The 72,089-nt window shown below is 33.1% G+C and overlaps 1 protein-coding gene across 1 annotated transcript; it reads left to right on the forward strand.

The window, feature by feature from the left end:
* Nucleotides 1-21,074: 21,074 nt before the first annotated feature.
* On the forward strand, nt 21,075-49,627 carry LOC117687165 (uncharacterized). Its single transcript, XM_066069252.1, has 4 exons — nt 21,075-21,634; nt 42,608-42,643; nt 42,865-42,918; nt 45,623-49,627. The coding sequence occupies exons 2-4, from the start codon at nt 42,631-42,633 to the stop codon at nt 46,297-46,299; spliced, it is 744 nt and encodes a 247-aa protein (XP_065925324.1). The 5' UTR covers nt 21,075-21,634; nt 42,608-42,630; the 3' UTR covers nt 46,300-49,627.
* The last annotated feature ends 22,462 nt before the right edge of the window (nt 49,628-72,089 follow it).

The following is a 72,089-nucleotide window of genomic DNA, read 5'->3' on the forward strand; positions in this document are numbered from 1 at the left end:
GTAAAAATGGCACTTTCGTGGAAAAAAAATACTGATTTGGATTCAGTGATTCTAGATAAAACATTCCTTGCAAAATCAATTCCTCTGTTGAACAGACTTGTAGAGATGTGCATTAAAAAGACCACCAACCTCTGTATTTTGACTTTTTGTATGACAAAGCAGGAAATGTTTTTTAGATTAAATTACTTGTCATATGTTAATTTATCTTGACAAAACACAAAGCATGTTTCTTGTACATTGCAAAAAAGAAAGTGCAGGACTCTATTGAAACAGATGGCTGGCAGACAGACGACAGAGAAAGACTGAAACATGTGCTGTTAACAGGTTTTAATTTCAGAAAGTACTCTCAAATTGTTTAATTCAAAATGTCTCTGTACAAGGGTCATAGAAATTATCATAAATACAATTTTTAAGTTCTGTACAATACATAATTTTTTTCTGCAAACGACACAGTCAGCTTTAAAATAGTTTTTTGAAACATAACGCACAAGTTTTACAAACTAACTTGAAAGACATGACAGTCAGGTAATTGTAAAGAAACGTTTATACGTTCATATCAGTTTTAATTACGAAGTACACTTCCCTGAAATCTGATATTTGAATAAATTAAGTTCTACTAAAACTGAAAAATATTTTAATCGTTAAATTGTAGGCATAAAAAAAAGGAAATACTTGTTTACATTCGTCATCTATTCTTTTATTAACTTTATTGTCGCAAACTTTTAAGAAAGAAGTGATTAAAATATAATGAAGAAGCAAGATGATTTTGATGATTTAAAATTAAACTAGAGCAAAGTTCGTTGCAAAGCAACGAGTGGGTCTTTCTTTAATGTGGAAAGAAAAGCTAGAAATACATCTAAGAAACAGAGTTCTTAAACTCGTAACAAAAGTATCTTAATTACGAAAAGCGAATGATTCTAGCTACGACTTAATAAAATCAGAATCATTTTAAGTACGAATTAAGAAAAGCCTTAACAATTTAAAGATCGACTTCACAACAAAATTTCGAATGTGTTAAAGTACGACTTAAGAATTTTCGAATTATTTTAGGTACAAGTTAAGTTAACCTTAAATAATCATCTATTTTATTAACCCAGAATGCAGAATCAAAATTTCCATAAAAATCATTTTTTAACGCTTATAACCCGCAATCAATCATCCGATTTTTAAACGGATTCCAGAGATACACTAAATACCTATTATTGACAGGTTTGAAATACATACGTGTACATGTAGAATAAAAAAGCTTATTTCTTCAAGTCAAATGCAACAAACTGGAATAAGGCGGCGTCTTTATGCTTGTTTGTTTTTTATTTCAATTTTAAAGGATTAAGAAAAAAGATTTGGACAATGTGTATTCAGAAAATGAAATGTAAAATGTTAATTCCCGCTCTTGCGCGGGGTATCATCTAGTTGTTCAAACTTTAAACATTAGTGGTTCATGATTTTGAAATTCATGTGTTCGAAAATCACACGTGGTCAGCCATTTGAATTTATCCAACTCTTCGTCCACAAGCACGTTGGCACTGTCCCCAAGATTCAAAATTGTTTTCATTTCCTTGGCAGCCACCGCACAAAAAACGCTTGCATCTTCTAAAGCGGGCATTATAATGCCACCTTGGAATGGCCGCCATGCAAGGCCCAGAATCCTCGGGAAGGGTACAAATCTGGTTTCCGTTTCCTGTAAATTGTATCAAAATATGTACAGTACCGATCAGACCCAACCTAACACCAGAGTAAACCCCAACTAAACCCCGGGTTTACTTTTTGGGTTTACTCTGGGTTTACTTTTTGAAAATTTGGGTCCACTTGGGGTTTACTTTGGGTTTACTTTGAAATTGCTTTTGAGGTCAACTGTATGCACTGAAGTGTGAAGCAGACTAGTATTTTATCTTATTATCTTACTGCCTGTTATTCCAACCCTTTGTATATTCCGAATAAACAGTTAGCGTCTGCTTTCAGGAGTATACTTCTGACTGGGTTTACTCTCTGTGTCCACACTGGGTTTACTTTGGGTTTACTCTGGGTCCAATCTAGTAAACCCGAAGTAAACCCAGGGTTAAGTTGTGGTTTACTTTCTGTTAGGTTGGGTCTGATCGGTACTGTATATGTAAAAAAGTAATCTGAAAAAATATCATTTAGGGAAACAATTTCAAGTATATTACATCAAATATATCCAATATAGGTAATTGCTGAAAAGTTATCTAAAGTATATACATGTAACTATTCACTGGCCATAAAGACGATGACACTTCCTTTTGCCCGAAAAGTCAGTTAATATAAATCTTATAATACAGAAGTAAACTGTATATGCCAGTGATGCAAGTTTGTTGGTTGTAAACAAATTCGAGTTATCGGACTTTTAATTTAACGCAGCCATTCAGATTACAGTTGTAATTTCCGAGTATAATTAAATACTAAGGAAATGAAAAACTGCTGGTGAAGACATACAAATACTCTTCAATTAGTAGAACGTTTTCACGGTAAGATAAAATAGCATATTTATTCGTCGTTATTTTTCAGAGAAAAAAAAGACAAAGAGGTACAATAATATTATATATGTATACCTCCTCCAGCGTTTGAGCACGTGTCCTCACACTGTTGACGTGTTTGGAAGTTGTTTCCGTTTCCGGTGCAACCTGCCCACTTGTCATGCTGTAACTCCAGCGCGGGAAAAAGGCCCGACGGGGACCGGAAGCACTTGGTAATCGGCACACGCCTTCAAAAAAGGGGCAACAGGGGGTTTCTTACAATTGTAATATCACATAGGTTACTAGTAGTAGCCTTCATTTAAATATTCGTCAAGCTCTCTCTCTCTCTCTCTCTCTCTCTCTCTCTCTATGTACTCTTACAATAAAAACTTTGTTAAAAATAAATATGAAATTATGTATTTTCAGCAACTCTTATGCCATGTACATGTATTAGAATGTGTATAGTCCTGTCGTTTAATTGTTGAACAACTGAACGGAAAAATGAAAAAAAGATAAAAAAAAATTAATATGATCTGAAGTAGAAAATAATACATATGAGTACAAGTTATATTTTGTGTTGTTTTGTTTTTGTATTACCTAACATTAACGGACTTTAAGAAACTATACTGGTCAAGATATTTTCTGAATAATGGTCTCACATGGCGTGATATCTCCTCCGCCTCCCCCGTTTACACTTATCCGACGATAGTCCATCAGTGAGTTAAACCGGTTCCAGTTTCCTCCACATCCGCCGTACACAAACTCCTGACAACGCTGGGTGACTGGGTTATAGGTCCACGACGGGAAGAAGGCTTGGCAATTACCGGACTGCGCATGCGGTAAAGAGCAAGGACTTCCTGTAATAAGAGACCATTTTATGTATTTCAATTCAATCAGCTACATAAGCGTTTGAACCGGGGGGGGGGGGGGGGGGGGCTTAGCCCTAGGCTGCATATATGTAGTTAGACCTAAGCATAAGGCACATAGCATCATAGAGGGTTAGGCCCCCCACCCCCCCCCCCCCCCCCCCCCAACCCACACACACACTTTTTCTCACAGCAAAGAGAATTATTCCTAAATTTACCTTGATAAGATTGAAATATTCAGAAGTTGTGGTATATATATTTACTGACAATTTGAAAATCTTTTCGATACGAGGTATGAAGGTAAATGAATGCATATTTATGTGACCATCTTATAATGGAATTTCTATAGACTGTTGTGACTTTAAGAAAGCTGGGATTTACCTGGTGGAAAAATACCGCCATCTCCTCCACACCTCTGCTGATAGGCTTGTAGAGAGGGGAAGTTGTTTCTGTTTCCTTGACAACCACCATACCGGAAGAGCTCGCACTGATCGGAAACAGAATTGTAGTAAAAGCGACGCCTGTTGGCACGACACGGTCCAGTGACTGCGGGATGAGTACAAACATCCTCACCTGAGAGAAGAAAAATACTACTAATAATGTATAGTGCATTAACAAAGGTTGGCACTTTATTGCAATCCGTTTTTGTTAGTTTCTTTTTTTGTGTGTGTTCTTTTTCCTCAGCATTTCAGATGAATGACATAAGTATTGTATTATCCGTATATTTTATTAAAAGATGACCTTGAGTTTTTATCTGAATTAACATATAACAGTTACTTAAGCTTAAGGTTGTGTCGAAATTAACAAAAAAAATGAGTAGTTTCTTTCCTAACATAGTCACCTGACAGCGTAGAGCAGTGGGTAATAGGGTTTACTACGAATCTTTAAGTCATGAGTTCGAGTCCCGCTGGGGGTTTTACAATTTTTACCTCTCCAAATATTTTTAAAAGTTATGTTTTGGCTAAAAATTATAAATTTTGAAAATTCTAAACCGGTCAAAGTATTTTAATGAAATGTACTTTATTCCACAGATGTCCCATAACACCTTAAAGGGGCATTGTCACGATTTTGGTCAAATTTTGTTTTTCTGGTTTTATTATTCGCAATACTTTTGGAATGCATTTCTAATTATAAAATGAAATTTAGGTGCCAGTCGTTGAGTTTTACGTAAGATACAGGGCTCACAATTCTTCGTCATGTAAACAAGGCTCGTGCCCTGCTTTTGTTTACATAGGTTCAATATACCAGTAAAAATCGTTTTCAAGCTGGTTTGTCTATCTTCTTATTCATTTAAAGCAGAATTTAACAGTTCTTAACGATTAAATAAATATATTCATTTTAGGTCTAAAACTGGAATTTTCACTTCAACATTCATAATGTAAACAAAAGCTTTGTTTACATTGCAAGGAATTGTAAGCTCTGTAACTCGCTTATAACTCATCAAATGACACTCAAATTTTAGTTGCCTATTAAAAATACCTTACTGAAGCATTGTAAACATTAAAACCGAAAAAATAATTTTTGACCAAAATCGTGACCATGCCCCTTTAAGATTCCGCTTTAAATAACCAAAGCCAAGAGGTACTGCCAATGAATTTTTGTTAAAATGTACTAGAGGGATATAAACGTGTTATTTCAAAGAAAACAACCATTTCTCAAATACATGTTAATCGCGAAAGAAGAAATCGTTTTTGTAGACCAAAATTACAATGGACAGTTTGCCTTTTGAGTGTTTCAATATGATGTTTTTTCTCCGCAACTGTTTAGCATCTTGTTCCGTGAATGTTTTTTTTAATGAATTTATACATTGTCTAAAGATTTCATCGATTTTTGGACAGTATTTTTTTACCACGCTGTTCTATATAAAGTCCCTCTGTCTATCTCAGCGGCTTTGTCAATTTCATCAAATATTGTCTGTGTCCCTTTTTTGTTTGCTAGTAGGCGAAATTTTCTGAATATACACTTTTTGTTTTAGTAATTTACGTACAATTCGTTCTGTTTATCTCTGTGTGAACCATCGGGTTTTAATAACTCTTATTTGTCAAAGGTGGTTTGATGTACGAAATAAATTTCCCATAAGGTATCGGGCTCGTCAGGATATGATAGAAGAGAAGCAGTTAGTTGGATAAGGAAATCTCCCTCTTTCTCTCTAAAAAGACTGTGAGAATGTGTCGATTGATGTCCTTGTGAAATAATTTAGCATAAATAAAATCAAAATTCTAAATCAAGGAGAATACATATCGCAACTAGCAATCTTGAGCACTCCCAAGATTTCTAACAGGTCCTCAATTCAAGATACTGTAGTTAACCAAAACATGGCTTCTCATCATGTGTCAAACCAGATAACCAAACCATAACCCAAAAAACTGCAAAACGATGTTAAGACATACAGTACCGATAAGACCCAACCTAACACCAGAGTAAACCCAAACTAAATCCCGGGTTTACTTTTTGGGTTTACTTTTTGAAAATTTGGGTCCACTCGGGATTTACTTTTGGTTAACTCTCGAATTGCTTTTGGGGTCAACTGTACGCACTGAAGTGTACCGTAATGCCTGAAAGAAAGAAATACAGAGAATTAGACAATAGTCCTTTAAGGTTGTACAATAGTCTCCAGAACTTGACCATGGTGTTGATATCCTCTCTCAAGTCTGACCCTCTCTGGGAGGGATATATTTGATTTTTTGCTGAATTAATTCACCTTCATGCACATGGATAAAAACAGCTAATTATATAATCATCAAGTAGGAATTTATTGTTGAACATGTACAAGATATTGATCCCTATTGAAATGAATGACACCATTTGAACTTATGAAACAATTTGTCTGAGATTAAGTACTGTCGATTTCTAGTCTTTTTTGTACCAATTGAACGAAAAAATGTTAATCCATACTCAATTTATATGCTGCTAAAATTGCATGAACAATACATAACCCGCGTACACCAATCATTCTAAATCATCCCCCAAGTACATCATGCTTGAATGGAATTTTTTTTCCAGTAAATTGATATACACCTTAAACTTTCAGTTACAACGTTCAGTACAATTCAATCAGTGATGGTGCCTAATATTCATTAGAATGATAAACTAAATTTATAAGTGTAGCGCAATCAAGCAGGTGTAAATTTCAGACATATCGTCAGTATCAAAACTAGCTAGCATTTTGAGAGCAATACCTAATAATTTATTTTTGAATGAACTCATCCATTGGCAGAGATCCATAGGGAGGGGGTCCGATGAATTTTTGGACATTTTTTTGTAACAGCTACATATATGTAAATTATACTTTGGATCGGATGTTTTAGAAGAAATCTATCGAATTAACAAACACACTTCGTAGTTGTTAAATGTAGTACATTTAAAGTAAGACACGCGAGTTATGACCCCTTTTCAAGATTAATGAAATTGCCCAACTGAACGAAAATCGGGTCACAACCCGCTTTGGCGATTGTGTTCCTCCGATATATAAATATATATTTGTTTTAATCCAAACTGATGACTCTCTTGTAATAAGAATAATCCAACACCAATTATTACTTACATTGTATTATAATGGGCAATATGTTACAACTTGTTGCGATGACCCCCTCCCTCTTTTTCACCGTTCAACTATGGTGGAATGATGCTCTATTTTTAAATCAGGATTACACACGTGCACTGCATAGTAAACATCCCTTGTACTTGAAAACTCTTGCTCGCTGTTGTTATTACATCCCATATAACATTTTCATTAATTGTGAATGTAAATGCTGACACCTTAAACATGCATGCATCGGTTACTCTTTTTTGTGAAATATCATGATATTGCTTGATCTCATTGTCTACACTGTTTCGGAGATTGTAGATATGCCTGACGTCATGACGTCAGGCAACAATGACGTCAGGCAACATTTACCATATATACAAATAATTCTCCTTGCTCAAACAAGGGTCACGACTGCGCTAGGAAGTTGATCAAGTTTCTCAATGAAAACACTCACGTTATTATGGTAATTTATGTCACAAATTTGTACAAGATACGAAGGGTGTCTTGCAAAATTGAAGAGCATTATGCACTTGTTTCCCAAGCCGACTTTAAAGCTAACTTTACTGGGCTAAAAGACATGATGACGCACGGCCGCTGCGTGGTCAGTGCATTCAGTTACGCTGTCTGGTTTGAGTTGTTAAACATCGCGCCTGTTTCAGAGGTATTCAAGTCGCAACTTCTAGCTAGATACAGAACTATATTGGACACGAATGACAGAAGTCGAGAAGAAGAGGATAATCGTATTAGATCAGATTTGGCGTATATTAGATAAATACCATTTGTCTTGCAACAGATTAATCTTTATGTCATACTTTATATGCATAATATATACTTTATATCATCCTTTGATTTCTTTGCGAGAGGACCTATTTTGAAATGTGGAGGACACAAGACTATTTTTATTCTGGATTATGTTGACTGTTAAGGCCTATATCTGATAAATGAAAGGAGTCTAAAGATTTCTGAAATTTTAATTGCAACAGCTTGGATATATATTAGGTGAAGTTGATTAAAAAAAATAACATAGTTACTACATGTAGTAATAGTAGTGTATAAATCCGTCATTTTCAATAAGCTATTGAAAGAAAGAACTGCAAATCTCGGATATCTTTTTCTTTTTAAGTGCCACATAAAGCATTTAGATAAACCATTTTGTTTTGACCGAACAGCTTCAGAACTGGAAGCAACAGAAAAGTATGTATATCCTTCTAGAGCCAGAATATTTTGATTAAAGTTTTGACACCACCGAAGCTTGAGGAAATTATCTCAAAATCAGTATAATGCAATGATAAAATAAACAAATTAGAATTGTTCTCTATTCATGGCTTAAAAAAAACATATATGCATATCTGTATATTTTTTACAACGTAATGGTAATTAAAACAATTAAAAAAACCCATACATGTACAAAGTAAAGTAGCTAGAAATAAAATGTGATAACAAACAGTGTTACAAAATCAAAAGTCCAAAGGAATAATACAACAGAAGCAGAACAAACATGGACCTCTACAAAATTAAGGTAGGATCAGGTGCCATGGAGGAATGAGCATCCTCTGCTGACCGGTCACACCAGCCGTAACAAGAGGCGGTGCTAAAAGACATTAATTGGTCTAACTAAAGTTATTGTAATAAGATACATCTAACAATATACTTTCTTTTAATGCATACACCTGTACATGTATCCTTAGGGCATTGCTTGATCATGAGCTGGTCAGTTGATATTTTGATCTTGGTTTTTATTAGTTGTTTGTGTCAGGTTGAATTTGGTTGGTATATATATTTTGCTTTATGTGTTTTACCACAAAGTTTGACAATCATTGTCTGGACATTGACCAGAGCAGACATTATATTTTTATACTGACTCAGAATTGAATTTAGGACCAGAACTTGCTAGTTTCTCGTTATTTAACTCAAATGTGCAATGGAATAGCGGTTTCTGCTTTTTATGCAATTGGAAAAGAAGCCATGGGGATAATCAACCAATATATATTTCTATAATCTTTCTTAAGTATAATCTCGTAGATTACATATGTAGTTTGGATTTGTCGCAGACGTCTTGGCCGTGGGCTATTATGTTTCTTAAATCTATTTAGAATCCACAATTTTGGTAATGGAACTTTGCGCTTCATATCTTCCATGTGCATTTCAAAGGATACATACATTTCCCACGCGATACAACAATGTTTATACTATGATCATTCACAAAAACGAACTGCACAATATGTGAATTAGATGAAAATCACATCTCTGATCATATGCATCACTTATTTCATGAACTTAAAAATGTCAAAAATTGTTTCTTGAGTTTGCACAATGACATATGACATTATGAAAGCGTCATTGCATGCAGAATAAATGAGAGATGTGTTGAGATTTTGAGTATCCTTTTAACACGAGTCGCACCAGAACTCAGATCCATGAAGGACGGAGAGGAGGAAAACTTTTTTGTAGAGTTTAGAAATATTTCTTGGATTTAGATGCTCGGATATCTTAAGTGCAAAATAAGCTCCTCTTCCTTTTTTAAACGTGTTTGTTTTTCGTTCACTAGGGTATATTTTTCATTGTAATAGAATTCCTAGGTGGTTGTACGAGTTTGCAAGGTGAAGAGGATGAGCACCAAGTTGCCATATAAAGGAATAGTCGATAGGGGTCTCTGATGGGCGAAATCTGGGCATACTGGATTAGTTTGCGTTGAAATTTAATCTCCATCGTTTGGAGTAGTCGTATGCTATTTCTAGCGCTCTTTGAAGACCGCTGGGCGAAAGTGCTATTAGAGAAATGTCATCAGCCAATGTTGGACTTGAGTTACTTATGTTATTTTTGTCAACTCTTCACTCTGAATGTTTCTGATTTGTTTGGGTTTTTTTAAATGATGGACTGAAACACGTTGCTAAATCGAAATTGGTCATTTAATAACAAAATGACGATAAACTTTATCATATATACATATTATATACATGTAAAATATAAAAAAACAATGCTTAATATACAAATTATATACATGTAAAATATAAAAAAAAACAATGCTTAATACTTTGACATTGTTCAATTTTTTTTCCTTTAAAATCTGTAATGTGAATGTGAATGGACTGATCTTCAAGTTCTTGTAGCAGATAGTTGATAAACACAAGGTATAAGAATGTAGAAAGAACTCCACCCTGCCCGACTCCTTGAGCTACAGGGAACCAGTTATAGTACGACTGATTAGACACAACTGAACAGGATGTATTTACGTGGCAGCCGTCTATTAGGGTCCACAGACGTCTCTTCAAGTCGAGTGTATGCAGTTTGTACGCGAGGCAGTGTCCCCAGACTGTATCGAGCGCTGTTTTGGGTGTCAAGGGAGGCGACGTAGGCAGGACTTCTATGTTCAATACAATGGTAAAGAGTCTCTTGTAGATTAAAGGAGGCAGTTATACACCTAAGTCTCTGCTGAAAACCTTGTTGTTGAAGATTAGGAAAGGTAGCAGATTTAGTTCTGTTTAGCAGCAGTTTTCCCAAGATTTTAAGGAAACACGGAAGTAAGGCAATAGGTCTGTAGCTGTCCGGTGAGTTAAATGAACAGTGGTCAAGTGTCTTTAATTCGATTTTATTTTCATGCATTGGAATATTTATCCACTCCGACCACTGTTCCTTGCATCTTGCAAGTTTAAGCCAGTGTATTCGCCATTACGTAACCAGCCACCTGTTGACTTGCCAATGTTTGTGTAACAATTTTCGGTGTCAAAAGCATGCACTTTCTTATCGGACTTTACAGTTAATTTGTGTATATGATGATAAGCAATAATTATGATTTGATTAAAAACATTACTTAACAACTTTAGGCCCCGTTCTGTGGTAATCGGTTTGCATACTGATGGACACTGTTAAAAATAGACCGATCATTTAAACGACTTGATAAGGACGATATACGACATACAGCCGTTTCTTCACAATGTTTATGTTACAATAATCAAAAAGTTGAATCATTTATCAATTAAATATTTAACTTTGTTTGCTGTTTTAGTTTAAATCCACAAACATACGTTAATACTTTTAAACGATTTGAATACATTCTCAACGCATGCATATCGATGACTTTTAAAATATCTTAATATAAAATCCCTTCTTTTAGAGGATGCGTATAATGCACAGGAACAGTGGCTTACACACAACATTTTGAGTGCATAAAGTAAACAGGTGTGTGCTGCACATAAGAACTCAAGTATTCTAAAATCTTTCCAAAATGACATTGTCAACTCATGACCGGCTTTTTTTTCAAACCAGGCTTATTTTCAAGTAATTTTAAGTGCAAGAAATAAATGGGTTATTTTTAAAACCGGCTTATTATTAAATCCGGCAAATTTTTAGGGTACCTAAGACGAAAGTTTTTTTTTTAGGAATGTTCAACCTTAAAAAAATATTGCATTCATTGTACATGTATTTTTATCTTGAGCTGCTTAACTTTCACATCTTAATTGTAGATATGTCTTATAATCATGTTTTAAGGCTTTATAGACAAATACTGACTTGTATGTTACTAATAATCTATCAACTCTATCATGAATTACAAGTTTCAGACAAAATTTAAATTTGAAGATGTTGATATTCAAATTATTAATTTGCTAAATTCTTAAATCCCGAGGTTTTATGGAATATAATTTGACTTTTAATTCTGGACTTTTTTCCTACTTAATAATCTTACTAAACTAAGAAGAATTTGATTCAACCCAAGCGCAGATCAAGTGGTGTTGGTGGTGGTGCTGGTGGTGGTGGTGGTGGGGGGGGGGTTCCAGAACCCCCTGGAAATTTCAAATTTATACATTTACATAGTAAAACCATCAAATATAGGCCTTGGACTATCCTTGCAAACACAAACCTTTATACCCCCTAAAAGTATGGATCCACGTATGTAGCCTAATGAGTTTAGCGATTGTGGGTCCAGACAGTTTGATTTATTAGAAGAAAAAACGGTATACTAAGTAATAAAAAATACCAACTTGATTTTAGATAAACTATTTCTAGCACAGTTTGAGATTTTTAAAGAATGAAATAAAACACATCTCTGACAATGCTGTCCAATCAGAAATTATATGGCTAGAATCCAGTTCTAAAGTCAGGTTTTCTCCGCTTTCAGTGAAACTGTTATACATGGAAAAAATTGACGTCGTCTTTTGCCTATGCAACGCCAAAACAATTTTAATGTAAAAAAAAAAAAACCTAAAATAATTGTGACTTTTAATCGTAGTAAATTTTAACTACAACACTCTGTAAATGACTTTTTTGTAGGTCGATATATGGTTATAAGCACCCATGACAAGTGAAGTTGACCGAAGCGATGGATACAGACTGGGCTTCCGTGTCTTCGGTCGATATAACTTGACATGGGTCCTAATAGTGACATAAATTTATGGTACAATGGTGTCCATAATAGTTATATTATATAATCATCCGATTTGACAGTCATAGTGACTGTCTTAATATAACTAGCAAATTTAGAACATTAGCTAAACTCAGACAACCAGATTTGCTGAATTCTTTGTGTAATCATCCAAAACAGAAGACAAAGTCAGTTGACGGTAAAGACTCATTGTCCAGGAACATAATATGTCACATGCTTTTCTTACAACCAATGAAAATTACTAAAATAATTGTTCTATATAAGTTAATTATGCACTAATATGTCTCAATAGTATGTAAAATACAGGTGCCCTAGTAACTTGATCAAGACTGTAACAATAGCTCTCTCATACAGTACCGTATAGAATACGTTTATTCGTTGTAATCACAGCACATTTTGGCAGGTTTTGAGTGATCACAAGTAAACATTACATCATGTGTTATACTATTTTCGTTGAGAACAACGCAAAATATAATATTGCAAAATATTTCAAGAAATAGAGAGCAATTTAAAACGTTCACTGGGATATGAACTTGGTTGGTCACTTGATCAAAAATATTTGATCACTTGTTTAACATTTCTGTTATTACTTAATATATTTACGTTTGAAAAAGGCATATTGTTCAGAATTACAATAAATCACAATATTTCTAAAAAAAATTTGTAAGATCTATGATTGTCGTATCTCTTTTCCGGTTTGTCTTGGTTGATTTAATTATGTTTTACTATTAAATTCAAGTCATGATGACAGGATGAGCCTGTGTTACACGTCCAACTGAATGAGAGCTGAAATGCCGAACAATGTTAGGGATTACTAAATACAGCAAACTACATTGGAGTGTTTAATAGGCGCTAACTCCAGAAAGGTTTCTACGTAATGTTTTGACTGACCATTGTCCAGATAGTAGTTGGGCAGAGTTGAGACATTACCGTTCGTGACTTAACTTGAGAGAGAAAGAGAGAGAGGGAGAGTTAACTAGTTAATGGAGTAAATTATAGCCTAGATGAGGCAGATGAGCGAACTATCTGTCAACAATAGTTATAACGTGACAAATCAAGGTCTAGTAGGCTATATCCTTTTTAATTTATGAAACTTTGAAGTCAACGATGTCTATATATAGATAATGTGAGGAAGTAATGTCAAACATGGAAGACTGTACGAATATTTAAGAAACTGTTTTTATTACAAGTGTAACCGTTAGTACTCTAATCAAAGTTTGACGAATCTTCCTGGAATTAAACATAGCTTGTAAATTTACTTTGTATAAAAACTTTCTTCATGGTTACTCAGTGTGAAACTTTCTTTACCTTAGGACGAATTAGTCCGCAATTGTTTTACTTTTCCACTAAGCATCCGCCTGCATTGCCTTTCTTTTACATTACATCTAAATTCATCATGTTCACAAGTGATCATTCGTTCGCATTTCAAAATATTAAATGTCCGTATTCTCGGACTCCATGCTAGGAAATTTAGTTGGTTAGCTACGCCATTCTTATCCATGTACATATTGTCGACGGCTCGCAGCCAAAGAAATTTTCACAATCGTTCTTTAAAACGCTTTAAAGTTGTACTATTATAGAATATACATGTAATTTTTATAAACAGACCTTAATAAATTTGTTTGCAAGTTTATAACTAATGATTATTCCTTCATCGGCAACACTTATAATTTACTCAATTCAATTTCTCTTTCTCATTCAAGTCACGAGCGGTAATGTCTTATCTCCGCCCAGCTACGATCTGCTTGGACAAAGGTCAGTCAAAACATTACGTAGAAACTTTTCTGGAGTAAACCCCTTTTAAATGCTTCAATGTAGTTCGCTGTATCACCGCTATGTTTCATTTCACATACAAAGTATCTGTTAAAAGGACTTGGACACGATTTGAGATCAAAAGTTCTATTTTCATTTTTTAAGTATAAAATGGTTTACTGGGGTATTTTAATTTGATTGACCAAAATATTGAATGTTAAAGTCAAGTTACAAGCGAGATACTGAGGCGAGAATTGGTTGTTTTGTAAACAAAGCTCGAGTCTTGTAGTTGTGTAAAAAAACTGTAATGTAGAGAATAACCACTTCTTAGACAAAATGACTTATAAAACAATTTAAACTAATTCAGTATCTTCATAAATACTATATTTTCAACAAAAGAAAGATTCGTTTGATTGAAACTTGCACCAATACAACACATATGGAAACAATGACAATATTCAAGCTTTGTTTACAAAACAAAGAATTATGAACCAATACAACACATATGGAAACAATGACAATATTCGAGCTTTGTTTACAAAACAAAGAATTATGAACTCTTATCGTGCTTATAACTTGATATTTGACTTTAAAATTTTGACGTAACATCTATGTTTATCAGTATAAAGATCGAAAATGGAAAAATAAAATTTGAAAATTTAAAGTCAAATCGTATCCTAGTCCCTTTAACATCTACATGAAATATCAATTTAAAAATGTACCAGTCCGTGAAAATTATCCAAAACGATAAAAGTCGGTTAAAATATTCATTTCATAATGTACCATTCCGTGTTCACCAATTACAAATTATTTTTTCTTTATAAAAAAATAATTTCATAATGCACCGGCAAACCATTCCATGTTAATAAAACAGGTGCAGAGAATTTCAATGTATTTTTTCGTGATTTTTTACCTGTCCGTGAAAATCATCAAGATGGGTCAGGAGGTTGCAACAACATATCTTTTTTAAGAAGAACACAATATATTCTGTATAAAATATTTAATAATGTACTATCTGTGAAATGCGCAGTCCCAAAAGATTCGTACAACACAATAGAAGCTAAAAGAGAGTCAACAGAGGAATCTAATACAATTGATACAAAATTATGATATATTAATTTTTTTTGCTTTCTTTGTGTAAGCTTATAAATGGTTCTCAATGTATACAAGATCTTCATACCTGTGCAGGCGTTTTAAAATGATATAACAACATGCCGAATAACTTTTCGAAATAATTTTCGATATGATTTCTCGATTAAAGCTAGCAATCAATAAACACGTAAAATGCCAATCGCTTGCTACATATAATTCTCGCTTTTTAATTATGCTTTCCTTCGCAGAAGGGATGGTATATTGCTTTGCTGCTGTCCGTCTGTCTGTGTCCAAGTTTGTGTTCATTTTCCTCACAGAAGTTACACAAACTGAAATAAAAAATTTTGTATACAGATTTATCATAACAATATCTAAATTAAGAGCCATTTTCGACAGAGTTATGCCCCTTAAACTTAGAAAAATTCCATTTATTTGCAGCTTTCGTTCATTTTCTTTGCACTTCCTCAAATGAAATTTGGTATACAGATATATGTATATCATGATAATGTTTAGGTCAAATTCGATTTTGGGTACGATCGAGAATTTTTTGAGTTATGCCCCTTAAACATGGACGTAGAAACATTCTTTTTATTTACACTTTCAATATAATTTCTTCGCAGAGTTGTCAAAGGGACGGGGGCATAAGTATTTTACAAACATCCTTTTGTTTGTTTGTTGGTTTTGTTTGTTTTTTTTGTTGTTGTTTTTTTTTGCTTTAATTGCTCCAAATAGCATAGAACTAAAATTAGCTGTATGCTACAAAGAAAAAGTAATGTAGTGTTATTATTGATTGATATGCATAGTACTAAAAAATCTGATACTCATGAGTGTATTGTAAAACAGTTATCCACCGATAGTTAATATATATATATATGCATAATAAAAGAATGTAAAAAAATATATTTTAATGGAAATATTGACATACATTAAGTTTTTCTCCTGTATTACTTAAGAATATCTATTGTAATTCATACATTTACTACTAGATAGAAATCTACGAGATCTAGTGACCTCTCTGTGGCGTAAGAAAATGCACATTCTAAACTTCTATTAGATTCATTGTTCTTAAGAAAAATCGATTGTATTTCATACATGAATGACAGGACAGAAATCTAGATGACCTAGTGGCCTAGCTATGGTGTAAGAATACAGGCACGTAGCATCAAGCCTCCCCCTACTCTTTTACGCAGCAAAGATTTTTATTAAATTTACATACAAAAAATTGAAATAACATGGAGTTGCCCCCCCCCCCCACTTCCACTTTTATGGGACCTGTTAAAAAAAAATTTACGAGGAAAAATTTACAAAAAAATATTTCCATATAAACCATTCTAATGAACATCGCAAAATCTTTGTTTTCAAATTCTGTGATCGAGATTCTAAATTCTGGTGCAAATCTATGGTAAAAGATAATTTCGAAAATTAATATTGTTTTAGCAAGGATTAAGGTTTTTTAAAAACTGGATTTAGGCTTGATAAAAATAATGTATTTATCATATTTTGTACACTATTTTCAACTATCATGTCTGTAACTCTGTCTGTGTAGACTCTGTATCTGTGATTAAATAAAATAAAAGGCTGATTATTTTATCGTTGATACTTATTTATATAGTTCACCCTTAATTTATATCATTAAAAAATAATAATTTTAATGCTTATATGTGTAGGAAATGAGATTAAATAAAAGTGTTTAATTAATATTAACTACTTATAAAATAGATTAGGAAATTAAAACGCTCATATATTTTTTTTACCATCAACAGAGAATTAAGGTATTATTCATATTTATTATATAGTCATTTCTTTCTCGGTAATGTTAACTAGAAAGAATTTTATCCGGCTTTCCACATTCTACATTTTTCGATACAACTGATTCTCATTAACACTCGGTATGGGTTGGTTGAATTAATTTTCATGGTCATTAAAAGATACTCCCTTTTTTTCTTCGCACAAAGATGAGACTAAATGTCATTCAAACAATATTTATGAAACATTTTGGTCTATATGAGATATTATTACATATAGCTATTTCACGCTTGTACTACTCTATCAATATGTGTCATATATGTGGCATTTTAAATAAGGTTGAATCTGTGTATATTATGTATTGTGTATATGTATATAGTTATTCCTGTATTTGATTAAATTTTATTGGATTACTTTTATTGTTTGTTTAAATGAACTAACTAAAACTTCAACAGTTTTGATTTGATATGACTAAGAGTCAGTTAACCCCGTTCCTCTGTCAATGTCATCGATTGATTGATGTTTGAAAAGTGTGCAAAGCCAGGTAGTGAAATTCGATCGAAGAAACATAATCACCTGAGTTGCGTAAAAATTGGCGTCTACACAATTTAATATTGATTTTATTGCATAAAGCAGTAGTCTAGCTTGATGATTTATCGTATTTTGTCTATCGAGACAGGTAAATCAATTATAATAATGATTGCATCGTACTAGTTTTTAGCTCACCTGAGCTGAAAGCTCAAGTGAGCTTTTCTGATCACCTTTTGTCCGTCGTCCGTCTGTCCGTCCGTCTGTAAACTTTTTACGTTTTGAACTTCTTCTCTAAAACCGCTTATCCAATTTCAACCAAATTTGGCACAAAGCATCCTTATGGGAGGGCAAATATAAATTGCAGAAATAAAAGTCCAATCTATATTCAAAGCGGAGAAAACCTTGAAACTATAGAAAAAGGGGGGTGCATTTTTAAAAATCTTCTTCTCAAGAACTACTGATTCCAATTCAACGTAGTTTAGCATAAATTATCCTTATGGGAAGGAAAATATCAATTGCACAAAATAAGGTCTAATTCTGTTTCAAATCTGAGTTATTACGAAAATAATAATAAGGAAAGGCGTGTTTCAATCGGGTTCGGCAACCGCTAAAATGTGTAGACAAGACTTGTCCTGAACAAAACAATTGAGCTAACAAAAGATTGGCAGTTATTAATTAATAATTCAACATAATCAGGTGACTTGCGTAAAAATTGGTTGGAGGCTACACAATTTGATATTGATTTTATTGCATAAAGCAGTAGTCTAGCTTGATGATTTATCGCATTTTGTCTATCGAGACAGGTAAATCAAATATAAAGATGATTGCATCGTACAAGTCTTGATATTTGATATCTGTTTTTGAAGATATAATGTTGTTTTTTATTGATGATATTTGTAACAAGGAACACATGTTATTACATATCGATCCTTTTGTGAGCCTATGCCTCATACAAAGAATCTTTTTATGGATTCCCTTTGCTTGAAAACTAGATTTTGAGGCACACATTTTAAGCATTTCACCTGCCAGAATATTTCTAATGTAAACATATCCATGCTTTTGCATGGAACATTATCTTGTCGATTTATTGCAGCTTGTGTGTGGAGACAGGTAGATATTCATAGGTGTCAATGATTACATCCTACACGCCCTAATACCTGATATCTGTTTTAAGGAAAATGCCATTTCTCTTTACTGTATCACTGAATATGTGCTGTCGTTGATTTCAGAATCTTGAAATTTAGTCAATAAGATTTTGACAAGAATAATTAAAATGTTCGTTACATATTAGACGAGTACATTGTTTATTTACAAACTTGTTGAATAATTTTACAAAAATTAAGATGCTGTTTATCAGATCCAAATTAGAAATTTTTTGCAAATCATAAAATTGTCTTTATCCAAATAGATTGAAATATCAAAATATTTGCTTATGTTTATAACGATGTTAAGTCGAATCGTGGATCTGTGAATTTGCTAACCCTTGTTATTTTGTTTATTCAGTTGTTTGTTATGGCAATTTTCATAATAGGTTTTATTTATTAGGACCACTTCTTTTGTTGGGTCACATCGTCATTAAGAGAAAATCGCTAATGCCATGCATTCCACTAAAGCAATACATTCTTATGATATCCCAGTCTTTGCATCGTGTAATTGTTAATCATTTCATGTATTATTCGAACATTTATACTAGTTACCACGGATAAAAATATGTGTAAACCATTTTTACACAGATCAAATACTTCTAATTAATTAATTCATCAGCCAGTTGACCACACTGTTTTACGTCGTTGCGATTGAATATTGATGTTACTGCAATTAACACATTAGTTAAGCTTGACGATTCGTCGTAGTTTCTCTGTGGAGACATTTAAACCAGGTTTCAATTACTGTGGCAATAATTATGTCAATTAATACAGGCAACGATATTTGAAATCTGTTAATTTGAAATACCATTGATCTTGATTAACAGTTTTCATCATTGAACACCTTTTGTTTTGGTTTTTTGTTTGTTTGTTTGATTTTTTTTTTTTACATCTGTTGCCTTAATAAAGGAAATACGTCACTGTTCACGTACATGTATAAACCTGCAGGATTAATGTGCGGGTACGGCATTTATATTTGTAATTTAGTAATTCATAACCAGTGGTAAAGTGGACAGCTGTATGTTCGATCTGTAAACAGCATGAATTAGATATGTATCCTTGAGTTAAAACAGAATTTTAGTGTACTCATATTGAGATATATCTTTACAAATAAGATATGTTTTATTGAAACAAACAGATATCAAACGCTCATTATCAATTAAATTCTTGATGCCAACGTAAAATTAAAGTCGTTAACTCTATGTTGAGCTGAGAAAATCAGGGCGGTTTGTGTACAAGTCCTTCCTTGATTTATTGTTAGTTTCTTAATCCAACAATACAATGGGTTTTCGACAGCATTTATCATATATGTATTTTATCTTTAATTGATTCGGTTTTGCCAAATTTAAACATCTTTATGTAAACATTAAATTTACCTTGGGTTGAGAGCAATGATCCTTTGTTAGTCTCACAAGGGGACGAAATAATGTCCGACGATTAAAGGTGTGGTTTTAAAGCTTATGTAAGGCTACGGCAGATTTGAATTTTTATAATTCGTTCATTGTATTTGAACGCAATGCTTTATTTTAGGAATGGCAATTTTTAACCGGTTACTCGGTCGGAACGATGGTACATGTAACCGGTTAAAAAATCAGAAATCGGTCAGTCTTCCAAAAAAATATAAGTTGTATATTTTCACGCATTTTCATAACTAAAGCGCCGTTGCTTTTTTTCTTTAGCTATTAATGAATAATATTTAAAATCATTATGGGTACTGTTACACTCATTATCTTGATCCTTTCAATGTGTTTATTTCCCTTTTGTTTTCTTTTAACATGACAACATTTTATTGCGTAGCAAATTGTTTTGTCTATACTAGTATACAAATATGTATAAGTAGCTAAGACCATAATGGGTGTTTATTTCAAACGGTATATCTACAACTTTTTGAAAACTTTATTCGACCTTTGCTGATCTCCTTTAACTTGACAAATTGAACTGATTACCAAATTGAGGGCAGGGTAATTATTCCACAACTGTTTGCTCGTTGTTTTGAACTTTTTTCTTTTTTTTTGAAAATTAAAAAAAAAAAAATTAATAAATAAACAATTTTCATATATTTTAACTTAATTACATACAGAAGACCCCTATTATTCTTTCTGTGGCATTAAAGACGGTCGCAGTAAATTTAGCAAACAGAATAATATGCACATGCATTCTGATTTAAAAATTGGTAAATCCGTCAAAACAAATTGCGATTGACCGAGTAGCAACTTTGCAATCAGTTGCCTTGCAGACTTTATATACCCCGGTTGCCTTGGTCCAGGAAACACATCACTGCACATGTTCATGTATGAAACTGCGAGGTTTATGTGCAGGTGCGGTATCTTTGAATTTAAATTCATTTTAAGTGGTGAATTAGACACCAGGCTGCAAGTTGCATGAATTAAATATTTAATTTAATAACAAAGCGTTTGTGGTGTACTTATATACAGATATACATTGTATCTTCACAAATAAGATACATGTGGATTTAATTGAAACCAATAAATAAGCAAATACAGTTTATCAATTTTATAAAGAAATTAAAATTAAGTTCTAATGCACAGTTAAATTTATACTTTGACGCATTAGTAAATCGTGAAGCACTATTAAAACTTTACGAACGGCAAGAAGGTGGTTGTCATTACAATATTATAATTTTTCTACTCAAAAATGAAACACGATAAGTTCATATATGGGACTCCTCGACAAACCTGTTTATGTGATATGGTACTCAGGTGACCGTTAAGGCCTCTTGTTTTATTTCATTAAAGTCCAAGCATTATTCATCAAAATTGTTTTATTAATGATGTAAGTGCATTTAACACATTAATTTAGATTGTTGATATGTCGCCGTTTGTTGGTGGAGACATTTAAATCAATACAACATTTTTCAATAATTACAGCGTAAACGCATCAATACCCGAGATCTGCTTTTAATGAGTAATTACTATTGATTTTTATTGTTATTTTGCATTACTGAACACTCTTTCCAAAAGAATCCTTTCGTAAACAAAATGCTCTTTTTTCACATCACTATACATGTATAAACCTGCAAGCTTCATGTGTGGGTACGGCACATATTTGTAATTCAGTTATTCATTTTCAGTGGTGAAGTGGACAGCTGTATTTTTGGAACTGTAAGTAGCATGAATTGAATAACTATGTATCTTTGAGTTAAAAGCATAGCCTTTGAAGTGTACTCGCATAAAGTTGTATCTTATCAAATAAAATAAAGATTTATTTAAAACAAATGAATATTAAAACCCTAAATATAGATTTTCAACAGTTCATAAATAAATGTAAAGTAATATCGATTTTATTAGAAAACAGTTTGAATCAGGTCATTATGCACATTCATCGATTTATAGTTGATAAGACTGATAAATAAAAACGTTGAATTTCATTTAGAATGTGATTGCTGCTCCCATTTCCATAGTAAGATTGTGTTAAATGACACTTTAATGCTTAATTCATGTTTAATTACTAGTAATGAATACGATTTTAAAAATATTACCACGGTAACCAAACAGAAAGTTAAGAAATGATTTCTTCACTTGATTAAAAATCGAAATGTTTATCATTAAATCTGTTTTACACGGTAATTGCAATAACAAATGTATCCTATTCAAAGATAAAATTTACAAAAGTATGTTCATAACAACAACAAAAAAAGACCTAGAAACTGATTTTTGTGTTATGGTATATTCAATAAGTAAAATTTTACAGATTTTTTAGTAAGAATTAATGCGTTATTTCTGTACTAAAAAGAATGCAATTGCAATAACACCTTTGTTTTGTATACGTGAAACATTGCATGCATTGGTCGTACGTCATTAGTTAACATATGCCTATTTAAAGTATTTTGTCCGAAGCTACCGTGCATCATTCGTACTTTTATTTGGTGTGTACAATCTTAAAATGAACACACATTGTGAAATATATCACTATATCACCAAGTGATATCAGTAATATAGTGATATCAGTAATATAGTGATATTACTAATAGAAAAATGTACCAAGGCAATTTATAAAACTTTGAACTATACTACTGGTCCCAACTGCAATATCATGATGGAATAATCAATCACCAGATGGACAAAAGTTGTGCATACAAGACTGTTTCAAAATATGTTTTATGACGACAAATGATACATCGGTTCAATGGCTATAGTACAGAGTTCTACACAGGATTCTTACTGTGAACTATTATTTGAAACTAGAACTGTCCTAATGGGACTAATACCCCCGCAAGGCTAATTTCAAATGATTTATAATTGATCATGAATTGAATAATAAAGGTTTGGAACACATTAAAAAAAATCAAAAAAAAAAGTTCGTTAACAAAGAAAAATTAAAATCAAAATTGTCAGAATTTCACTGTAAATACATATCTATCACAGTAATCGTTTACAAATGTATGTATCTGATGATATATATATATTTTTTAATTTAATTGATTTAAAGAAAAACCAACAAAATGACAATAACCCCTCCCTTTGCAATAAATGGAAATACTGGTAGCCAAGCAATGCTCTTCTGTTGATAAAACTTTCAATATCTTTCTAAGAAGAGTATTGACACATGCAATTAGTTGTTTCAAATTTTCCTCACTTTCTCCTATGGCACAATGAAACTCCATATCAGAAAATTGATCACATACTAGGATTATAATTTTCTTTGATGAGCTTGTTAAATTTAATAAACTCCCAAAACATTACCACAATAACCATACTATGTAAAAATATGTAAAAAAGGAAAATTTAATATTACAAACAATTTTAAAATTGCCAAAACACTACAATCAGATCAGTAATTTTGAATTTCATTTGAATTAATGCCCAATAGGGTCACTTCATCAATTTACTTGACTAATAAATTTAAACAACTTCTAAATATAGTTTAACTTCTTTATTAATAATGATATCATATATTTCCTTATAATGATAGAACCTTTTGGTTTACATGAAACAATTTTAAAATAGCCCCAAAACCATCACCTATTTTTTAGATTATCAATTTCCCCTAAACACATGCTCAATCTGAACCATGGCTCAGATAATTGCTCTCTTTGGACAAATGAATTCAGCCACACTTGTCTTTGATGTTCTTATTAGCTCCTAAGAATTTATCATTGACAAACAAAAACTTTGCATTGTCAGTTGATAGAATACTTATAAAAAATAATTGTTTTTATTAATTAAGACATAAAGCCAAAAAACCTCTATCTGGATGCATTCATATAAATATATTTAAGAGTGTTTTAATACTATTAATTAATCAATAAAATCTGTAAGGATTATCTCCCTTAATTTTCTACATTAATGTACAATATATAGAATAAGGAAAAATGAAAACAGTCATAAAATCATTAAATCTTGTCTGATCTTAAAACAAAATGCAGGTGCACATCTTCAGATGGTATTCAACATATGTACAAATTTTGAAACTGTTCCATGCAGTAATAAAAAATTCTATAGGGGGGACAAAGTTGCGTCTACAGACAGACGGACAGACAGACAGACGGACACAGACAGACGGACAGACAGACAGACGGACAGGGTGAAACCATTATACCCCCCTAAACTTCGTTTGCAGGGGTATAAAAAAATATATCATTGCAAATGATTGCTGCACTTTTTGTAAAGAAGAAATAGAAACAATACAATATGTTTTTTTTAGGTATACTAATGTTTTACCCTTGTGGAATATTCTTAGTATGTTATATATAGAAAAACAAAAAAAGGTTGATTTCAATGTAATCAACTTGGGGAAAATTCTCTAAATGTAGACAATAGACCTGTGACCTACATAATATTATCTACAAAACAATTCATATTTATATGTCTTAAGCAGAAATAGATTCCAAACTACATATGTATGTAGATTTATTACATAATTTGAGCTTTAAATACAAGATAGAGAAATATGCTTCGATTGAAAAATTTCAACATAGGAAATTTGAAAAATGTTGGTCACAGTGGGAAAATTTCTTCTTCTTTTTTTAATAATTGTATAACTAAACTAGAGACGAGCTCGTTGCAAGCAACGATTAGGTTTTCCGTCGTAGCTGCGTCATACTTGTGACGTATTACAAAAAATTGATAGCAGACCATAGTACAATATTAGATGTGTAAACACTGAGAAACAAAGTAGTATATTTCTGTGACCGCGTAGATTTTACGGTGATAGAGAATTCATCTGGATCTGCATCGGTCGTGTGCAGTACGAACCGGGTGAGGGAATGTTGGTGTAAAGTGTATAAGGTTAAAGGTTGGGGCGCGCTGTGGGCCGTAAGCTAAAACGAAGGGTAGGTTTGCCGTATTCCCGAAGGTCCACCAGTATACAGTTCCAGAGAAATAAACAGGCAATTGATGCAGGATTCCACATTATTGGACGCGACTCAACGATGGCAACAATTTAACAGACAGACATGTTACAAACAAGTCGGATATGACCAGAAGTGGCCTCCGGACTCAAGACTCTGGGAGAGTAGGACGTGGCCGGGGCTGGCCGCCGTATTCCAGACTGCGCATTGAAAATTGTACATAACTATTTATAAGAATCTTAACAATGAGTATAAATTGCAATTGACAGGTAATGATATAAGTAAGCTGAGTGAAAGGTTCACAGATATAAAATAATTAAATAAACTCAATGAGTCTTTGATGTCCAAGAAATGGAGATCTGATAATTGCACAATGTTGTTTTAAGAGGTCAGTCCTTGAGACATGACACTCTGTCTCTTTGAAATCACATATAAAGTCTGAAAAGTGTCAATCACTAAATAAAAAAAGTAACTATGTAAGAAATAAACTGTGAGAAAAAATTATGAAACAGGTGTTGAATTTTACAAGTAAAGTAAAAAAAAAATTATAACAGTGCATTTTGCAAGATGATACTACATGTTTATGAGCAAATACAGATCTTAACACGTTGTCTCTAGTTTGATTCGCCGCATTTTATTCACAGAGTGGGACTGTGGTTATGCCCGGTACGAAGGTAAAAAGACCATTGGCAAACGTTTTACACGCATTTTTATCGAACGCAAGCGCCAATGAATCTCTTAGTATATATGCAGAGATCCTGGAAATTTTACAAGGGGTTTTGAAGAATAATTTTGTATTTCGAGGAGGGGGAACATGCGCGGATCAGAAAATTTTTCTGGGGTGGGGGTTGAAAAGTCAGACGCTTATTTGAGTTTGCCAAGGGATGTCCGAGGCATATTTGGTAAGTTTATAACGACACGTAATTGAAAGAAATTTCGCTGGGGGGGGGGGGGGGGGGGTCTGGAACCCTTCACCTCTAGATCCGCGCACGGAGAAGACCGATGCCTGTAATTTTAACCATTTTTATTTAATTATTCATGTTCATAATTATCAGAAAACCAATATTACCTCTCAAAGCAGTTAAAACTTAAAACTTAAGATACGAACCATTTAGTCTCGGTGAGTATTGCGTCCGCGTACGAAAATAATGGCAATTTTCAAGAAATTCGGATGGACGATCTGTGTCCTAGGTCGTCCATCCGACTCTTTTTCTGACTAAAAGCTACAGACCTGCAGTTAGAGATTGTCAAACTCTTATTGATTATGTCAATTTGTTTGTCTCAAAGAATCATTTTTTAAAACAATAAAGTTTTACCTTTAAAAAAGAAAGAAATCGGGCACAATTGTCAATGTTAGCATTTTACAATTTTATGGTCTAATAAAATTTCAAGAAACAACTCTTCATTGCTTTATCCGAAATATTGCATGAAAAATATTTACATCGCATTTTTTAAATTACAAAAGGATATTCAAAATGAACTTGGATTAACCGCTAACAAACAGGCATAAAGAGAGACTGAGAACCAATTTCTTCTCCTTTTTTTTTTTTTACATCAAAAGAAATTCAGAAATAAATCAAAATATATTTTTTCTTTGTATGCGTTAATGAAAATGTAGATCAGCAAGGGGTTCTTTTTCGTGCAAGCACCTACTTAACAGATTGTTACACGGGTCTACAACGTTGAGAAATATCGTTGTGGCAATATTGTGGGTGAAGGATGAATGTGTAGTTTGTTTTTTAAGTTTATTTTTGATACATGTAATTATATTTTTCTGGATCGGTTATGTTTGTTAGTTTGTTTTGTTTATTAAAGAGGGGAATAAAGAAATGAGTAATTTCCAAGCGCGTAGCATCGTTTTTGAAAGGAGGGGGTGGGGGGGAACTCATCCAACAAATCTTGACAAGATCCAAAATTTTCAAAATTTCACTCATAATTTCATGATTTTCATAGCATATTTTTACATGCTACCATAATGGGGGGGGGGGGGGGGGGGGCAACTCCATGATAATTCTATTTTTTTATGTAAATTTTATAAAAATAGTTGCTTCGAGAAAAAGTGGGGAGAGGACATATTTATGTCATATAACATGTGAAACTGATTTCATTCCACCCACAAGCTTGAAATAATGAAATAATTTTAAGGAAAACAATATAAATAGACGTCATAAATCCCATATCAAACGACATATTGCCACTTGATTCTGCGCGTCTTTTTAATGAATTTATAAACAGCGGCAAATTCTAAAATGTATTTTTAAAGGTAATGTTACATGTAGCTGCAAGTCTGTAGACCTTGTATGAAAAATTTCGGATGGTAATCAATTTTTCCGGGATACAGACCGAGCGGTACATATATGCAGCTAAAGTAACTAAGAATAATTCCAATAAAATACTTTGTTGAGTTATGCATGCTTTTAAGAAAGCAATACTTATATTTGTTTAAAATATAACACCCAAATACTTCGTTTTACATTCGCTATTTGTAGAACAAGCAGAACCAGTATCAGTCTGACCGGCCTCACCATATACATTGTTGGACTTTTATTGTCCTAGCATTGCATGCTCTGCATGTACACAATTTCTTTCAAAAATTAAACACTTAATGTGTTCATCTATATGGCTACACATAACGTACACACGTGATTCAAAATAACCCAGACGGAAAACGGTAAAGAATTCAGTCATTGAGTCAACGTTTTATAGAACTTGTAAGAAAACACATTGCGGGTCTGAATGTTTGTTGATATGTCAATCTATCAATATACAGTTTGTTAATTATTTTATTGCTAAGGCTACAGCGTATTTGATGAACATTGAACAACATTTTTTTCCATGCCACTTTTTTCCATGGAAGATAGCGAATACAAGTATAAAGCATTTATAAAATTTATTTAATTACCTTTTTAGAATTGTGTATGGAATAAATAATTTATAAGTTGCTGCTGAAGGTTGTTTGGTATTTTCGTTTGTAGATGTTTTGCAAGTAAAAAACCTGAAACGCGGGGCAAGTCATAATTAATATCCCTAATAACCGTTACTTAAAACTAGCGGCTTTGGATTCAAATATTATCGTATACGAATATTAAGTTCACATTCTAAAATCATCTCCATGATGATAATTAATATTATATCCATCGCAAATCAGTATTTTTTTTTGCTTTAAAAGAATTGTTCTATCGGGAGCAATCCCGCGTTCGTTTAATTGCCAGCGTACATTTGTCATGTCAGTAATACACATTCTGCTTTATATGACGGCCGTGTATACGTATTGTAGAAAAGTTGAGTTTAATTACCATGCATTGGAACCAATTTATTCACACATCTCCCAGTACTGAAACAATTTAAAATGTCACTGTTACAGTAACACAGTGGGGCGTTAATTGTGTACGTCCACATGCACTGTCGTCTAGGCGACGGCCTGAATACAGCTAGCGACTCTCCTATCGATCGGTTACCTGAGTCTCGTAATGCATCTAAATATAGACAGGGGCACAATTATGAAACAAACAACAAAAATAAGGTCAAAGAGGTTTATCTATATGAAATGAAAATGTACATATGTATAAAAACATTTGGGAATTTTATGTGGAATTATTTTTGCGCGCTACATGTATCAGTTAGTGCATTACAAGAAGCCCTTTCATAACCTCATAGACGTGCGCACCCCCACAAAAATGGACCGAACTGACAACAATTGTTTCTGCAAATACTGACTATAAATTACGAAAACATTTAATTTAATACTATAGAAGGATTCAAAATTAATTTCTTTACAACTTTGCTTCAATATGCATTAGAAATGTTTATTCCTTTTTAAGTTATTGACAAGGAACTTTGGACGCCTCTAACTCCCTAATTATAAGGGCCAGCCCCTTTTTCGGTATACCGAATGAAAGGTCTCGGTAAGACCAAGAACTTTTAAAATACATGTTATAACAAATTTTTATCAGGTAGAAAACTAACACGGAAAATACGCGAATTTTTTTGATTTTTTTTCTTACCTTTGTTTCAACATCTATACCACCCCTTTTATTTGCATTTAAATAATAAATAAAATATATCTCGCACAAATTCAAGGTATTAGCTTCCAAACCAGCCCATCTTTGAGACTCTGCCAGTCATCGTTAAAGCTAAACCCCCTGGACAAAAGAAGTCGTTAAATGTTACTAAAAGGGGAATAACTCAAAACCGGATAAGGATTTTCCTCAACTAAAATATGCAACGACAACATCACGCGGCATGTTATCAGTCCTGAAAACTTCAAAACAATCGGTGAACAAACGAGCGAGATATTAAGGATCAAAGTTGGCGTCTAGAAGAAAAAAAAAATAATAAGAAATTTGAAAATTTTTCAGAATAATAGTAAGGTTTTCCGCTGAGAGCGGAAAACCTTAATTATACAGAAGTGGAATTTGCTATGAATATTATTAATGCATAATTTTAACTTATATCCATTTCAATATACAAACTTAGGTCCATTTACTTTTGGTTTTTGAATGAGTGCATTAATGAAAGTGGTATGGAAAGAGAGTGATCTATATCACCAAGTTACTTAAACAGTAATAACTAAGATTAAATGGCACACAGCTCATTCCAAAGAAATTCTCCTGATTCGTTTTTTAAACAAACCCAAGGTTTAAAACTGTAAATGGTTTACTATTGAAAGGTCCTTGAACTTTTCCGGCCAAAATTTGTTTTTGTACTTTTTTAATCATTAATTTTTGAACGTATATTTGCTGAAATCAAGTTCTTAGATTCAATGCCATGTTTTCCCCAACAAAGCCTAAATAAAAACTATTTTTATAACCCTGATTTAAATAATAAGTTTCAGATTCATCATACCCATATACCCTATGAGCAAGGTTTTGTTTTTACCTTCACTGGTGTTGGGCCCTTTCTTGGGTGTAGCATTTGTTTTGTTGTATTAAATTGTCTCCATTAGTTAGTACTACCTCTTTGGTTTTGACATTTTTGGATGTCACGAAAGGACTGCTTGACACGTAACAGTGATGGATGCTTATTATTATTATTATTATTATTTTTTACATCATCCTTTTTCTCAAATTGCAAAGAAAACTTCCACTTTTTGTTTTCCTTTTGCCAAGAAACTCCTAAACTCTATGAATTGATTTGTCTATATTTTTTATTTAATCTGGTCTGAGACTTGTCGATTGGCACGACTGTGCTGACAAACTGGTTGAACACTAAACCGTTATCTTTTCGGCATGGTTTACAACACTAGTTTCCACAGACTTTTGTATTACTTATTCTTGAGCAAGAGCCTCAACGTGGGGCTGAGATGTACCTAAATTACTTGAACATGTACTTATCTGGTTATTGAAAGCGCCTTCTATTCCTCTTTAATTGAGGCTGTCACTTTCTCTGTGACCTGTTTCGTTATCGGGATATATGACTAAAAAAAACTCTGAAATCGCAGTCACTACTCTTTTTTCTTCTGTTTAGACTGAACAGAAGGAACAACTCGAGATTCGCTCTTCCAGACTTTGGCATACTTGCAGTTGTTTAAAGTGGAAAATAAAATTATATAAATGAACTGTCTTTGGCTAGTAGAAATAGAACAGTCTGTCAATATCCGGTCAACTTAAAAAGAAAAAAACCAAACACAATCCAGGATAGAATTCCCGGAATAAACTAAATAATACAATTATTATATTTAAATTGACAAACTGCCAAATGAACGGAACTCCCAGAGAAACAAAAATAAATTATAAAGATTCCAAGTACAATGAAAAAATCCTCAGGGAGGCAAAAGAGATATGAAAAATCTCAGGAAAACACAAGTAAAATGTGTAGATTCTAATTGCAATGAGACAAGTCTCAGGGAGGCACAGAAATATGAAAACAAATAAAAAATAAAAATCTCAAGATAACACAAGTAAATTGTGTAGATTCCCAGTGCAATGAAATAAGCCTCGGGGAGGCATAACAATCTACAAATAATTAAAAAAAAAAATAAAAAAATAAAAATTTTTGGGAGTCATAAGTAAATCGTTAAATTTCAAGTGCAACAAAATAAGCCTCAGGGAACCACAAAAAAAATGAAAATAAAAAAACAAATAAAATCTCAGGAAAACTCAAGTAAATGGTGTAGATTCTCAGTGCCTTGAGATAAGCCTCAGTGAGGTAAAAGAAATATGAAAAATCTCAAAAAACATGATCTAAGTAGCCGAAGTGACGTCTAAGTAACATTTCTACGCATGTTATGAACTTCAGATTAATATTTTTGTGTTTGAACCGAAAGACGTGATTTGAATCATTTCTATATAATCATTCCTGTATTTTATTAAATTTTATTGGATTACTTTTATTGTTTGTTTAAATGAACTGAAATTTCAACAGTTTTGATTTGATATGACTAAGAGTAAGTCAAACCCGTTCCTCTGTCAATGTCATCGATTGATTGATGTTTGAAAAGTGTGCAAAGCCAGGTAGTGAAATTCGATCGAAGAAACATAATCACCTGTTTGCGTAAAAATTGGCGTCTACACAATTAAATATGAATTTTATTGCATAAAGCAGTAGTCTAGCTTGATGATTTATCGCATTTTGTCTATCGAGACAGGTAAATCAATTATAACTAGTGGGTATTGTTTTTTTTTTTACAAAAAAACACATGTCTCCCCTTCTCCCCAAGGATTGTAATATGGGGCAAATTTAACAATTGAAAAAGAATGATGTCAGCTATATGTTACCCAGACCCAGATAAAATTTTATTATCTTTTTCTTAATTTGACCTTGGGTAAAACACGGTCAAGGTCATATATAAATCAATAGTACACCTAAGTGTATTATTATTGCTCTTTGTTTTAAGTTTGAAATCCTTCTGTCAAAGTATATTCAGGAGTTGAACAATGAAGTTTTTTCTAATTTAACCTTGTAAAAAATTTTTGAGTCATGGTCAAAAATTTTGGTAAGGTTCAACTAGGTTATATACCATCTATCCATGATACAAGTTAAAAGTCTGTATGTTAAAGGAGTCTTGAGTTATGGTCCGGACAATATTTTTTATGAAAAGCTTGACTTTGAAGAACAAAATAGGTCAAGGTCAAAACTTTTTGTGGCATGCACTCTTTCTCAATACCTTCACCTATGTTCCAAGTTTAAAGTCTTAATGTCAAAGGGTATTAAATTTATGACCCAGATAAAATTTTATTATTTATTTCTTAATTTAGCCTTGAGTAAAACAAGGTCAAGGTCAAATATTATTCAATAGTACACCTAAGTGTATTATTATTGCTCTTTGTTTAAAGTTTGAAGTCCTTCTGTCAAAGTATATTCAGGAGTTGAACAATGAAGTTTTTTCTAATATGACCTTGAAATAAAAATTCTAGGTCAAGGTCAAAAATTTTGTTAAGGTTCAACTATGTTATAAACCATCTATCCATGTTACAAGTTAAAAGTATGTATGTTAAAGGAGTCTTGTGTTATGGTCCGGACAATATTTTTTATGAAAAGCTTGACCTTGAAAAACAAAATAGGTCAAGGTCAAAACTTTTGGTGGCGCGCCCTCCTTCTAAATACCATCTACTTATGTTCCAAGTTTGAAGTCTTAATGTCAAAGGGTATTAAAGTTATGACCCACACAAAATTTTATTATTTTTTTCTTAATTTGACCTTGAGTAAAACACGGTCAAGGTCAAATATTATTCAATAGTACACCTAAGTGTATTATTGTTGTTCTTTGTTTAAAGTTTGAAGTCCTTCTGTCAAAGTATATTCAGGAGTTGAACAATGAAGTTTTTTCTAATATGACCTTGAAATAAAAATTCTTGGTCAAGGTCAACAATTTTGGTAAGGTTCAACTAGGTTATATACCATCTATTCATGATACAAGTTAAAAGTCTGTATGTTAAAGGAGTCTTGTGTTATGGTCCAGATAATATTTTTTATGAAAAGCTTGACCTTGACGAACAAAATAGATCAAGGTCAAAACTTTTGGTGGTGTGCACTCCTTCTCAATACCATCTACCTATGTTTCAAGTTTGAAGTCTTAATGTCAAAGGGTATTTAAGTTACGGCCTGGACAAATTTGGATGAAGAAGAATATGAAGAATATGAAGAATATGAAGAATAAGAAGAAGAAGATTAAGAAAGTCGACAAAAACAATATGTCTCCCCTTTGAAAGGGGAGACATAATAATGATTGCATCGTACTAGTTTTTAGCTCACCTGAGCTTTCAGCTCAAGTGAGCTTTTCTGATCACCTTTTGTCCGTCGTCCGTCTGTAAACTTTTTACATTTTGAACTTCTTCTCTAAAACCGCTTATCCAATTTCAACCAAATTTGGCACAAAGCATCCTTATGGGAGGGCGAATATAAATTGCAGAAACAAAAGTCCAATCTATATTCAAAGCGGAGAAAACCTTGAAACTGTAGAAAAAGGGGGGTGCATTTTTAAAAATCTTCTTCTCAAGAACTACTGATTTCAATTCAACGTAGTTTAGCATAAATTATCCTTATGGGAAGGAAAATATAAATTGCAAAAATTAAGGTCTAATTCTGTTTCAAATCTGAGTTATTACGAAAATAATAATAAAGTAAAGGCGTGTTTCAATCGGGTTTGGCATCCGGTAAAATTGGTAGACAAGACTTGGCTTGAGCAAAACAATTGAGCTAACAAAAGATTGGCAGTTATTAATTAATAATTCAACATAATCAGGTGAGTTGCGTAAAAATTGGTTGGAGGCTACACAATTTGATATTGATTTTATTGCATAAAGCAGTAGTCTAGCTTGATGATTTATCGCATTTTGTCTATCGAGACAGGTAAATCAAATATAATGATGATCGCATCGTACAAGTCTTGATATTTGATATCTGTTTTTGAAGATATAATGTTGCTCTTTATTGATAATATTTGTAACAAGGAACACATGTTATCACATATCGATCCTTTTGTGAGCCTATGCCTCATACAAAGAATCTTTTAATGGATTCCCTTTGCTTGAAAACTAGATTTTGAGGCACATATTTTAAGCATTTCACCTGCCAGAATATTTCGAATGTAAACATATCCATGCTTTTGCATGGAACATTATCTTGTCAATTTATTGCAGCTTGTGTGTGGAGACAGGTAGATATTCATAGGTGTCAATGTTTGCATCCTACACGCCCTGATACTTGATATCTGTTTTAAGGAAAATGCCATTTCTCTTTACTGTATCACTGAACATGTGCTGTCGTTAATTTCAGAATCTTGAAATTTAGTCAATAAGATTTTGACAAGAATAATTAAAATTATCGTTACATATTACACGAGGACATTGTTTATTTACAAACTTGTTGAATCACTTTACAAAAATGAAGATGCTGTTTATCAGATCCAAATTAGAAATTTTTGCAAATCATAAAATTGTCTTTATCCAAACAGATTGAAATATCAAATATTTGCTTATGTTTATAACGATGTTAAGTCGAATCGGGGATCAGTGAATTTGCTAACCCTTGTTATTTTGTTTATTCAGTTGTTTGTTATGGCAATTTTCATAATAGGTTTTATTTATTAGGACCACTTTTTTTGTTGGGTCACATCGTCATTAAGAGAAAATCGCTAGTGCCATGCATTCCACTAAATACATTCTTATGATATCCCAGTCATTGCATCGTGTAATTGTTAATCATTTCATGTATTATTCAAACATTTTTACTAGTTACCACGGATAAAAATATGTGTAAACCATTTTTACACAGATCAAATACTTCTAATTGATTAATTCATCAGCCAGTTGATCACACTGTTTTACGTCTAGGCGATTGAATATTGATGTTACTGCAATTAACACATTAGTTAGGCTTGATGATTCGTCGCAGTTTCTCTGTGGAGATATTTAAATCAGGCTTCAATAATTGTGGCAATAATATGTCAATTAAAACAGGCATCGATATTTAAAATCTGTTTATTTTAAATACCATTGATCTTGCTTATCCGTTTTCATCATTGAACACCTTTTTGTTTTTTTGTTTTTGTTTTTTTTTTGTTAAATTTACCTAGGGTTGAGAGCAGCATTATATCTTTTGTTAGTCTCACGGGGGACAAAATTATGTCCGACGATTAACGGTGTGGTTTTATAGCTTATGTAAGGCTACATCAGATTTGAATTTTTATAAATCGTTCATCCTTTTATTAATTTTTTTTAGGATTGACAATTGTTAACCGGTTACTCGGTCGGAACGATGGACCAGTGTAACCGGTTAAAAATTCAGCACACTCACTATATCACCAAGTGCCTTAAACAGTAATAAACATTATTAAAATAGCATACAGCTCATCCGCAAGAAATCTGAAGATAAAATAAAAGTAAATCGTAAACAATCCGTGCATACAAAGTATATTAAATTGGGATAAGTTATTTAGTATTCATTTGGTTTATTACATGTATTTTCAATATACCTAAAACTAAACAATCAGGAAATGATTTTATTTAGAGAATTAAGAAATTGTTTTACAAATGAGAAGAATGAACTGTGTGTTTAAAACTCATTGAATCATTATAAAAAACAAAATATGCTGTTAATCAAAAACATATTTAATACTTGTTGCAATCTAACATAAACGAAATGTTTATTCAAAACACATTAACATTTTAATTAAAAACTTGATAATAATTTTGTTTATTTGATTTTAATCAAATTGTAAATCTTCAAATCTGTTTTACTTATGATGTTACTAGATTAAACACATCATTTTAGCTTGATGATTTGTCGTAGTTTGTCTGTAGACACATTTAAATCAATCCATATGTTAAATAATTACTGCGTACACGCTTCATTACAGGGGATCTGGGGTTTTTTAAATAATATATATCTTTATTGACATCTTGCATCACTGAACACCTTTTTTATATATATAATTCTTTCGTAAACACAATTTATTTATTTACAAAGCAAACACGTCAATGTTCAGATACATTTATAAACCTGCGAGGATTGTTGAGTTCCTGTGAAATTTCGAGCGGAAGATTAAATGTTAGAATATTATTCTCAAAATACGTAAGTACTGGTCGTTTTTCATATCATATCCTACTATGGTTTATGTTAAAACATGAAAATATATTAAGATGTCTTAATTTATCATCTAGCGGTTATTTAAACTAAATGATGATATTCAGAACAGAGTTATTGTTCGTGTTTAACCACTCTACACGTGGTTGAAATTATAAATATTGGGTTGCTTAATTAAATCATTGCCATGTTTGATGCTTTTGGTGTGCATTACCTTTTACATGCTTTTTATAAAAATGAATTTGTGTCTATTTTGAATTAAAACTTAGTATATCGAGCCAATTTCAAGGAACATTCTGCATAGAATAGTATAGGCTGTTTCACTATTGATACTATTATTTGGTCAGGCGCGGATAAAAAAATTACGCATGTTAATTGTTGCAAGACCAGAAAAAAACTTATATTTTCTATTGTCACATTTATTTTTAGAAACATTATCCACCAGTTAATGGAGATAAAGTTTAAAATCAATAAACGTCTAGATTTTATATTTGACTTCAAGTACCTAGTTTCTAGGAAATAGACTATTAACTCGAGGCACGATTTTTACTGCAAAACTTGAAGGTTTAAAGAAAACCACGTGACGTAGCATGAATGAATATGTAGTTTCTTTTCTGTTGGTGTAAACGGTCTGCAAACAAAGACGACACGACTTATCGGAGGCCGGTTGATCGAAGACACGCCTTTCATTTTAAATATGATTTATGCTACAAAATACCACAGCAAATTTACTTATTTTAGCAAAAAAATTGAGTATTTTCCAAACTTCTGTTTAATAGTACCTGCATAGTCTGATGCAGACAAAAACCATCCATTCCTTGAAGTTCTATTGATGGCTTTTTATTCGCTTCCAAAGTTATTATCATATACCTATCATAAAAACACCAAAATTTGGTTGCTGGACAACTCCGTTACCATGGATACCCATCAATCTTAGCACAAAATGGTCTTGACTTTTACTTAAGATCACACTTTTTCTGCTTTAATATTTATTTCAATTAGATTTTTTTGTAATAAATCTTTATCAAACTCTCAAAGTATTACATCGCAACTATAGAAAAATACATTTAGCAAATCAAAGTATTTATCTTTCTTTATTGTACCAAGGGCTTAAAAAACCTAGAAATGAGGCATATTTGGTGATGCCCTGTAAATACTTGCGGCAAGGTTTGATGCAAACCAACACTAATCCTAGAATAACTGGATCTTCTGTTATCAGAAATAATCAAAAAATGGGGAAATTTCCTCAAAATTGTTGTTTCCATGGAAATAAAAGTGTATATTTTACAACTTTCAAACTTTATAAAACCCTTACTATGGTTCATAAATATGTGTAAATTATTTTCTTTTGAGAAAAAAATTTGTGAAGTTTTACATATGAAAAAAAATGAGAGTGTTTTTAATATTGGTTTACAAATTATCGAATCTAGGTAAGATATATAAACAATCGTCACATGGAAACATGATAGACAATTTCATCCAATTCTGTCTATGTATGATAAATAATTCATATCATTCCATTATGTAATAATAACCAAATTTTGATGAAAAAAAGGAGAGCATATTTTATCAGACTTACGATTTTAGCTCATCTGAGCTGAAAGCTTTTTGTAGGGCGTCCGTCTCTGTCCGTCCGTCCATCTGTTAACTTTCCACGTTTTAGCTTTTTCTCCAGAACTACTAATTCTAACCAAACTTAGCAGAAATCATCTAGAAGTTTAGGGGGCTCAAACAAACAGATCACTATCGGTCACATACGGAGCACGACCCTTATTTATAATAAAAATTTGTTGGCATTCTCTAAAAATCTTCTCAAAAATCATTTGGCCAAAAATGCTGAAACTTGTGTGGAAGCATTTTTAGGAAGCGTAGACTCAAGTTTGTTTAAATCATGATTCTTAAGAGTAGTGTGAGCCCACAATCAGAGGGGGGTGAATTTTTTACATAGAATAAAAAGAAAAAATTCAAAATGTTCCTCTCGAAGAAAAACAAGTTGGACGTTTAACATGAGAATATGTGCAGAATTTTTTTTAAGATCTCTTTTAAACAAGAATTACTCTACTAACTTGTTAAGATAGATTGTTCTGTTTTCATCAGAGTAATGCTACAGTTGCTCAGGTAAGCCATGAGGCCCTTAGGCCTCTTGTTTGCCTAACTGATTGCTATGGTATATAGTAAGAGAGATCATAATGCTACATGTACATGTATTCATTCAGTGCGTAAAAAAAACATTTGACTTCTTCCTTGATGTTAAATTTTCGTTCAAAGAATTTAATGAATGGTATCAAAATATAATATGGTAATTATTACTCATACCAGTTATAAATAGTATTCTAATATACATTATCATGAAATCCTTTGCCAGTTTCTATGTCAATCCCTCAAGTTATTGTTGCAGCATTAATATAATCATACATCTGTATTTTATTTAATTTAATGAACTCAAAAAATTGCATAAAGATGAGAATGCTGAAATTAATTAATGTTTAAAATCAAGTGTGTATATATATATATGTAAAAATATAATCATGCAAATGTACTTGTAAGTAATGATCCATGTGTTGATTAACCAAGAATGTGGAATCAAAATTTCCGGAATAATCAATTTTTAAACCCCCTTTTCTGTAATGCATCGTCAGATATTTTTAAACGTTTTTCAATTTTAAATTAAGTTCAAAAAGCTCTCATCTTTGTTTTTAAGATTAATCGCAAATTATTGCTTAAAAAGAAGTTATTATCAAAAGACTTTGTAGCCCTCCCGGCCACAAATTTGAGGCGTCAGCCCCTTTTTCTTGATATCAAATGAAAGGTCTTGGAAATGTATAAACAAATTTTGTTCAGCACGTGTTTATGAATTGTTAACCGTTCTAGAGATATCCTAACATCTGTGCTTTAGGGGCCGACCCTTCAACTCCTTACCGGGTCCAGAAAATAGTCTCCTTTTCAAATTTTGTTCAACAAGTGTTCAAAAATTGTTGACCGTTCTAAAAATATCTGAACAAATGCGTTTTAGGGGCAGACCCTTCACCTTCTTACTGGGGCCACCGAAATAATTAATTTAATTACCATATTACCTTAGGACGAAACTTCAAATGCGTTTGATGATTTTGATTATTTTGACAAATATAAAATAGACAGATTCGAACAAGAAACAAATTTGTCTATGGGCCACACTAGAATCGATAGTCTCATTTAATAGATTAGCAATAGACGTCGTCAGCCACAGTTTTTAGTCCATATTGATGAATTTATGAAATCTGAATTTAAATATGATTTTTTTTTACCGATTCATATTTTACCAAAACAATTCAATATTCAACTGGCTTACATGTACTTGCTTTAGTTAGCTTTTTCAAAAAGCTAGCTTTTTATACAATTTTTCTGAAAATTCATGAAAAATAATTCTCTCATTATGAAAAAGGACCTTTAAGAAGATTGTCCTTTAATATGAATAGTGCAGACTCGTTACATTTACACAACGTATTTTGAATTGATTAAACACATTGAAACATTTGCACATGCATGCAGTGTATCATTCTCTATTAATAATTAAATAAAAAAAATGGTGTGCTTTTAAATGACAATAGGAAAAGTGATGATTACATAATGAAACATTTGCACTTGTATGCAGTGTTTTTTCTCTATTAGATAAGAGATTTATAACATTGTTTGCTTTAATATGACAATAGAAAAAGTGATGATTAGTTGCCAAGGTAAAATTCACATTAATTTTACTACCTACACATAAAACACATGAAATATTCGGATGCAAGACGTTTCGGGACCTGGACGTTTCGAATCCTGGATGTTTCATGTTACATAACGACGTAAGGTTTTAATTCATGACTGCGTATTATTTCCATAATTTAAAATATATAACTATAATTATTACAATTGATCCATAATCTTATAATTTGATACATTAAATGATTTATAAGAAACATCCAAAGGGGGCGCTATTGATACTTCTTATACGTTAAATCACATATAATCTTGTAACCTTGGCTGTTCAGTGTGTTAATTATGGGGAGATCTTTCTTTCAAAATATATTTGCGTTGGCACCTACCATGTTTTTCTATGCGTACAAACTGTCAAGAGAAGACAGAACACCGACAAAATTGATAATAAATAAATAACATAATCATGCATAATGAAATAAGGAGTTGAAATTACTGATACATACCATGGTACATATTCATGAACATATTAATCCGGGTCAAAACACCTGTGAAAGAGTACATCTGCAGACTACTGAATTTTATAATACATAATTTCATTTTATATTTTAACTTAAATGCTGCAGTATTCTTATTTTAATTTATCAAAATAATAAAAAAGAACATATAAAATATTTAAATCAACATAAGTTAGTCTTTTATCAGATTACGAGAGGCGTTCAATATAAAATGTAGTCTTTTATCAGATTACGAGAGGCGTTCAATATAAAATGTCCTCGATATTTTTTTGTTATTTCTTTTATGATTACCTTCAAAATATTCTCCTTTAGCAGACCCACACAGTAGTTTCAACCGATTTATCCAAGCTTTGAATGCATCCATATAATGTTTTTTTAAATCACCTGAGTAAACTCAGATGACCTATTGCTTTCCGTTTTCGTCCGTCGTCGTGCGTTAACAATTTACATTTTTAACTTCTTCTTTAAAACTACAAGGCTGATTGTTGCCATTTTTGGTGTGAGGCATTTCTATGGTAAGAGGAATCTAAATTGTGAAATACATGGCTCTTCCACCCCTGTGGTTCCACATGTGGGGCCAAATATGCAAAAAAAGCCAAATTTTCAAAAATCTTCTTCTCTACTCCCACATATGTGAGGAAAAACCAGTTGCATATTTATGATGTCCATGAAGACCTCTACCAAAATTTAGAAAATCTTCTCTACTCCCATATATATTTGTTAAAAACTGAATGCATGATTATGATGTAAACGAGGCCCTTTACTAAAATTGTGGAATTCATGACCCCTGGGTTAGGGGTTCAGGCTCTAGGGTGGGGCCAATATGGCCATATAGTAAAAATGTATTAAATCTTAAAAAATCTACTCCCACAGATGTGGGCAAAAAACTGAATACATGGTTATGATGTCCACTAACTCCTCAACTTCAAGTGTGAAATTCATGGCCCCTTGGTCAGGGGTTCAGGACATCTGTAAAAAAACCCTGACTAATAATTATGTTTACCAGGAAGTCCTCTACTGAAATTTTAATTTTCATGTCCCCTCAAGGATTGACTCTAAGGCAGGAACAAAATGGATGTATAGGTGTTTTAATGTTAAAAAATTATCTTCCTCACTCCCAAACATCTGAGAGGAAAACTGAATTCATGATTTTGGCAGAGCCCAAATCTTTCCTTGAAGCATATCTTCTTCCCGACAAGTGCTTTGCCAATTTTGGAAGAAGGAAAAAGTCACAGGGATACAAATCGGGTGAATGGGACAAAACATGAACCTTTTTATTCCAAAAAATGATCTTACAATTTTGGATTTCAGTGCGGGTGGTTGCCATGAAGTCGAATATTTCAAATTCCAGACGTTTGTCTCTTCCTTTCAAAATGTTTCTAAACTTTCTTCAGCAAATAATTTTGTATACATTGCCATTTTTTGGAAATATGGAGCCCAAACAGAAATGATAATTTTCCTGAAATATTTGCTAAAATTTGACACGGAAATTGATAGTTTAAAGAAATTGGTTAGTAATGATTTTCATACGGCATGAAGTTGAACACATGTAGTGACTATAAAAGTAAAATCTAAGTCAAAGTTTAAAAATTCTTGCTTTACTAGTGACTTCAAATGCCAGTACATAATGAACACAAAAAACTAATGAGTTATGAAAATTATTTCCTTCTTGAAAACCTTCCCCCCACAAAATATAATCTGTCGCTAAACTATGTAATTTTTTAAAAACAAATTTATTCAATAAAGATTATTTGGCATTGTAAAAATATAAATTTATGTAATACTTATTGATCTGACTAGGAGCTTAAAAGATGAGACAACACATGTATTGCGAATTTAGTCATTTTATTAAATGACTAGAAATTTACCAATATAAGGGGAGATTATTTTACATTAATGTACATCAACTTGCATAAAATTTACGACAAAAATCTTTACACTTCAGCTAATAATCCCCCCTGTTAATACTGAGTATGATATAACAGTTTAATACAATAATACAAATAAAAAGTTTGCATCATATAATAATTCTGACGATAAATTCTGTTCGCTGAAACTTGTCACGCGTACTGACCCACAAATTTGATTGATCAACAAGCATTGCAGGTAACCCCTGATGCTGAAGGCACTATACATACTAATAAATCACATTAAAAGAAATCTCATAAAGTGTACATAAATGTTATTAATTAACAATAATACTGTAATACTACTAGAATTAATACGTGATGCAGATATTTCAGACTAGATGTGACCCAAAATGACTACCCAAAACCTAAGGGCCGAACCGTTTTAATGTTAACTATTACAAGCTCATGTGGCGGTTTCATAAAACTCGTCGAAATTTTTTAATTATTGCCTATAATTTGCTTAAAACAAACTTGTTATGGTATCCACGGATATAAGATCGAGACGTAATTGTTTAATGTTCCTCGATCAAGCATGTAGGTTTAGCTATATGTACAATTATTAATTTTCAATTAGGTAATTTTATAAGAATATATATATTACAATGTGTGAAATTATCATCAATAAATGATCATGAACCTTTTGTATTTTTGTAGATCCTTTAACACCTCACACAAAAATGGCGAAAGGTGGTACGTACACTTTTATGTCAAATTGTAATATCCTATTATAAGAAGAAAGCATGTTGGTTGTAAAATAAGCATTACAATGCCAGACATTTAATAATAATAAATAAATATATATATATATATATATATATATATATATATATATATATATATATATATATATATATATATATATATATATATATAAATCCCCAGTTTTAGCTGATTTTATCAATATATTACAGGTGTCGAAAGTGGCGAGGAATTGTTTGAGAATTTGGATATATCAGGAAATAAAGGTAGGGTTTTGATTAATTTTACAATAATAACTCATTAGTTAAAAATTCAGATATATTTTACGGACATCACACATGTGTTAAACTACTTAAAGTCTAAGCAAGTACTATGGTGCAGGCATTATGTAATTTATTTGCAAAATGCCTTAATTTATAAGCATAGATATATTAAAGGAGAAAGAATAGATTACAACATACATGAACATCGTACATGTACCATTTCATGCATAGTGTATAAAATAATTATACTGGTACATGTACTTCAAGATAGTGAAATACTGTTGTTTATTTCGTTGATGTTATATCCGATCTCAATATATTATTAATGTAAGAGTGTACACAGTTACTTACATCAGTATATAACTTTTGCGAATACCGGGTAAGCGGTTTAAGAATTTAATACGGCTTTCTTAAACGTAGTCATCATATTGATTTGTAGTTATGTTTGGTTTTGTTTAATTCTGTTTCGCTGGTTTCATTTTGTATCGACTAATAGTTTTGTTTCGTTTGGATTAGTTTCGTTCGGATTCATTTGTTTTGTTCCGATTTAGCACTTTACATGTACCCTTAATTATAATCCTATTTTTTCATGCACTGTAATTTGTTAGAGAGTGCTAACCACAGGTCTAGACAACTTGTGTATACTTATGATTACATGATAGAAGATTCACCTTCGCATTTGTAACAATATTGCGCCCTAAAAAAGGGAAAAGTAGATTGACATTTGTCGTTGACCATGGTGTCGTTGACCATTTCTTCATGCACTGTAATTTGTTAGAATAATAGAATCAATCATTATTACGAGTGTGGGATAGTGAAATTCCACCGAGGGGACAAGATTCACTGTCTAGGACGAGGCTTTGCCGAGTCCTAGACCGTGAATCTTGGCCCCGAGGTGGAATTTCACTATCCCACACGAGTTTATAATGAATGATTATTTTTCTCGCATTATATTAGCTTAAAAAATGATGTTTGACAACTCTCTGTTATGACGTTCAAAAGATTAATTTCGGTTTATCCCTCCGCGTGCATCAAATAGTGCAAGTTAAATGAAAGCATACGACAGTTTTTTCAATTAAAATATGAAAAATTGTTATTAATTATGCAACACAATTACTTAATGGATAATATCAATGCACTATTTTGCATTTCCCTACAGCAGACAACGTTTGTTTACGTTTTAAAACAGCGTAGTAATACACAGTGTAAGACAGAAAAATCTCACACTGCTGTCTCACACCGGACAAACCGATCTCACACCGGTGATAATGCGAGAAAGTGCTATCCATAGGTCTAAACAACTTGTGTATACTTGTGATTATATGATAGAAGATCCGCCTTGGCATCGGTCAGGATTTAAAATTTTAGGTTTGTGTCCCAATTATCACCGTGGATTATTAATGCCATTAAAATTTAGATCACGCATTAATTTATTTGTCCATTTCATGTTCACAGTAAATAGAAGTGAAGGAGTTACTTGTCGAATATAAAATTTAAACACAACTGATTTTATATTTTCTTTTTACTAAAATATTTTGAAAATGTGTCAGGTAATAAATTGGACATTTAAGTTTAAATTAAAGATGTTCGTTCCTCTGTTTTTGGGTAGCCATTTTGGGTTCCCTCTTTTCTAGAAATTATGCATCATATATTGATTCTACCCATAAATTCAAATTTCATAATGCCAATTAAACTATCTTAAATGAAAAAGAAATGGAGAAACTACATATTCACAGAGTTAATATGGGACTATATTCTGTGGCGGAAGGTTTTTAAGAAGAAAATGAACATTTTTCATACCTCAGTTTTTTTTAGAGTATCGTCACTTTAGCTTCCTTATTTTCAGTTCCAACAAAATTTCCAGATAGTTTGTGCATTATGCTATCTTCATTTTGTTACGAAAAACATAATTTTACAATTTGCAATATTTCTATCGACACATATTGCCAAATTTAATTTAAATTTCATAAGTGTCAAGCAAAAATGAATCCCAATTTTTGCCTAAAATCAGTTTATTTCATGCCATATCTCAAATTTTACATAATAGACCCATACTTTTTTGTTTTTTTTTCTGAAATTTTAAGATTTTTCTGACAAGTTTATTATATCTGTGAAAAGGTTTGAGACAGTTAAATAACATTATTACATGTTGAATTGGTAATGGATAAAAAAAGCGCTTTATCAGTTCAAAAAGGTAAAAATATCAATTAGGTGAAGACATTTTAACATTTTTCTTAGTTAAAATTTCAATTTTATTTATTTTAAATAGTATAAATTTGAATTTAATGCCATGGTTCATTCCGACAATAAAATGTAGAGGGAAAAGCGATTTATGTGCAATCTGATTTTTCAGTGATGAAAGGTCAGTTTAAATACACCGTAGCGCCAAATGAAGCATATAGACCCCAACATATTGTTTTTAACTTTGGTTAAGCTTTGTGTGTAGAATTTTAAAAAATACCTAGAATTTTTTTTTAAGACTTTTGATTACAGGATCTAACGTCCTTAAGCATTCCGATCACAATCACGTGGTGAACTTTTGTGTGTTTTATTTATCTAATGTCTTCACTTACACTTGGTATTATTTGAAAGTAATTGCTATATTTTGCGTTATGATGAATCAATTAGGTAAAAATTATATGGAACTTAAATTTTTTGATCATCTGATTTTAGATTAATAAATTTTTCTTTTTTTGTTTTTTTTTAGAAAAACTAGATACTATGTGGAACACCGTTTTAAATCACGGATATGGATACAGTGAACTTGGAGGAAGTCTTGCAAAAACAACATTATTGGTCTGTAAAATAGACGGTTTGCCTCAGCCTATAATAATAGGAAATGACGAAGGAAAGCATGCAGAAAAGCAACTGGTGGATATTCTGAAAGAAATGACACTGCTACAAAAAGAGGTTACTGTTTATATCAACAACTCCCCTTGTGCTGCTTGTGCTAATGAATTTAAAGATTACTTAGAAGAAAATGAGGATATTCATTTGACTTTATATGTCACTCACTTGTACAACATAAGACGGAGGTCTTGTCAAGACAAAGCTGATACGCAAAACGAACGACATATGAAAAGCATTGATAAAGACGAACATGTAGATAATTACAAAGGACTGAGGGATCTGATGAATCTGGAAGATAACCGCTGCAAAATAGAAGCTTTTACTAAGTATGTCTGGAGAGAACTACACGAAGTCATGGGCTTGACTGAAGATTGTCAGCAAAGAATGATAACGTACGCTGAAACCAAGATCACGGACCCCATGAACAAGGCGAAAAACCATGATAGAAGCCGAAAATCAGAAGACATTAACATTAAAGATGATCTTATTCACTTAAAAGAAAATGTTGATCCATGGCACGGAATTAAAAAATAGTATTAAAAAGCTTAATGTACCTTCAGTGGCTTTCGTGTCCGTGTCAAATCAAAGATCATTTAAGACGAAGTGTATTTGATTTAAAGTATTGTACAAGTATGGTTCAGTGACGTCAGTACAAATATATCGCTTTTATCTTTCAAAAGAGAGAAACAATTTTTTAATTTTTTGTCAAAAATTTGGCGGAAATTTTCTTTAAAGAAAAAGGGATGGAGTTGTGGAGTAAACGTTGCTACTGCACTTGTTTCTACGGTTTTGCCAGATAGGATCAAAATTCTGATAAGTATAATACCGTTTGATTAAGTATCTAAGTTTTAATGACTGTTTGATGGTGTCTCTTTGGTACAGATTGTGGGCAAAAGTAATTGCACGATGACGGTGGCCATTTTGTGTATCAAAAACAATTGCCGGTAATAAAACATATTTTCTTGTACTATTCGGATTGCACAAATAAATTGAAATATGCCTAAAACTGTAGAAAATATCTAATATTTTTATAAAAATTTATAAAGTAAAGAAAACAAGGTGTTATCTTAATATTTTGTGATGTACCCGCGGTCCTGTCGAACTCCGCGCACTCTTGTTGGAATGGATGCATACAGATTTTTCTTTTTGCATATGCCACGGAAAATGAAGCCCAAATGTCCAAAATTTTCTCATAAAGCTCATCAAATTGTTTAACTTTGTTAACATGAGTTTTCTTTTAATTGCTAATCAAACATTTTCTATGGCGTTTAAATCGGGTGACTGTGCTGCCACTGTTTAAATCGGGTGACTGTGCTGCCACTCCAGCAGTGGATGTTGTTAATTTTGTTGTCTGTGTCTAAACTTGTGGAAAGATGAGACCGATGAACGGATTCATTATCATCCATAAATAGTTATTGGGGAAATGTCTTGCTACCAAAGGCCACAAGTTATTATCTAAAATATCTATGCGTTTTTCAGAGTTTATGCTGCCATTCACTCTACAAAGCGTACCAACGTCATGATACGTTATACATCCCAAGATCATGACATTTTTTTAATAGTTCCAGGGGAAATACAGTCTGGCAGCCAGGATTCGTCACACCTTCCCAATATGTAAACCCTACAGTCCTTTCCAATTACAATTTCACTTTCATCAGAGAAAATTACTTTTTTCTAGTTGTTTTCAACGGTCCAAGTTCTTTTAATTGCACACCAAGGTTAACGCACTCGTTTCACAAGGTTTGCCATTCGAGTTCGTATTTTCTTTTACAAACACAACTTATGTAACCATAACGTTTCAAACAACGCCACATTGTTTTTGATGACACACCGGCATTGTTTTCTCGTTAAACTTTCTTCACAAATCTGATAGAGGGCGTTTTCTATTCACCTGTATCTGTTTAACAAGTCTCCGTGCTACACGCTCTTCCACTAACGTTAATTTTCTGCGTCCACTCCTGTCTCTACAGTGTATCCTAAATTTTTTCCACACACTATATACAGTTTATTTAGGTATTTCCAACAAACATGCAACTTCACCAAAGCTTTTACCACCCTGTCATAATGTTACAATGTTTTCTTTACAGCCCTTATTAAATTCAGTTTATTTCTTACACAACATATCCCTTTCATCAACGCTCGTTATTACGCAGAATCAGACAAAATAGATGATAATTCGTCACTGTTAGTGACCTTGACTGTCTAAATATATCTTATGTGATGGGTTGATACAAAGAAAGACAACCCGCATTGTACAATGCGCGAAAAACGCGTTCAGAAAATGACGTGATCGTGCGAATACTTTTGTCAACACTCAGTAGATTTCAATTTTTATTGCATTATGTTTGTTGTAAATGTGAGTAATATGAATCTTTAATGTATTGTGTTGTTTTTTTATATCATTTATATTGCTTTATCGTTTAAATGGTCAAGGAAATTCAGATTGGGTGTTTTTGTCTATTTCCTGTATGCATTCTTCTGCATTAAATGCACAACTTTAATAATAACCATACATATTGTAGATGCTTATTTACGTATAGTCCCATTGTTATGTAAATTTTGTAGGAAAATGCACCAAACATTGATTTTATCTAGCTTTTACCGAGAAATTTCATCGTTTACTTTTGTAATTCCGAGCCCAATCTCGACTTAATATCGCGAATCTAGACTATTTCTATAGCAAGAACTTTTATTTGTGTATTGTAATTAAATATTGATGCATGTATATTACTTTATTTACGATTATATAGATATTATTGTACTTATATACACGTGTATTGCTATGTATTGTAAATAAATATTGATGCATGTATATTACTATATTTACGATTATATAGATATTATTGTACTTAGAATTGAATTAGCGTTAAAAGAGATCAGAAGCTCTAAACGTGGAATATATACACAGAAACGAATGTTACAAGAGGTATTTAATGCTATTACCTATTAGGTTTGTTAATGACTGACTACAGAAATATACTAGGTTGATCAATCTCATAGATGGACGGGCACAGTCCAGACACATTAATGCGACGTCAATATTCAAAGGACAACTACTCTAAATTTAAAGAATTTTAAAGGGCAACTACTATAAATATTTTAAGAACCTACGGCATGCAGTTTCTGTACTAAATGAATAAAATAATATTAAATGTCGAAATGAAAAGGCGAAGCGTCGGCCAATGACGGCCATAATGCCTAATATTAATTTTCACAGAACCAACATAGAGATATATGAGGCAATGAAGTGCTATGTTTAATCCAATGAAAGTGTGACATCTCAGTTCAAAGGAAAACACATTGATATTATTAAATTGGAATGACTACTGTCATTGCAAATCTAACGTTTCCTTAACTTATTGATTATATTGCATTTGAATATTTATGTTTTATATAAATATTGTTTATTTACTGAAAAGATAGTTGAGGTTAATATTTACGTAATTGACTTTCTCATAAAGTTCAATCTACGCAACAATAAAAATAAAATAAAAAGCCAAACAAAAACTTGTAAAGCTTTATCCAACGACAAAATATTCCAACACAGCTATGATACAATCTTAGATGTACAGATTTAACTTAGTTAAAGAAACAAATGCTTTCGATATACATAATAGCTTGTTCCATAATTATTTGCTTGTAAAGTACAATTGCTTTCTAGCCATTTTCATTAAAGTTAATTGATATACCACCGATGTGTTTTGTTATATTTTTAATAATCCATAGAGCATAATTAGGCGAATACATGTACTTTTCGTCTTAAAACCGCAGGACATTAACTGGCGATATTGGAAATTAAAGCTTACGTCAGTTTCACCTGTTACAGTCAAAATATTTGAATTGGCGGGAGAAATGACGCGGACGTTTGAGAAAACATTGGATTGAAACTGTACTATTTTATCAATAAGTAAATATTCAGCAGATATGAAAAGATCACAGTACGGGAAAGATTATTCGCAAGGCAAAGCATTGCCCGATGTCTTCAGAGAATCATAGGCGCTCGCCAGCTAATTTTGTAAATAACAAACGATATCTATGTCTACCATCTATACTATAAACCAACTGACTTTGATTATAAAATTGATTTTATTGTACAGAGGGTAGACATATATAAATATATATCGTTTGTCAAACTTTAATAGCTGGGGCGCGCCAATTTTGAGAGTCAAGGGTCTGAAATCATGTGGGGCCATTGTTGAATCAAGGTTTATTCATAGAGAAGAATTCAAATTCCGATTCAATAAATTAAAATTATACCCAGATAAAAAATTCACTTTTTTTCGCTAAGTGAATGTATAAGAATAGACATGCGCTTTCATTGCTTATATTGTCTAGCATATACACAAACATGTGATGACTAATTCCCTGATGTCATCGGACAATGTTTTGCCTTGCGTATAATCTCTCCCGTATTGGTATCTTCTAATATCTGCAGAAAATATATACTTATTGATGAAATAAAATGTTTTTCAATCGCCTTGCTAATATTAGTATAGTATAAAGTATAGTACATATATCGGTTATTTTTTCGTGTATGTCAACTACGCAAGTTAAAGCTGACATGAATTCATAAATACGCATTACTTCCCTTTTATCTCCGACTACCGCCATATTAGTTGTCGATTTCTATTGTTCTGCTCATCGCTACACACCCCCTATATAAGGCCGAGAGCCCTCGTCATGCTTCACCGCATTCAGGAATTTCATACACCGAACACGTTACCTTGGACGAAAAGACTTGTAAAAACGCGTTTTGAACAAAAATAATATGACAACCACTTCACTGGCAAGATATATCCAATAAACGACAAAACAAGACAGACTGAAATCCAAGCGCAGATACTTCAGAAATTCCTCGATAATTGTAGACCGTTTTCCTGTGTATGTTATAACATCGCACATGCGCAAACCACACACTGTGGCAGATCGAGCAATGTCAATTATCGCATGGATTTTATAAACGGGGAGTTTTTGTAGGAACGGATAGAAACGTTGTTACTTTCTTGGATTTACTATCATTTAGCTACTGTGTTGGATGTAGTGTCGCCAGGGTTTTCAAGAAGATGCAGACGTTATGCACTCTGTATGAACGAAACACGTGTTCGATGTGCATGCGAAGTAAGGCAGCACTGTCTGTGCAAAATAATACAGATACCTTGGACATCCTTTCAAAGAATAAATATATTTTGTATTTCATTGATTGTTGTTTTCTTTATTCTTTATTACTACATTTTACTACATGTACAATGTGTAGTTCATGCATTTAGAAGTCCGCGCAACGTGAATGCCTCGATCGGAAAGCAACCGACCGTAACTTTCTCAACCGGTATATATACCCCAGTGGCAGTAGAGGAGCGATCGAAACTAATATGGCGACCAAATGCTTTTATGAATTCATGTCAGCTTTAAATCTGTCCGCCATCTTTACTGAACTTGACCGGTTTTATTTTGGGACAGCCAATGATAATTCAGGAGCGGATCTTGCACTGAATATAAGAATTCGCATTTTTTTAAACATAATGAGGGCATTAAATATGAATTTTCCATTATACATCATTTTCTTAAATGATGTTTTAGTGATAAGACGAGGTAAGATCGATTATTTAGACTGACATTCACGTTATCAAACCCATCAAAACTCCAAGCGTAAATCCCATAAAATCACGTGAGAAATGTTATTGCTGCGGAAAAAGACGACTGGTTAACATGCTGATGTATTTTATCTGGTTTTGATTCATATATGGTTAGTTTGTTCAACCTGAATAAAAAATTCAGTTTATCTAAAGGAAGCCAAATACAAGTGAAAAGCTGTCAATGTGACAGCAAACCGGGTTTTCTTTAATGTGAACTGTATCCATAATCCATGTCAACCCATATCCAGTGAAATGGATTACCCTATATGCAATATTTTGCCAAAAAATGACTTAGTTCAAAAGCTAGTATTTTTTTTCGTAAATAATCAGAAATCAAAATCCTAGCAATATGCACACCTCTGATATATGTACAATTGATCTGCAAAAAAAACAACTTCCTATCTTGAGAACTGTAGGAGGGGTTATCCGTACAATGAGGGTACCCTATATGCAATATTTTGCCAAAAAATGACCAAGTTCAAAAGCTAGAATTTTTTCGATAAATTATCGGAAATCAAAGTCCTAGCAGTATGCACACCTCTGATATATGTACAATTGATCTGCAAAAAAAACCCAACTTCCTATCTTGAGAACTGTAGGAGGAGTTATCCGTACAATGGGGGTACCCTTTATGAAATATTTTGCTAAAACATGACTAAGTTCCAAAGCTAGTAGTTTTTCGATAAATGATCAGAAATCAAAATCCTAGCAATATGCACACCTCTGATATATGTGCAACTGATCTGCAAAAGAACAACTTCCTATCTTGAAAACTGTAGGAGGAGTTATTCGTACAATGAGGGTACAATGGGACATTGTAAACTATACTCCAGTAAGTTCTGACATGTGATGTGCAGGGAATTGGCTGGGGGAGGTCTAAAAAGCTGAAAAATCATGAAAAATTGTCAAAATATGAAAGGGTCAAAATCTCATAAAAATCGGTATGTAGAAAATTTTCCAGGTTTTGACAAGTAATTTTCTTCAGAAATTGGTGATTTGCCTAATAAAGAGTGAATTAAAAGTGTTTGTGCTATTCCGAAGACACACATCTCCTAGCTACAATAAAATGTATCAAAAGAACTGTCCCATGCCTTCTTAGTTAGTCATTTATTATCAATTGTTCGGAGATTCTTTGGAGCTTAGTATATACATCTGTTGTCTAACTTCTGGTCACCCCTGTTCCTTAGAACAATATTGTACTATTTTTGTGCATCTTTGCCAAGGCGATTGATGAAAAGAACATGTATACTAAATGTACTGTACTATATACATGAAAGCAAATGCAGATCTTAAAAGGCTATCTTTAGATTGATTCTTTGCATGTTGTTTTTTGCATTTGCAGTTTATTTTGAGAAACTTTCTATATAATCATCATAGGCGCATTTTTTATCAAACACAGCAAGCGCCAATCAATCTTTATTATAACCAAAGTACTGAAAGTACTCATGGGAGTTGAACTTGCATCTGTAGTTGTACGATATACATTAATAACTTGACAACATTGAGTTGGTCATCATCTCAAAGGGCCCTGCTTAAATAATGGACAATAGAATGAAAAAAAATTGAAAGAATTTTGTTTGACATTGACCCATAAGTTAGAAATTTTCCAGCTGGCTAAGAACTTTTCTTCACAAATAATGATATCTGTACCAGACGATTCTATAAAACACATATATATAGCAGACTCTAGGGAAAGAACAGGACTCTTTCCCACAAATGATTCACTTATATTGCCTGAGAATGTGGACGAGACTAAGCATCTTAGCAATGTGTTTTTAAAACAAAAATAATTTTCAGATTACTTAGATTTAAATAGATATTGTTTAGCACACTGACAACGTGCTGATACAGCTTAACTCCATATTTCAAATTGAAATCTATATCTCTTGAAGTCCAATCCAGAACGTCTTTTAAATTGAGATGCAAAACATAAACAACAAGGTCACCGCTAAGCGGTGCATCCCTCGCGACATGCGTTATTATGTGTAGGGATGCATTACCATGCAGGTTGAGGAAATTCTATTGGAAGGTTTTTTTTTTTTTTAATTTACTAGAACATTGAAATGGAGTGCACACACACATACACACACACATACGAACACACACACGCACGGTAGCGATGCTATATCCCCTTCGCAACAAGTTGCGCGAGGGGATAAAAACGATAATTCATTATACTCCAGATATCTATCTAAAATTCAATAAGAATAATTTGAATAGAAAAAATGAAATTGATATTATTAACATCATTTTTATCTTTTCGTGTATTTTATCATAATCGATTAACACGGATTATTTGAAAGCGGAATTAGTATTACTAAATTGACATTATATTAAGTAGTTTGCCCCACACAAATTATTCTTGCGCTGAGTTTGCGTGACAATGAAGGTTGAACATAGTTCAACTCCCGAAAATACAGTTTCGTGTATGTGTGGGGATTCTGAAAATTTTCCCCGGGGTTCTGAGGAGTAATTTTGTTTTCCGGGGAGGGGGAGGACGGAGGCTTTTTCGATAATTTTTAATCAATAATTTTCAATCAGGTTAAAATACAAAATACCAACCAGTTATAATAGCCTCTGTGAGTATTTGGCCAACGTGCATACGTGTAAGCAAGGAATGGGAATTTTCCAGAAAATCAGGTCCCAGGTCGTCTTTTCGATTATTTTTTTAGACCAGGAACTACGGAGCTGCAGCTAGAGTTTGGCTGGCTCTTACTGATCATGTCAATTATTTTATATTTCAGTTTTTCCACAACAATGAGGATTTCCCTTTTTACAAAAGTGTGACCCACGGAAATGTATAAGTTGATTGGTATTCGTTTTACAAGATTTATTAAAACTCCACAAACTTAATACACTATTCCGCGAGGTCGGGAGTCGGTGGTACGAGCGCTTTGACCGTCGCTCTCCAACTGCCGAATAATTAAACATGACCAACAAATACTTATAGATAACAAAACACAGTCTTAACAAAAGAAAATAATAGAATAGTAAATATAGAGTTACTTCAATTAACGGATTACTTTGATAAACTGAGTGTCAATTAAGGGTGTCCAGATCAAAGTCACTCAACGTGAGTGACAAGGGAAAAGGTGTCATGTCCAAGGGTTACATTTCACACGGTGATAGCAACCTCTTCTTCCCGATGAACACGTCCCCGTGTTCCGAAGAAACGTACTGCTGTGGAACATAGTACTTGTTCCTCCTCGGCCCATTCTGGAATTGAGTACATCACACTTCCAATTGTTGGTAGACTCAAACCTCTGTGAGTATAGGTCGAATTCACCACAGCTTTACGAAAGTGTCCCCTTAAATCACTTTCCTTTGCCTTTTCCTTTAGTTCTTCCTCTCTTTCTCGTATCTGCTTAGGTGTTGCATTTGTTCTTCCAGGTGCTGAATTTCTTTGTCTCGCTTCTGTAATTCAGCCAGCACTACAAAATGGCGGTTTTCGAAGAGATTTGCTTTTGCAGTTTTGTGGTCAATATCTTCACGCAAAACGTTTATTTTCTGCTTCGCATCTTCCAGTTTATTCTTAGTAAGCTCTTCATTGAATTGAGAGTCTTTAATCCTGGAAAAAAGGAAGTCCCGCAAGGAATAAACGTTTTTCGTTGAAAACTCTGATCCGGTCTCTGTCGCGTTAAATTTTCTTCTTTGATTTTCTTTTCTCTGTCTGGCTTGAGTTATCCGTCTTTCTGTGACTTTAATGGCGTGAACGTCACTTTGGCGGTAAATTTTCTGTGTCTTGCACATCCGCGCCAAATGTCCATTCTTTACACATTTAAAGCAGATAGAAAACCGGGCACACAATTCCATACGTAATGAGTAAGTCCACACCTTCTACAAGTAGGATTCTCTTTATGTACGAAGTACTGCGTCGGGTAACTCACAGGCGTGGTCCACGCTGGTCCATACGAGCACTGGTACGAATCACTTTGGGGGAATTTAGCTGAGAGGTACTTCATGGAATCGTGTATCAAGCTGAAAAGTTTATACGCCGGATTCGAACACCAATTGTGACCCACGGAAATGTATAAGTTGATCGGTATTCGTTTTACAAGATTTATTACAACTCCACAAACTTATTACATTATTCCGCGAGGTCGGGAGTCGGTGGTACGAGCGCTTTGACCGTTGCTCTCCAACTGCCGAATAATAAGCATGACCAACAAATACAAAACACAGTCTTAACAATAGAAAATAATAGAATGGTAATTATAGAGAGTTTTTTCAATTAACGGATTACTTAGATAAACTGAGTGTCAATTAAGGGAGTCCAGATCAAAGTCACTCAACGTGAGTGACAAGGGAAAAGGTGTCATGTCCAAGGGGTACATTTCACACGGTGATAAAAGCAAGAAATCAGTCACATTTTTCATTTAAGGGTCTAATAAAATTTGTTACAAGTTGCTGTCCTTTAAAAAAGGACTACCATACGTGGACCATTTGCATGTGTTTCCAACGAAAACGTGAAAGCCTTAAGATTATCAGAGATTCCACCGACTCTAGCCCTCTGCTTTTAACCACTAAAAGAGCTAGAGCCACGAAGCATCAAAATGTGCCTTAAAATTTTCACAAAACTCAAGTTTGAAACAATACAAATTGTAATTACTTATAATGTAGGGCACAATATTCTGCATCTATGCATATGAATTTTTTTCACTTCGGCCCCACCGTTTAGCACATGCGTATCATCAAACATACTATGATCGTTAAAAATAGCTGAAAATTGTAGATTTTACTGCAGTATTTGCCAATTTTGAATGTGGCCACACTTGAGTACCTCTTTGAAACTTTTAAAACTGAGAGATATTGCATAAATGCTTCTGCCTGCAAAATTTCGTAGAGGTACTCAACTGTGGCCAATGTGTATTTTACAAATTTTGAAAATTTTAGTAACAGAAAATAAAACAGACCACTCTATTTTAGGGTAATTATTTGCTTCCTTTTTATTGAAATAGCAGAATTTAATTAATAATGATAAAGAATTATTTGTGATTATTTACAAAATCATTATTTTATTAAATATTTGAGGAAGAATTGCATATAAACTGAACTTTACCATGTTTTATCTAGTAATTTTATACTGTGGATTCATGCTTACAACGTGCATCATCAATGACGTCATAGTTTGACGTTTGCGACGTCAGTTGAATCTGTACATGGAATCTTGAGTTCTTTCAGTATTTTGCCAATAGAATTTACCAGTAAAGTCTGCATTTTTAAAAAGCCTTATTTCTATGTACCACGGTAATATTCAATTGCAGTAGAGTATGAGATAGATGAACATTTCTAACAAACAGAAAAAATTAAATTGGCAAAGTTAACATTGTATGTACGTAAGTAAATATATATTCCTATACCTTTATAATTTTAGAATAAGCGATAGCATGTATAAGTAGCTAGTTGTGGGTTTTTTGTCAAACGGTGAAATGCATTAAACGAAAGGAAAGATGCAAGCGATTTTTTTTACACAAATACGTGTTCCTGAATACCGCGGGAGAAAGACAGTCGACATCACGTGTAAACATGTAGGCCTACATATATGATAAACTTAACTTATTCCGTCAAAAAACTTGATTATTTAATTGATCAGTGTTGATTCGTCGCGTGGTCAATGTATTTCCGGTGAACCGTTACATGCAGTTACACTCCTTTCTTAAAAGATCGATTGTGTCCGTTTCGATGAAGACGGCTTTTGGTAAACACAGCTTAGAATGCTTTATTAGCATGTGCACTACATAGAAGTGTAATCCTAATTGCAATGTCTTTGTTGATCATTTGTCCAATAAAATAAAAAATACACCCTAAATGTGTGTACATCGGTGACTTACTTTTGCCTATAAAATTCTCGATTAAAATTATCTTTGATCAATTAATGCGTATTAAATCTAGTTAAAGTTTTTCTTGTATGGCATATAAAAAAAATCATATTGCCGGGCCCTTTCTTTAAAAAAAAAGCGATGAGTACAGAGAGATTTAAAACGGTATTTGTTTCCATTCAACCCCCCCCCCCTTCCCTACCCTCTGAAAAAAATGGATTTACGGCCGGGTTCATTACAAATCTATATATATGATAACACAAATTCTACATGCTTGCTATGAATTCGACTTTTCAAGACAATTTTACGACATTATTTATGTGCTACTGCTTGATGTTTTAAATAAAAATGTTCATTTTAACCTATCTTCGCTTCAAAATAGTAAACCCACATTCTCTCTCTCTCTCTCTCTCTCTCTTACGGATAGCTTATCACTTAGAACAATTCTCAAAAGACATGAATATCACTAGAAAAAATGAAATGTGAATGAATAGACGTTATGGCATTTATAAGGAATAATTAACTCATAAGAATATTTTTGAAGAAATCGATATCCTTTTTTCAGTTAATTAATGAACATTAAAACACTGCTGTAATGTCATTCCCTTGTTCCAGCAGTCAAAATTTTCACTTGTGACAGTCCGATTATTAAAGAGCTTCTTAATAATACTGTTATTCTTTAAAATCGGACTGTCTCAGGAATCAACAATGATATTCAATGGAGTGATTTAAGTACGATATATGCCTCAAACACTTATGTATCAAAAATATCACAGACACAGTTCTCGGCCCTATAACGGGCCTCGAAATTGTTTTATATTATTTGATACAGAACTGCTTTCGGCATACTAGTATATCCATTACATATACAGTCGCTAAAAGGTTTTATTTTTCACTTGAACAGTTCGTGAACGGTGAGCGCACAGTGAGTGCACTCTAAACGAACGCGGTGAGTGCACACTGAGCCGAATTTGGATAGGGCTTATGAACGGTGGACTGTGAGCGAACGCAGAGCGCAAACGCAAGCGCAAAGTGAACGTTGAACGATATATGTACTCTATGTGAACGCAAGATAAACGATTTATTCGGAGTGCCCGGGCGGTATTGTTTCGTTGGTAATCAGGAAATAATAACAATAAACTACATGTTTGTATTGTTATAAGCCTAAATATAATATTATCTGAATTCAATGATTCATCCTCAGTTATACACTGCACATCATCAGCATTACTTCAGGCAGTTTCAAATTGCAGAAAAAAGAACTTTTAACACACCGACATATTTAAATGTACCGCTGTAATATTGACCTTCAGCACTGGTCCTTGTAATATTTTTGAAACTTTATTGTAAAAAAGCTTTTCATGGTATTTTCATCAATAAATTTATTATCATAAATTAATTATAATGTCTACATGATAATTTTATTTGTTTTTTGTTTATTTTATTAGATTCAAGTCATACGTAGTTTTATCATTTCGTGACATTACTTAACAAAAATGACGTCTGTTCTACATTTTTCATCAAAACAATGCCATATTGTAAACTCCGTTTATAAAAAAGTATGATAGATATCGAAAAAAGAAAAAGTTATGAAAAGCTAAGATTTTACCCTATATTTTACCAAAATATGGTAATTTTTAACGATAGGGCAATTTTGATGCTTCGTGGCTCTAGCTCTTTGTATGTTGTATTACGTTTACATGTATGTACAGCTCTGACTTTTTATCTCAGAATTTAAAGGATTCATACTAAAATAATTATGATCTATCTATGAATAAAGTTTGCATGTATAGTTTCAAGCATTCGGTGAATTCTACTATTTGCGCACAAATTACGATTCGCACTACTTTGTTAACTCTGCAGTGACAGCTTTGTGGAAATTTAAAAATTTCATATTTTGATGCATTTTTCTTAGGTTTAAACTTTTATACAGTGACATAATTATTCAATCATACTTAAATGCTTTAAAAATTTAACCGGGAAGTTCTCTAGCCTCGCCTACTATAAAAGTAAAGTTAAGTTACATGTGTACTCGGAAAACAACAAAACATTGCAAATTATGCTATTTGATGCATGTTGTAGTTTCGGCATAACATTAACATATTTCATAATACTGATAGTTCATATCACATGCCAATCATTTCTTTCAAAGGAATACTTTGTTTCTGTACTGTTTACCTACAACTTTACAATAATAGCGCCTTTGAACTTCTGTGTGCATATGGCACGGAATCCCGATCCCGATTCAGATAAACGTGTGCTAGACTGGTTCCCTGAGCTACCCATTACGCACAGGAACCAGGCTAGCTCTTGCGCAGGTTGAATTTTCCCCATAGCATCCGGTTTAACCTCGCTTATATATTTTCTGCGTCAGGGTCCACGCAATGAAGTTTCAAGATATAACTCTGCATTGCTTTGTCCGAATATTGTATGGAAAAAAGAATTCGATCGTATTCTTTTAAATTACAAAAAGACATGCAGAATTAACTTTGATGTACATAACAACCAACCATAAATAGAGATTGATAACAACTTATTTCTTTAAATCAAAGAAATTCAAGAAAAAAAAATCTAAAATTGTTTTTCTATATATGCCTGATTGAAAACGCCGATCAGCAGTGGGTTCTATATCGTGCCAGCACCTACCTGACACAAATGTGCTTTTCGTGCTCAAAATAATAGTTTTAAACCATTTTATAACTGGTAGATTCCGACGTGAAAAGTTCGTGCACAATTTGTCTAATAAAAAACAAAGTTATTTTTTTCTTTTGAGTAGGAAAGTGTACGGAAAACGCTCGACCGGTGTTAAATAAGTAAAAAAAAAATCGGAACACTTATTGTACAAACTATTTCTCATTAACATCATTTGTAATCAGAAGCGGCAAGAAAAGGAAAATAATCTTTGAAGTGCATAGACACCATTAACAAGATATCTGTGAGCCAATGATAACTAGTAATAACCCCACTCTGATGTAAATATGCAAAATAAGCAAAGTCGACATTTAACTTGAAGTTGGCATCCGATTGGTACAGAAATAAATCCCACGATATGGCATGCCTAAACTTGTAGTGTGTTAAAATTTCATGCATCTGCGATAAATAGCTGCTGAGAAATCTTTGACAATAATTTGTTTGAAAATTTAGGCTTTAAATTAACAAAGTCGTCATTTAACAGGAAGTGGACGTCCACGATATGGCATGCCTAAACAAATAGTGTGTTAAAATTTCAAGCTTCTGCGATTAGGATAAATAGTTGCTGAGAAAAAAGCAATAGAAATTTTTGTTACGGATGGACAGACAGACAGAACAACAGACACAAGAGTTAAAAAGTATAGCCCCTTCTACTTCGGAGCGGGGGTATAAAAATAGAATCTATATACCTGTTATTTAATTAAGAATTGCACATCAATGGTGTAGAGTCCTTGCATGCTACACACACGGATTTAACCAGATTTAGGCCATGAATAAAACAGGTTCGTCATTGAAGACCTTTATTAAAACCCAAAACAACGTCACGCATAATACAGGGGCAGTAACCCAACATAACACAGTAGGGGATAGCATAGAGTTATCTCTCTTAGAATACGTAATGTAAATAACAAACACTACATCCCTTCCTTTCTCGCAATGCAACTATGTTCCAAATGAAATAACTTCTAAAAAGTAATCAACTAATCACATAAGCAGTGCCATACTAATTTGTACATTGGCACAAATCAATTACTTGTGTTGACAAAGACATAATAAAATATTCCAAATATAACATGAAGATTTCCTATTACATTTTACCAATACCAGAATGCCAATTCACAGTTATTTCCCAGGAAGTTATTGATACATAGAAAATCCCTCAAATCTTGATGGCAGTTTCTTATTTCTTACAGGTCTACTTTGAACACCAACAGTGTCACTACTTGTATCATTGGACATACTAACAGACTCGGTACTACACTGACTTTCTGAGTTACAACTTACATTTGTTCTTGGATATGTCTTACAGTTTAATCAACTCTCTCATCATTTTCAATCAATATTGGTTCATCTGACAAACAATTACGTTCTCTCTCATTGAATTTCTTTAAATGTGTAACATTTCGTTTGTACTGTATATCTTCATCTGATTCAATAACTGCACTATTGCGATTCATCTCAACAACTTTAAACGATGATGCATTGAATGGTGTGGACAGTTTGTGTTCGCGATCTTTTTAACAAGAACTTTAGCACCGGTATGAATATCGGATTCAACCGCTCTACGACGTTTATCGGAATACGTTTTGCCCTTTTCCTTCTGTTCCGCATCGCAATCGGGTACTTCAAGATCATCAACATTGTAGTCAAAAAGTTCGGGTAACTTTGTGCGAAGCTTGCGACCAAACAATTACTGAGATGGACTAACACCAGTCGTCGTGTGCGGCGTATTGCGATACATCACAAGAAATTTATCAAGTTCCGCTTTCCAATCTCGACCTTCAGCATGAGCAATTACTTCACCATTCGCCTGCGGCCATAAAGGAGTCGTTCTGTGGTGGACAATACCGTTGTCCAACATGAAACCTTTAAAATGCTGACTCACAAACTGAGGATCATTATTTGTATGGATTGATAACGCTAACCCATGGGTTAGAAAGAACTTTGAAATCAATGCTGTAATATTCTCAGAAGAAATATTTTTCGTGATTGCAACTTCAAAATTCCTACTATAGTAATCAACTAGTACTAATATGTACTCCTTACTCGGTAATGGACCTAAGAGATCTGCCTCGAGATGTTGCCAAGGCGCAGAAGGCAACTCGGTGCGCTTCGTCGGTTCGGGTTTACTAGGTTGACTTACTAACTGACACCCGGAACAACTTCTGCAAAACGTTTCAACACATTTGTCAATCCTTAATTCTTAATCGCGATTTCATTGCAACGATGCCAGGATGTACTTCATGCGCAAGTTGAAGAACCTGATCGCGTAATTGTGCTGGAATTACGATTCGCGTACCTCGTAATACTAACTTTCCAATCGCACACAATTCGCTCCGTATTGCAAATATAGCTTGAACTCGATGCGATTCCACTGCTGATTTACAAGACATTGTCTAACCGAACAAAGTTCTGGATCATTCTCTGACGCTCTCTCCATATCGCGAGTTGTCATAGCAATCGGTGTTGCTTCTTCAGCTACAAACCTAAAGTAGTCGTCTACAATATCCTGTGACTTTTGCAGGATGTTATTCTTGACAAGACGTGAAAGCGTGTCTGCTATGTTCTTCGGACCCGGAATGTACCGACTTTAAAATTGTACGGTTGCATGCGCAACACCCAACGCTCTATTCTAGCGCAAAACTTTGACTTTAGAGAATGAATACTCTTAAGCGGCTTGTGATCAGATAGGAGCTCAAATTTTATGCCGTACAGATAAGCATGAAATCTTTCACATGCCCACACTTGAGCTAACGCCTCTTTCTCCGTCTTAGAGTAACGACGTTCCGTATTGCTCAAACTACGGCTCGCATATAAAATAACACGAAATTTACCATTTTGCTCTTGAACAAGTACCGCCCCTAGTCCAACAGGACTAGCATCAGCTATGACCTTAGTCGGCGCAGATTTGTCATAGTAGCCTAACGTTTCGGCATCCGCAAGACGACGCTTCAGTTCAACAAATGCTTCTTGTTTCGATCTTCCTCATCTAAAAATCGCATTTTTACGAGTCAACTCGCGTAACGGAGCAGCAATTCTTTCTAGATCCGAAATAATTCTAGAACTGTAATTCACGAGTCCCAGAAAGCTACGAACTTCTGCTGAAGTTTTCGGTTCGCGCGCGTCGACGACAGCTTTGACTTTAACATCCGCCGAGCCTACTGGTATGCCACGACCAGACAGCGCATGACCCATAAAAACAACCTGTGACATGTTCAATTGACATTTGTCCCTATAAAGGGTAAAACATTTCTCATACAACACTTTGACAACATTTTCAAGACATCTATCATGTTCAACTTGACTACTTGCATGTACAATGATATCATCCATAATATTGTGTACATCCTCACAACCTTGCAACACGCGGGGGTGTTAAGGAAGCATATTGACAATTTAGCGTCTTATTTTGACTGTTATATTCAAAATCGTGAAATTAAATAATTATTTTGAAAAAGATCAAAAACTTAGTATTATCCTTTAAAATAGATGTCAGTGCAATAAAATTGGGTAGTACATTACTGCCACATTGGTGCATTATCACGTGACAACTATAAATAGCTTACGTATATTCCTTAACATAAAATGAGATAGAACAACACTACCCCGCGGTTTCAAAAATAAAATAAACATACCAATTGAAAGCAAAACATCTCAGTTTAATCAAAACCGCTGCTAGAATCCTATGTTTTTCCTCATTAAAAAGTTATTAATCCGGTTCTCGTAAAACATTCCCAACTTTTATATAGTTTGCACGGAAAACGGCAAATTGCATCAAAACAACACACAACTTGGGATTCTAGCAGCACTTTTCAATTTAAGCATTGATCAAACTAACGATACGTATAAAATTTCAAGTTCACTATAAACGGGGTAGTGTTGTTCTAGTTGGATTTTTATATCGTAAACAACGACAGAGGAAAGCCTGGCAGAGAAATAAAAACAAATTTACATACCTTTTAGCGAATGATTGATTAGACTAACATCTCCCCCAGTATTCTTATGTTCAATTCTCAATAAATCACACCACAATACATTATTAGAGTTCTTAGATTAGTTATATTTTGAATATGTTTACAATGCTTTCCGATCAAATTCACACGACATTCAACTTTTAGTCTTGACGTCATCAATGTGTAAATCTACGTAATACAAACTAATTTCTGGAAAAAAATTGTCTTCAGTAGTTTTTATTTGTTTTTGATCTACGTTTCGTTGCTAAGATATTTGAATATAATTTAATTCTGGTTGTAACGCGGCATTTGATTGGATAGAAAAATTTAATTAAATTTGTATAACCTGGTTTGCACGTCACAAGACACGTCACAATGCACCAACGTACTAATTCCTTGACGTTACGTTTGAATTTTGAACAGATTTATATCATTTTTAAAAGTAAAACGGACTCAATTTGTACAGCAAATTCCAGAAAATTAAATTATAAGGAATGAACTCAATATCTACCCAAGTTATACTCGTATAACCTGGGTTGGAGCAATTTACGCTTTTTTATAATCCGCTTCGCGGATTATAAAGCGTAAATTGCCCCAACCCAGGTTATACTCGTATAACCTGGGTTGGAGCAATTTACGCTTTTTTATAATCCGCTTCGCGGATTATAAAGCGTAAATTGCCCCAACCCAGGTTATACGAGTATAACTTGGGTAGACATTGAGTTCATTTCTTAAATGTACATAATAATTAAGATTTGTGATCTCACGGAATTACATGTAACTCAGATTCCATATGCTTCCTTAACACCCCCGCGCACTTGTTGCATGACCTTCTGATACATTTCAGGGGCACAACTAATACCAAACTTAAGACGTTTGTATCTACATAAATCCTTGTGTGTTACAAATGTAGTAATTTCTCGAGATTCAGGTTTTTAATTCAATTTGGTGATATGCCCAAGTAACATCAAGTTTGCTAAAAATAGTACTAGATTAATTTCATGCAAAAGTTCATCAATGGTTGGAATAGGATGACGAACTCTCTTGATGGCGGTATTGGCCTGGCGCATGTCTACGCACAATCTGATGTCATCACCTGAATGGTTCGGAAAGCACACAACGATGATGTTCAATAATGTCCAGGTCGAGCAGTCCATCTAGCTTGTTGGCGAGTTTGTCACGCACACTATACGGTATCCGCCTCATTGGTTGAATCACTGTCCCAACATCTGGATAAATCGGAATTTCTAATTGAAACAATTTCAGCTTCCCTCCCCCTCTGAAGCACTGAGGGTACTTATCAAACACTGAACGGTTATCTGCATTGACGGCATTACTAACGCTGCGCACGATCTGTAGAACACCAAACTGGAGAGCTGTATCACGACGAAGTAGGGTCTGTCCCTTCCCATCGATGACCACGAATTCCACATCCGGTATAACGGTTTGGTTATATCATAATAAATATAATTTTTACGTAATAATGTTTAGATAATTTCAGGTAGCGAAACTAATGAAACAAATGCGTCGTAAATGAACAGCGAAACAATTTTGACATTTACATAGAATTCATATAATAAGATCAATTCATTCTTTAAATTAAAGCACTGTTTAAAACTTAATGTTATTTTGAAATAAAAGAATTGAAGGTAAATAAATAATATTTTAACATTTTTGAAGACCTCAGAATAAATGAAAATTTGTTTATTTATACATTATTTATTATTACATGTAGGATGATGACCGACGGGATAGAGATAGGTAAGTGTATTTATCTATTTTTTTTATTTTTTTTTTGCATTTTTTGTCATTCTCTTGTTCACTTTTTAAGTAATCATATCCAAATACTTTCAAAGGGGCATGATCACGATTTTGGTCAAATTTTATTTTTTCTGTTTTATTATTGAAACTTGTTTAGGAATGCATTTCTAACGATCAAAAAAAATTTGGGTGCGAGTCGATGAGTTTTAAGCAAGATACAGGGTTTGCAATTATTCGTCATTTAAACAAGGCTCGTGCCCGGTTTCCTTTACATAGGCTCAATATACCAGTAAAACATCTTTTTTCAAGCTGATTTTTATCATCTTTTTCATTTAAGCATAAATAAACAGTTCCTAACGATTAACTCATTCATTGAGGGTTTAAAACTGGAATTTTCACTTCAACATTCAAAATGTAAACAAAAGCTTTGTTTACATAGAGAAGAATTGTAAGCTCTGTAACTCGCTTATAACTCAACAAATGACACCAAAATTTTGGTTGCCTATTTTTAAAAATGCGTTACTGAAGCAGTGTAAACATTAAAATCAAAAAATAATTTTTGACCAAAATAATGACCATGCCCCTTTAATCAACATTTATTTGTAGAAAAATCAATTTTTCTATCTTTTTGAAAGGGCTTGTGGCCATCTGTAGACTGTATTGATTCCCTTTTGAAAAGAGCTCGATATAAAAAGAATGGAAATATCCAAAGCTAAAAGACGACAAATTTTACTGATTTTTCTTTACTAAATGATGGTTTATAACCAAAACTATCCTATTTTAAAATTCTAAGTAGATCTGATGGTAAATTTGTTGGCCATCAAGCTTCTTTAAAACAACAATCTATAAATCCTTATTTGGGGATTTTTTTTCGGCAGGTGGTTGTGCAGATTTGATTTTAAAAAATATGTTCATGGTTCACAAAAACTAGGTCATTATATTTAAAGTAATAAAGTCAACAGCTTTATTAGCACGCATGCGAAAAACTTTAATAATTGCTCTTTTCTCATTTCAAAATAAAATGTCGGATAACCAATGAATTTTATCTTTGCATCAATGGTGTCTACTATTTATCGACATGTGTTTAATCCCAATCTTCGTGGATAATGTTGCGTAAACAAACGTTGCGTTAACTTTTGATAAAAAGAGACATTCAGGCCTTCAAAAGTCAATCTTTAATATTCAGTTTCATTCATAATGCATGCAGCTTATTTCTTTCAAGAATACAATGCATGTGATATTAAGATATTCCGAGCATAGAACACATATCTAATTAAATATTGCCAAGCTATACTAGTATTTCCAAAATGAAGTTAAAATCGTAAATGGATGACAAACAGCAATTGCTCTAAGAGAAAAATATCACCCCTTCCCCACTTTTTTTTTCGTTATAAAACCTTAACTTTTGCTCCATGACCTGAGGATCACTAAGTTCACAATGTAATATCAGGATATATAATAATTAAACATAAAAATAATGCACGACATTATCCCCCACCATTGTGATACACAATTGAATAAATTTCCACTATCTGGCCATATTGACTCCGCCATAGTGCCAGAACGCTTAATCATGGGACCATGAATTTCACAATTAAAGTGGAGGACTTCATGGAAATGAAAACTAGTTATTTAGTTTTCCTCAAATATATATGGAAATAGAGAAGAAAATATTTTTTTTCACTATATGGCCATATGAGCACCTCTCTAACTTGAACTCCCCTCTTAAGGGCATGAATTTCACTATTTAGGAAGGGAACTTCGTGGAAATCAGAACCATGCATTTGTTTTTCGGAAACATATATGGGAGGAGAGATGAAGATTTTTTTTTAAAGAATTTAATACATTTTCACTAGTTGGCTATATTGAACCCGCCCTACAGTCTAAAATTCTAAACTAGGGACCATTCATTTCACAATTAAGATAGAGAACTTTATGAACATCAAATCCATGCATTTATTTTTTCTGAAATATATCTTGTAGTAGAGAAGACGATAACGTAAAGATTTATACCTGTTTACTAAATGGCCATATTGGCCTCTCCCTAGGACCTGAACCCTTGTCTGAAGGAAAATGGTTTTCATAATTTTATTAAAGGACTTCGTGGATATCAGAATCATGCAAAAATGAAATAGACGGAGTCGGCCTTAGCAAATGTTTTTTAATACTTTAATTTTTCCCACCTTTCAATTATTTTTTTTTTGGGGGGTCATATTATTTCTCTAAACTTATTTTTTTGTTACAGATGTTACATGTATACAGCATGATTCCAAGATACGCCATATGTATGAGACAGTTCTGGATCACCGACACAGATGGAACAAGGCCATGACAACAAATCTAATCTGCAGGATCAATTCTGAAGACACTCCTTTGATAATACAAAACACACATGGCAACAAACATGCAGAGCAACTATTGCTAGATGAACTGAATGAAAGGGATAAATCGGTATTGACAACAATAACCATATATACAAATAATTCTCCTTGCTCAAATAAGGGCCACAACCGGATTTTTTCGTTCGAAAACCATGTTAAAAATACATAAAACACTGGAGAATCTTTATCTACATATTTACGAAATGCTTCTTTTAAGACACAATGCAAGCCGGTATGGCACCGTAGCCACGTCTGAACCCAAACTGTGAAAATGATATACTGTTGTTAGCAAGGTCTTTTTTAATTCTTTATAAAATTATTTTCTTTAAACAGTTTGCTCTCTACAGACGTCAAAGTAATACCTTTCTATTTTGTTGGATCACTCTTATCCTCATTTTCAACTTTATATATAGATATAATAAATCTTTATTAATAAATTAAGGCATTTTGCAAATAAACTACTAAATATTTGCTTACACTGTTGGTATTTCAACACATCTGAGATGATGTCCGTAAGGTATAACTGCATTTTAATTGATAAGTTTTTGTGAAATCTTTTATTTTCGATAAACAAGCCCAAAATGCTTTGGCGGATCCAAGTCGGGGATTGTCTCGATCAAAATATTAACTTGCAATGAAAAAATATTAAATGATTACGTAAAAAGGGAATATATTTACTGTGAGACTATTTAGAGAATATATAAAAGTTAAGATTTTAGTTACAAATGTTGAATAAATAAAATAAGTCAATTTGTTTCTTTAGTGGGCGATTTGAGTTTTGATACCCATTCGCTTGCAAAGCATGACCTCGAGCTCTGGTGAGAGAATGGGATAGAATTTTTCAGAACAGGGTAACCAAGAACGCGGATCTACTAATTAATGAAAAGTGTATGACGAGTTCATCATGCATCGCGGGCAGATTTCTTGGATTGGACTTCAATTAATACAAATAGTTAATAAAAAAAATGAAACAATACGGTTTTAGTATTAATGGAAAGAACTTTCAAAAACGGGGTGCCTAGAACCGGGTTGACTATTTGACATCATGGCGGAAAGTGTGTGTGTGTGGGGGGGGGGGGGGGGTGTTACCATCGGCTTTGACCAGCTACTTTGAATCTGACAACTTTGGATAAAAATATGCATGCAAATGGATAATAATGCATAACCTAGCGTGTTTTAAATTCATAAATTTTCATACCACGACAGATTTGTTGTACACCGTAATAATATTGAATATTGACCTTTATAAAAAACAAATTTAGAGATACACTAAATACCTATTGACTGGTTCGAAATAAATACATGTACATGTACTATTAATGTGCGAATTCAATTCTCCATAAGGTATATGTTCGTCAGGATATGATAGAAGAGAAGCGGTTGGTTCGATAAGGAAATCTCTCTCTCTCTTTGAAAGACTGAGAATCCATTCTGAATTAATTCAGCATAAATAAAATCTTAATCTTAATCTAGGAGAATAATCCATATTGCAACTGCATCATTAACAATGGCTTAATGTAACTATTTAGTCTGGATTTCAGCATTATTCTATTTTTAAGTTCAACAGGAACAAGAACAAGAGGTGTTCATGAAAAAACAAGAGATGTTTGTGAAACACTTATGCCCCCCTCCCTGGGAAACAGCCACAAAGAAAATGAACGTAAAATGCAAATATTTGGAATTTCTCTTTTTTTTTTTTTGAAAGTCCAACGGCCATAACTCTGTCGAAAATAGATTAAACCTACCTAATTTCGAACTTGACCTAGATATTATCATGATAAACCTGTATACCAAATCTCATTTCAATATGTTCATCCTCTGCGAAAAAAATGAGCGGAAACTGCAAATAACTAGAATTTGTTTACGTCAAAGGCCCATAACTCTGTCGACAATGGCTCGATCGTACCCAGTATCAAACTTGACCTAGATATTGTCATGATAAACTTGTATACCAAATCTCATTTCAATATGTTCATCCTCTGCGAAGAAAATGAACGGAAACTGTTGGTGGACCGACCGACAGACAGCAGCAAAGGGGGGGCATAAAAAAAACAAACAAACAAAAATAACTAAAAAAAAAATAAAACTCCAGCTCGAATTTTACTGATGAATGTATCATAGCCTTAGCTAGTGCTATTATATAGAATTACATGAATCCTTAAACTACAGTGCCCTTGTATGCTTATAGCTGACCGGCGTAGGCAAATTTGTTTCTCTTTTTAAAACGCATACATTAATACATTTATATAATGGATTATAATATAATAAACTATGTTATGTTGTTCGTTTTTATCGGTTATATTATTCCCAATACCTGTTGTTGTTTAACATAACGATTTCAAAGGAATATGTGGATAATATAAATCATGATTTGTACATGTCTTTTCTTATTTTTGTTTCGAAAAAAAGATACTGTAACGTGGGTGAGCCCGGCGTTCTCCAAAATAAAGTTTTTTTTTTCAATTTTATGAATTTATATACAAAGAACAAATGAAATATAATTACAATACCACTTCCACATCCCCGAATCTTCACACCCAATAATCATTCAATTTGGCTGTAATTAATAAACCCTACGTTGACATAATCATGAAAAAAAATATATATATGAAAAAAAAACACATTTTGAAAGACAGACTTTATACCGGTAAAAAATGATTTTCTTTCAGTTCAAAACACGGTTTCAACACCTCACGTGATAAGTTATTCTCAACTTGTCAACATATATCAATCAATAAACATTCAATCACTTGTGTTCAAGTCACTCGATCACTAATCATCTGTACATATTTCAGGCCCGGAGTGTACTTGAATTCTCTTCTTTATATCCGCCATGGAATCCTTTCAAGGCTGTAGTCCTGGAACTTTGGTACCGTAGTGGTGTTGAATTTTGAGGGTAGATCTCCCCGCTGGAACGTCAACGATGTATGACCAAGTCAAACCGCTACATATCATTCCAGTAATAAGTACAAAAGTCATGGCAACATTATTTGATAATATGTTATGCAGTATTGATAAGATATGTAAACCAAGTTGAGCTTCATGGCAACATGTTAATAATATATAAATAAATTTGACGCACACTTCCGGTGAAAAACTTCCGCCCAAAATATATAAATAAATCAGCAAGATTTATCCATTACAACAAATGCGCATAGTAAATCGTATAAAGCAAACTAGTTCTATTTCAAGGCTTTATCGATAATATAAAACTGACATTTAAACTTCTACGCTAAAAATACGCTAGACTGCTCACACAGGTAAGATTTACAAGTATACGCTGGCCAAGGTTATTTTAAGCTCAACAATTTAATGAGACGTACTAGTCGAGTATATTAAATACTGCATAAAAACGATAAGAGTTACTTAACACGGTCTGCTATCTGTACCTACTTATTAAAAAGGGTCATGCACACTGCATATTGCAATAATGGTGCAATGCAGAACAAATATGAGCTGTCCTCAAAATCGTCAACACAAGAACAAACACATATCAGCGGTGCTACTTGACTGAGTATTTGCAGAGAACTATCGGTAAACCGTATTAAAGAATTGAAGAGCCACACCGCTAGCCTGGTGCTAGTTTAGAAGTGATTGTCACAGATATCGTGTTTGGTTATAAAGTGTTTTCTGTCAGAGAATTTTGAACTCTATGGTCATTTCCAGTTACATGTACCAGCAGCGACACCCGCTGTCATACACATAATATTTATAATAAGAATAATATTCTTGAGAATCGATTGCAAGCAGCAACAAAAATGATTGTATAAACATGAAGTGAGTATTTCTATATGAAAGGAAGAGTTTAAATGGTACTATAGAATAAAAAATATATAGAATAAACTTAAGGAGATTATTTACGACATTGAAAAATCTTTGGTTTTCTGATAAATGTGTAAATAGCAAGTGAAATTCTAAAACAGATTTCAATTTTAGACACAATCGGCTGGCGTCACTGTACTTTCAGAGAGACCCAAACTGCCACCATCCAGATATGTTTTCCAACGGCCGGATTCACTTGTAGAGAAAACGATGACTTTGACGATGATGACAACGACGTCCCGTTATCAGTATAAAAATTGTCAT

The sequence above is a fragment of the Magallana gigas genome, chromosome 1 (genome assembly GCF_963853765.1).
Source record: "Magallana gigas chromosome 1, xbMagGiga1.1, whole genome shotgun sequence".
Lineage (NCBI taxonomy): Eukaryota > Metazoa > Mollusca > Bivalvia > Ostreida > Ostreidae > Magallana > Magallana gigas.

Coding starts and splice junctions, on each gene's coding strand:
- LOC117687165 (XM_066069252.1), top strand. Junction 42,919..45,622: donor GGATATATCAGGAAATAAAG/GTAGGGTTTTGA, acceptor GTTTTTTTTTAG/AAAAACTAGATACTATGTGG.